We start from the raw sequence: 68,949 nt of genomic DNA, 5'->3' as shown, positions 1-68,949 counted from the left end.
TAGATAGGCAGACTTTGGAGCATTGCTGGGGAAGTTAGCCTCTTGGAGCCTCATTGTCCATGGCTGGGGAGGAAGGCCATGCCTGGGAGGTTGGACCACCCACTGTGCGTCCTGCTTGCCACATGGGACTTGGGCTGAATGGTTAAAGATTCTTACAGATTCGGAGGGTTCTAGTGCCTGCATCTCACCTACTCGGAGTAATTTCTTGGACTCTTTATCTTTCAGATTTCACTATGAAGAGTTGTCAGCCTGATAGCATTTGACAAGTATCAATTTAGGGTCTCTGATGGCAAGGTCCTGCAGGAATGGACCACAACGGGAGCTTGAGGCCCGCAGTGGGTCAGCATTTTGAAATGGGAGTGGCAGGCTCCCTACTTTCACTGCTGTTCGTTTTCATTTGTTCCTCACATCCTTCATCTTACAGACTCCTCACGTCCACTGTAAGAGGCAGGTGGTACGAACTCTGTTAGCTGTGAAGTTAGGAAGCAGACCCCACAACCCCCTCACTTCTGACACCAGCTGCAGAGTCTGGGTCCCTAAGACCACCCTCAGGTTTAATAATTCTCTAGAAGGGCTCCCAGAGCTCATGAGAGCTGTCATACTTATGGTTAATTTCAGGGAAAGGAAGCAGACTGGCCTCAGCCATGGAAGAGGTGCACAGGACGGGGCCCAGGAGTGCCCGGACACGGAGCTCCCAGTTGTCCTCTCCCCATGGACTCCTGGGCAGCCTTAGCTCCCCTGGCAGCGATGTGACAGCATGCACGGAGTGTGGCCAACCAGGGAAGCCCCCAGCCTGTGTCCAGGGTCTTTATCGGGGCCTCTGTCACGTAGACCTCATTGGCTGCCCACACAGCTGACCTCAGTCTCCAGCCCCCCAGGAAGTTGAGCTGATATTGTGTGGCCCAAGGTCCCAGGAAAACAGGGACACTGGACACAAGTCCAAGGGCTTGGCGTCGACCTCCCAGAGCTGAGGGCAGAGACCAGAGCCCCTTTGGGTAAGGTGAAGTTCTTTACTCACAAAGGCCCACACACATCACAGGGTTGCACATGTGTTCCTCCTGTCCCCATTGTGCACAAGCGGCCTCCTTCCTTGTCCCGACACGGGATCCACAGGGCCTCAGCTTGGAGCTCAATGGGACCAACATTCTGTATCCTGGTGACAGCATGCCCCCCTTGGGGACCGTGACCTCCAACACCTCAGATCCTGGAGGTGTGGGTACAGAGCACAAAGCACCGCATGGATCATTGGGAGTGGTGGTGAGTGAGGCCCTGCTGTTTCTGCCCCTTGGTTCCTGGACCTTCCAGGGTAGAGCACCAAGACAGCACTGGGACACATACTTTCCCAGTATCTCCTCTGAGCTGGTGCTCCTGCCCTGCCTTTAGTCAGCTGTTCCAGATTTCCATGCAGCGTGTGACATGACCAGTGCATGCCACAGTCACAGGTCTACCCTGCTCCTCCTTTGCTGCTAGGCTGTGATGGGCTGAGTTGTGTCCTCCAAAATCCATATGGTGATCCTAACCCCCAGGACTTCAGCATATAACTGATTTGGAGATGGGGCCTTTGCAGAGGTGATTAAGGTAGAATGAGGCCTCTAGGGTGGCCCTGATCCAGTCTGACTGGTGTCCTTATAAGAAGAGGTTAGGACACAGACACGCACAGAGGGACGACCATGTGAGGACACAGGGAGGAGACAGCCGTCTACAAACCAGGGAGAGAGGACTCAGGAGGAACCAGCCCTACTGACACCTGGGTCTCAGACTTCCAGCCTCCAGGACTGGGAGACAGTTGGCTTCTGTGTTGAAGCGCCCAGGCCGTGGGGCTTGCCACGGCAGCCCGAGCTGCCGAGTACACAGACCTTGTAAGTTCCTTTTCCACAAAAAGCAGAATGACAATGGCGCCTGGTTCTTGGGGATGGTTTCAGGTCCAAACGAGACAAGGTGGTGAACGACCTGCCCCCAGTTACTTCTCCTTTGACCTTTAGCAGGGTCTTTGGAAGGGCCCCGCTTCTCCCAGCAGTGTAGGGGGCAGCCTGACTCAGGGTCGGTGCCCGGGGTCCATGCAGAACACCCTCCCACCTTCCACAGCCACCCTTGGCTTTGCAGCCGGGTTGTGAATCAAAAAGACACCCATCACGGGGGAGCCCGTGGATGCTGACGTGGCTCGGCATGGGGGGCACGTACCTCCAGTTCCTTATGGTCAAAAGGCTTCAGTAAGTGTTGGGGAATGAGCTCATTAAACCCTTTCTGAAGAGCTAAGAACCCCCAACCACAAGTTTGAGTTCTGGTTGATGGAGTCCAGGGAAGCATCGCGCCTGGGAGAGGCCAGCCCTGCCCAGGGTCCTTCCTCTGGTCCCTGAGAAGCTGCAGCAGAAGCTGCTGGGGGCTTTGTCCCCATTGCCTAAGAAGGAGGAGGAGGCTACCAGGCCGCCTAGTGCTCTGGCCTGCCCAAATCCTTGCCCCCTGGCCTGTGGCTGCCCTGGCTTTCTCCCCAGAGGGCCACCTGACCCATGCCTCCTCTGACACTCCGAGCACTTCCTGTCTGGCCACCCCAGTTCCACAATAATTGTACGCTTTGCCGTTTTGTTTAATGGTTCTACAAGGCGAGAGGAGTTGTTCCCCAAACAGAGGTTGGAATCCCACAAGAGTGAGCACATGCGCTCCCACTCTCCACAGCCTGCAGGCCACGGGGTCACGGGCCACGGGCCACAGCGGAGCATGTGGCTGGGTTTCAGTTCTGGTTCTCTCAAAGCAGACCCTGAGATGAGGGCTCACCTGCATGACATTTATTCCAGAGGCACTCCTGGGGATGGGGTGAGGGGGTGAGGGAGCTGGACAGGGACGAGAGACTGCACGGCGAGGGCAGGGCACAGCCTGGCGCCCCAGGGCTCTGGCGTGTAAGCGAGGCCCGAAGTTCTCCACTCCACCACTGCCTGGCCAGGGTCCAGGGGAAGAGAATGTCTCCTCTGCGCAACGGGGCAAGCAGCTCCTCCAAGGAGAAGGCAGGGCTGGCACTGATGACGGAAGACCCAGGGAGGGCACCCAGACACAGCAAGACCCCGAGGGCTCAGGGCAGACCACCAGCAGGCTCCTTTGTGTCGGGGCGTTGGCGTGGGGTGCCTGGTCAGCCTTGCAGACTTAGTTTGAGTAGATGAGGGCCTCTGATCAGAGGGCTCCCAGGAGACTGACAGCCATGCCCGGGTCTTGGCCTACTTGTGCTCCGTCTTTAGTTCGTGTCGCCCACGCACAACCGGACGGAGACAGGTGCTTGGGGGTCCGGGCCCTGAGTTGTGCTGCCTCACCCATCTCTCACATCTCTGGGTCACAGAAAGACCCTCAGCGGGGTGACCAGGCCCCTGGCCCCATCACTCAGGGCGGTGCTGCAGCAGTCAGGGTGGAGGTGCATGGGCACCTCCTGGACGGAAGTCTGGGCCTGGAAGGGTACGAGCTCATCGCAGGGGCCCACGCACCCCTTTGCTGCCACGGTGTACTCCCTGCCTTGGCTTTTGATGCCTGTCACATGGAAGAAACATCCAGAGGCTGTGGGGTCCGCTGGCGGCACCCAGACCTTCCTCCTGACCCTGAAGTGGACCCACCCTGGAGCTAAGTCCTGAGAGCCCATGGGCCTCCTCCCCTCCTTGGCACGTGTCCAACAGTGCCCAGAGGGCGGGGCTGGGCTTCAGAGCCCCGACTGGACCCGAGGTCAAGGAGCATCCATGCAGCCCGCTCTGGCTCCTGCTATGGAGCCACATTTGGACCCCTGGGGAGTCAGCCCCAGTGATTCTTTCTGACTTCAGGCTTTCCTCGTAGAGCCAGGCTTGCCACCTTCCCAGGAGGGCAAGTAACCCCACCCCCTCTCCCTGTATCCCCATCCCCACCCTGCACCCCCAACCTTGCCTAGCATCTCAGGCCCCACTTCGCCTTCTCGGCTTCTAGGAGGACCTTGCCCGGCAGGAGGAGGGTGGTGAGGGATTTACTACATGTGAAATGCAGACTGGGGAATTGTCCAGGCAGTCTGTTGGTCCGGAGCACGTGTCACCATTGACGTTAGTGCAGTTGTGGCATTTTAAGGCTCAGGCTGTCGGGGGCGGGGGAGCACAGAAGGGAGGTAAGCATCGGTCCCCCAGTGGTGTGGAAGCCCAGATTCCTGGCGGTGACGGGGAAAGGAGCCAGGTCCTGACCTGCAGCCCAGGTTCCAGAAGCCTGGAGAGACGTAGGCAAAGGATCGAGGCTGCTCCAGGGAGGGGGCAGGGTGGGCGGGGGAGCTTGGGAAAGACCACCTGGGGGAGGGGTCGCCAGGGCCCTGGAGGAGGAGATCAGGTGAGCCCAGTGGGGGGTCAGAAAGTAAACTGGAGGACATGTGGCTAGGAGTGGACAAGATGAGGCTGGGAAGTGGGGTGCCCCCGAGTCTCACCTCACCCCTTCTCCCGGCACAGCCGTGCAGCCAACAGAGCCACAGCCTTCATCTTGGCGCCTGCCACCCTCTGGGATTGCTTGGGGCTGGACGGCGGGAGGACCATACATAGCTGCTGTCTCCAACTCCCCCTTGGTGCGGATGCTTGGGCCCTCTGCTCTTCTGGCACCTAGGGCCCCTCATTTGTGCTGCCACTATCTCTACCACACCTCTTGCATCCTACACGCCCTCCCCTCCATTCCTCAGCAGCTGTCCCCAGGCAGGCACACCCCATGCATCGAAGGGCCCCTATGGGTTGTTCAGAAGGAACGTAATCAAGATAGCACCTGGCAGGCTTCCAGAGTCTTCCACGGAGGAATGACTAATTCCTTCCAGGGGTCTTTAGAGTGAAGGAAGTTGGAAGGAAGTGACAGCCCAAAGCAGCCTATCACAAATGTGAAAGATCTTTGAAGTCTCTATTTTTATCTTAAAACTGCGTGTGTATGTTGCCTCTCTCTCCACAAGATGCTCATGCTTGGCTTAATAAGAAAACAATGCTTTAAAGCAGCATCAAGTAAAATTGTTGCTCAGAAAAGTTGCACACTATCGCTTTGGTGGCTTTGCAGACCCTTGGCCCCTCACCCAGAAGCCCTGAAGCCCAAACCCCAGAGGTTCCGGCAAAGCCCAGGTGCCCGTGGCATCTCACAGGTGAGAATCCAGCACCCAGCATGTGGCTCACCAGGTGTGTGACCTCAGGGGGGGAGCGCAGTCTCTCCTGGCCTCTGTAAGATGAGACAAACATTCATAGACCTCTGGTAAGTGGAGGCTCAGAGACTGGGAGCTCGGGGACCTGGGGTCTTCGGGCCGTGTGTGGTACATATGGAAGAGCGAGTCTGGAGAAGTGAACAGAGTGGCAGACATTCTGCGCTTGGTAAGGGATCTGAATGTCATCGCCCAGATAGGTGGGTGGGACCTCAGCTAAGTGGTCAGAGTTATACTTTGGGCCCATCACTTAGATCTTGTCAGAGAGTGGAATTACAACAGAGGGGAGGTGTGAGGTGAGGTCAGGGCATCAAGGATGATGTCCCAACTGGATGCTGGCAACTGAGGTCTTCCATGAGTGGAAAGAGAGATGGGGCAGGTGTGCGGTGCCTGTGCAGGATGGGCAGTCACCTCTGGGGTGACAGTGTCTCACAAGGAGTCTGTGCAGACCCCTTTGCAGAGAGCGGCAGATGACTCCCGGGATCACTGCCTGCCCATGATGGACGGAAGCAGGCTCGGGAGGCCCAGCCCACCCCCTCCCCACTTGCCGGATGGCTCCTGTAGAAGCCCTGGGCACGAGGGAGTCTCCTGAGACTCCCCTTTTTCTGTTCCCCCTCCCCTGAACTCCCCAGGTGGGCGTGTGGGGCGCCGCTGCTCAGCGCTCTTCAGTTAAGTGGGGCCCTTGCCATGTCTGAAAAGCTAAGTTCTTTCCATCCTGCAGCCACTTGTACATGGCTCGAGTTGCCGCCAGGGAAGAGCTTCCTGAAATCACAGGCTTCCAGAAGTCCCTGCTCTTGTGAGGGGGTCAGCAGCATCGGCAAGGCCACCCCCTAACTGGAGCCTGCGGGGACGGGGATGGTGGGGAGAGCGGAGGCTGCCCAGGGAGGGCCCCGAGGAGGCTTTCTGCTTCCAGATTCCTAGGTCCTGGGAGGCCCATCACTCAGCTCCCCACCCCCAGGGTCCAAGGGTCTGAGGGCATGCGCCCAATCCATTCCCCTCAGCCGAAGAGACTGGGGAGGGCCCGCAGAAGAGCCCAGCCTTGGGGCCAGCCGATGAACGCAGAGACCTAGGAAATGTTCACTGAAAATGAGCCTTTTTCCAGGACGCAACTAGCCCTTGACCGCAGTTTGAAGTTGATAAGGGTGAGTTTTGTTTTTCTGCCCCCTCGCAACTCAAAGGTCATCTTCTCCGGCTCCTCTGCCAACCATTCTGATGAGGGTCTGGCCCCTCTCCAGTGGCTTTCTAGAACGAGGACGGAATTTGTCACTGTAATTGATTCCCAGTGTCACGGTGAGTACATGAAATTACTCCTCAGATGCCTCTGCTCGCAGGGCTCAGGCCCCTCTGCTCCCTCTTTCCACCCGACTCCTCGGCCTCCTCCCTCCTGGCTCCGTGCCCCCGAGGACAGAGCCGAGTGAGGGGCTCTGCCCTGATCCCTCTGCTCACTCTGGGCGCCTCTCTGTCCCTACTCGGATCCCTCACACATGGAGGAGTGGTGCCAGCAGTGAGTTTGCCTCTAGATGTTTCTGCAACGTGGCGGCCTCTTAACTGAATGCTCTCCAAGGGTGTTGAGGGGACATAACTTGAAACAGGTGTTCTTGGGTCCCTAATTTTATGAAAGCTACAGCATCCTCTTTTTATTTGTTTTCCCTTCTTTTCTTCAAGTTGTGCCCAAGGGGGTAGGGACTACCAGTGGGCAGGGACAAGGGCACCTTGTCCTCAGTGTGATATGTTGAGTGGTCTGGTGTTTAATGATGCGGGCTCGGTGAGCTGAGGAGTCAAAAGGAAGATTCCTTGGACTCTCAAGGTCTGGCAGTAGAGCTCCTTTATTCAGAGAATAGCTTGGGGACAGGACCCATGGGCAGTGGAGAGCTGCAAACATGGGTTGAGGGTAGGGGTAAATTTAGACATAGGTATGTGAGTTATCTCTTTACAAAATGAAAGAAAGATTATGTTAAAAAGTCATTCAAATGGTATCAGTGCAGGTGGGGTCTGGTCATCGGCTGGTCCTATAAATTTAGATAAGAATCAGACACAGGTCAAGACGTCCTATGCTTCCTCGAGGATGATATAGATCGGTATGAAGGGCAGGACGCCTTGGGCTTTTCTCCCTGGGGCAGCCTCGATTCTCATTATTTATGACTCAGAGACAACCACCACTTCACCAAGGAAAATCAGCACCATCCCTGTGTAGGGGAGGAAGACATTTCCTCTACCTATTCTAGGTCCTTCTGGATGGACAACAAATTAAATCCACATGAGACAGAATAACAGGAGAAAATTAAACAAAGCTTTATAACATGTATACATGGGAGAGGCTCAGGAAAACTGAGCAACTAGCCAAAATGGCAGAAGCTCTCACCTTAAACACCATCTTCAGCTAAAGGCATAGGAGGACGCTGGCGGTGGGGGAGTCAGTTACAGGAGGTTACCAGAAAAGCACAGTAAACAACAGTAAGGTTATTATGCAGATTTAAGTCCCTGCCTTCTGCACTGATAAGAGTTTCTAGGGATAAGGTCATCCCCCCTTCTTCCTGGTACAGAGATGGAGACATCTTTACAGATGGAGATTTCTTTTACATTGTAAATGTCTCTTAACAAAGGGTAAGTAAATTCTACTTCAGAGTTTCTCTCATGTCTGCAGTTTTTCAAAGTAACCAGCCCAAAATAATCCTCATGCCAAAGATACATATCTTCAGGTGGCCAATTCCAGTCCCCCACAGTCTCGTCTTTGAAACTTTTAAGTTTCACAGTCTTTTGTAACTTTAAGAAGTTTCACAGTCCAGAAGCTGAGTGGTAGATGGCTTCATCTCACTGAATACATTTCTTAGTCCTGATAATAGATCAGTCCAGTTAAATTCCTTTTTAGAAGGCAGTGATGCAGGTGGGCTCCAAAAGTTAGGCCTATATTGTGGAAGCAAGCAATCAGGTGTTTAATAAGAAGTATTTCTATGGGAACAAAGAGAATAACAAGGTCAATGGTTGGAGCAAATTACAAACCAGTTCCTGAGCCCAGGGGGCAGCCAGTCAAGATTTCTAGATGTCAGAGTCAAAGCATCTTTTGCAGCTTGAGATGTCTTTGATGATGTCATCAGGTGTTCAGGGATCTTTCTCAGTGGCTTACACAGCAGCAGACATGTATCTCTCTTCAGTTTATATCAAGTTGTTCAGCTTTAGTTTGCAAGGCTTCCAGAAAAAGGACAGGTTCAGTTCTCAATGATTCTGAAAGAAAATGACGGAAAAAATGGAAAACCTTAGTTTGGAGATTTGTAACCAGATATTTCAGCAGACTAGAAGAATTCAGGGTCCAGTCTAGTTCACAGGTAGAGAAAAAACCCTCAAAGACAATGAACAGAACTCGGATGTAATATCCACGAATGTGTATTATAGTTTTTTACTGAAACATAATTGTTCTCTCTAAAATCACCCACGTATTTATCAAAGATAGCCAAATTACGACTAATTGGTTTGCAAAATAAGTTTAGTTTCAATAAACTTGGCCCAATTATTTACGTAAGTACGGCAAGAGTAGTCATTGATCATATAGGCTTTATTAAATCCACTTTGCAGGAACTTTTATAAGGAATCTCAGACTGAACATTAAAGGCCTCTCAAGGCCAGGAAAGCCAAGCCAAGGATTTTTCATCAGGCCTAGCCTGCAGTACCTTACATTTGGGTGAATTCCTCTCTTCTCTTGAGGTTCCCCAAATATTTCAAGGTTCCAGGCACCTGCCAGATAAGTGACCTTCCTTACTTACCCTGGGTTGCTAGGAAACAATAAGGTACCAGACCAATATTTCCAAGTGGCTTTATTCCATGAAGTCCAATCCTTGTTTCTCAAAAGCTGTCTGGTCATACCTGAGTCTATGCCTGTTTCTCTCAAATACGATATTCCAGTCAGAGCCTTGGTAATATAACCAATGTTTCCAATTATGTTCTGTTACAAGGAGAACAGATTCTTATTGAACTTATGCAAATAACCGTACTGCCATGAAAATAACAATGCTTACTAAGAGTTTCCAAATTCTGGAGGGATCAAGTAGGGAGAAAAAGATAAATGTTTCAGTTTTGCTCACAAAGGTATAATTTCATCAAATTGCTATAAGTCATAGTTAGCATAAAAGAGAAAAAGATTTTCTTAAATCTTAGAAAACAAAACATCAAAAAATCAACAATATTTCAAATAAAATTCATAAAAAATTATAATCGTCCTCATCAGTTCGTACAGTCCTGTGTAATTGATTCTTTTTCTTAATCTTGTTAGCAGTTTCATGGAGTCATCAGTTTCTCTGTTAAAGTTCTGTAATTTCTTACCCAGTTAAGTTTTATGGATCTGAAAGTTTATCGTAAACCTGTATTCTAGAGTGTCAAAGTCCTTCCCATGAATTTCTGTGAAGGCAAAACATACTTTGCAAAAGCATCAGAGTAAAACCATAACGGTCTGTAAACAACAAGATCCAAAAGTGGCAGCTGACAAAGAAATTTAGTTAATTTTTTGTCATGCAATGGTTTAAAATAATAACCAGGATTATGGCTGACAATGAGGACAGATCAGAATTTTAGGAATATTATATAATTTCAAGAAATTTATATCAATAACATTTACCCACATAATACCACCTAAGAAAGTTTATCATCACTTATCTGACAATATTTCCCATGTTATTTAACATACCAAAGAAGCCTAACTAGTTTAGTATTTGCCTCCTTATAGGAAGAGAGAGCATATTTCTTTGAGAAGTCTCAGAGGCCCTCTGAAAATCCTCATAGAAATTCTCTTCCTTCTTCCAAGTCAAAAGAAAGCCTTCATTCAGGATTTGGATATTTTTTGAGGGAGAATCTTGTCAAAAATATCAAAAGGTTTTAAAACACTTGTTCAAATAGGAAACAACACTCACTGTGAAACAATGCTCAGGTATGTATTCAAAATGACAACAGAAACAGTCAAAATGTCTTAACAGAGAGACCTCAGTCCTTCTGAACATAGGAAATTATTTTAACAAAACAGATTTTCTGTCTTTCAGGTAGACTTACTCAAACAAACACTTTTTATAACCTGTTTATCAAGAGCAGACCAAAAGTTCAAGAAAATTATCCTTTTGAATGAGAAAACCAAATTTTAATTTTTTCACCCGCTTAATTTTGACATTAAAACTTATTTACTTAATTGGATTTACTTTAATCTTAGCCACCCTGACCAGGCATAAAACTCTCTTCAGAATCACTCTTTCACAAATTTTCTATAACTTTCCTTTTACCTTCAGAATTTGTCCCATGCTTTTCTTCCTTTCTAGTACTTTAGGACAAATTTATCTTTCTTAACCCAAGAAACAAAAATGCTTCCATTCTTTATACCTTCTTTACCAAAAACATACATTTTACTTTCCTTGAATACAAAGATGTTTGCCTTATTAATTTCCACTTGTTTTAATTACATATATTAATTAGAATTTTTTTATTTAGTTAATGATAGGTTACAACCTTGTGAAATTTGAGTTGTACATTATTGCCTATCAGTCGTGTTGTAGGTGCACCCCTTCACCCTTTGTGCCCACCCCCAACTCCACCTTTCCCCTGGTGGCCACTAATCTGTTCTCTTTGTCTACATTTTTAAATTACTCATACGAGTGGAGTCATACAGAGATTGTCCTTCTCTATCTGGCTTATTTCACTTAACATAATTCCCTCAAGGTCCATCCATGTTGTTGCAAATGGGAAGATTCTGTTCTTTTTTATGGCTGAGTAGTATTCAATTGTATATATATATACCACATCTTTATCCAATCATCTGTTGATGGGCACTTAGGTTGCTTCCACGTCTTGGCTATTGTAAATAATGCTGCAATGAACATAGAGGTGCATGGGACTTTTGGAATTGCTGACTTCAGGTTCTTTGGATAGATACCCAGTAGTGGGATAGCTGGATCATATGGTAGTTCTATTTTTGATTTTTTGAGGAATCTCCCTACTGTTTTCCGTAGTGGCTGCACCAGTTTGCATTCCCACCAGCAGTGTATGAGGGTTCCTTTTTCTCCACAACCTCTCCAACATTTGTTACTATTTGTTTTAGTTATTTTTGTCATTCTAATGGGTGTAAGGTGATATCTTAGCATAGTTTTGATTTGCATTTCCCTGATGCACAGTGATGATGAACATCTTTTCATGTGCCTATTGGCCATCCGTATATCTTCATTGGAGAAATGTCTGTTCATGTCTCCTGCCCATTTTTTGATCGGGTTGTTTGATTTTTTGTTGTTGAGTTGTGTGAGTTCTTTATATATTATAGATATTAATCCTCTGTCGGATGTATTACTTGCAAATATTTTTTCCCAGTTAGTTAGTTGTTTTTTTTTGTTTCAATCCTGTTTTCCTTTGCCTCGAAGAAGCTCTTTAGTCTGAAGAAGTCCCATTGTTTATTCTTTCTACTGTTTCTTTTGTCTGAGAAGACATGGTGTCCAAAAAGATCCTTTTAATACTCATGTCAAAGAGTGTACTGCCTACATTTTCTTCCAGAAGCCTTATGGTTTCAGGTCTCAGCTTTACGTCTTTGATCCATTTTGAGTTTATTTTGGTGAATGGTGAAAAAGAATGGTCAATTTTTCTTCTTTTACATGTGGCTTTCCAGTTTTCCCAGCACCATTTGTTGAAAACACTTTCTTTTCTCCATTGTATGCCCTCAGCTCCTTTGTCAAAGATAAGCTGTCCATAGATGTGTGGTTTTATTTCTGGGCTTTCAATTCTGTTCCATTGATCTGTGCATCTGTTTTTTACCAGTACCATGCTGTTTTGATTACTGTAGCTTTGTAGTATGTTTTGAAGTCAGGGATTGTGATGCCTCCAGCTGTGTTCTTTTCTCTCAGGATTGCTTTAGCAATTTGGGGTCTTTTGTTGCCCCATATGAATTTCAGGATTCTTTGGTCTATTTCTGTAAAGAATGTCATTGGGATCCTGATTGGGATAGTGTTGAATCTGTAGATTGCTTTAGGTAGAATGGACATTTTAACTATGTTTATTCTTCCAATCCATGTGCATGGAATGTCTTTCCATCTCTTTATGTTGTCATCCATTTCTTTCAGAAAAGCCTTGTAATTTTCATCGTATACATCTTTCACTTCCTTAGTTAAATTCACCCTGAGGTATTTTATTCTTTTTGTTGCGATTGTGAATGGTATTGTGTTCTTCAGTTCTTTTTCTGTTAGTTTGTTATTAGAGTATAGAAATGCTACTGATTTATGTAAATTGATTTTATACCCTGCAACTTTGCTGTACTTGTTGATTACTTCTAAGAGTTTTCCAATGGATTCTTTGGGGTTTTCTATATATAAGATCATGTTGTCTTCAAACAGCAAGAGTTTCACTTCTTCCCTCCCTATTTGGATTCCTTTTATTCCTTTTTATTGCCTAATTTCTCTGGCCAAAACCTCCAGTACTATGTTAAATAAGAGTGGTGATAGAGGGCATCCTTGTCTCATTCCTGTTTTCAGGGGGATCGTGCTCAGGTTTTGCCTGTTGAGTATGATGTTGGCTGTGGGTTTGTCATATATGGCCTTTATTATGTTGAGGTAGTTCCCTTCTATGCCCATTTTGTTCAGAGTTTTTATCATAAATGCTTGTTGGATCTTGAGAAATGCTTTCTCTGCATCTATTGAGATGATCATGTGGTTTTTATTCCTCAGTTTGTTGACGTGGTGTATCACGTTGATTGATTTGCGGATGTTGAACCATCCCTGTGTCCCTGGTATGAATCCCACTTGATCATGATGTGCGATCCTTTTGATGAATTGCTGAATTCAGGTTGCCAAAATTTTGTTTAGAATTTTTGCATCTATGTTCATCAGCAATATTGGCCTGTAGTTCTCTTTTTTCGTGCTGCCCTTGTCAGGCTTTGGTATAGCGTGATGTTGGCCTCGTAGAATGTGTTAGGAAGTGTTCCATCCTCCCTAATTTTTTGGAATAGCTTGAAAAGGATAGGTATTAAATCCTCTTTGAAAGTTTGGTAGAATTCCCCAGGAAAGCCATCTGGTCCTAGGGTTTTATTCTTTGGGATGCTTTTGATTGCTGTTTCAATCTCTTTCCTTGTGATTGGTCTGTTCAAATTGTCTGCTTCTTCTTGACTGAGCTTTGGGAGATTGTAGGAGTCCAAGAATTTATCCATTTCCTCTAGGTTATCCATCTTGCTGGCATATAATTTTTCGTAGTATTCTCTATAATCAGTTGTATTTCTGCAGAGTCTGTGGTTATTTCTCCTCTTTCATTTCTGATTTTGTTTATTTGAGCTTTCTTTCTTTTTTCTTTGTAAGTCTGGCTAGGGGTTTGTCAATTTTATTTATCTTCTCAAAGAACCAGCTCTTTGTTTCACTGCTCCTTTTTACTGCCTTTTTTGTTTCAATAGAATTTATTTCTGCTCTGATTTTTATTATTTCTCTCCTTCTGCTGATTTTGGGCTTTGTTTGTTCTTCTTTCTCTAATTCAGTTAGGTGTAGTTTAAGATTGCTTATTTGTGATTTTTCTTGTTTGTTAAGATGTGCCTGTATTGTGATGAATTTTCCTCTTAATACAGCTCTTGCTGTATCCCATGTGAGTTGGTATGGCATGCTATAATTTTCACTTGTCTCCAGGTATTTTTTGATTTCTTCTTTAATTTCTTCAGTGATCCATTGCTTGTTCAATAGCATATTGTTTAGTCTTCACATCCTTGGCCTTTCTCAACTTTTTTCTTGTAATTAATTTCTAGCTTCATAGCATTATGATTGGAGAAGATGCTTGTTATTATTTCAATTTTTTAAAAATTTGTAGAGGCTTGCCTTGTTTCCAAGCATATGGTCTATCCTTGAGAATGTTCCATGCGTGCTTGAGAAGAATGTGTATTTTGCTGTTTTTGGATGGAGTGTTCTATATATGTCTATTAAGTCCAACTGTTTTAGCTTTTCGTTTAGCTCCACTGTTTCTTTGTTGATTTTCTGTCTGGATGATCTGCCCATTGCTGTGAGTGGGGTGTTGAGGTCTCCTACTATTATTGTGTTATTTTTGATATCTTCTTTTAGGTTTGTTAATAGTTGCTTTATGAACTTTGGTGCTCCTGTGTTGGGTGCATAGATATTTACAAGCATTATTTCTTATTGATGAAGCGTCCCTTTGATCATCATATATTGGCTCCTCTATGTCTCTCTTTACCTGCCTTATCTTGAAGTCTGTTTTGTCTGATAGAAGTATTGCGACACCTGCTTTCTTTTGTTTGCTATTAGCTTGGAGTATTGTCTTCCACCCCTTCATTCTGAGCCTGTGTTTGTCCTCGGAGCTGAGGTGTGTTTCCTGGAGGCAACAAATTGTTGGATCTTGTTCTTTAATCCATTTTGCCACTCTGTATCTTTTCATTGGAGAGTTCAATCCGTTTACTTTGAGGGTGAGTGTTGATGCATGAGGGCTTAATGCTGTCATTCTGTTGCTTGTTTTCTAGTTTTCCTGTGTTTCCTTTGTTTCTCGTCCTGTGTGTTTTAGCCTACCCATTGACTTCTGCAATTTCTTATGCCGGGTTTCTTAGATTTTTCCTTATTTATGTTTTATGTCTCTGTTCTGTTTTTTAGTTTAGTGGCTACCTTGAAGTTTGTATTCAGAATCTCGTGTATAACATAGTCCATTTTCTGATGGTCTCTTACTTACTTAGCCTAGACTGTTTCAGTCCCTTTCCTCCTCCCCTCCTAAATTATTATTTTCATCTCTTATTCCAACTTGTGTTGTGAGTTTGTGGTTAGAGTGATAAGATTGTCTTTCCTTTGGTGATTTACTTCCCTATATCCTAATGCTATAGTTGAATATTTGCTATCCTTTTCCGATTCTATTTGTCTCCCTACTCTGTGTTTTGTGACCCCTTTCTCCCTTTTTTTCTTATTTCAGGTATGAGAACCTTCTTGAGGATTTCTTGTAGTGGAGATCTTGTGACTACGAAGTCCCTTAGCTTTTGTTTGTCTGGAAAAGATTTAATTTCTCCCTCATATCTGAAGGATATTTTTGCTGGATAGAGTATTCTTGGCTGAAGGTTTTTATCCTTTAAAGTTTTGAATATGTCACTCCAATCTCTCCTAGCTTGTAAGGTTTCTGTAGAGAAATCTGATGAAAGTCTGATAGGGGTTCCTTTGTAGGTTATTTTCTTCTGCCTTGCTGCCCTGAGTATTCTTTCTTTGTCCTTCATTTTTGCCATTTTTACTACTATGTGTCTTGCAGTAGGTCTTTTTACATTGACAAATCTAGGAGATCTGAAATCTTCCTCCACACACATTCCTCTCCCAATCCCTAGATTTGGGAAGTTCTCTTCTATTATTTCGTTGAGCACACTTTCTGCTCCATTTTCCTTTTCCATGCCCTCAAGAATTCTGATTATTCTTAAGTTGTATTTTCTCATTGAGTCAGCTATTTCTCTGAGATTTTCTTCAGTTTTTTAAAGTCTTAGTTCTCTTTCTTCCTCTGTCTGCAGCCATTCAGCCTGTCTATCTTTGAGTATGCTAATTTGCTCCTCTATGGTCTCTACACGGGCATTCAGGGAATCCATATTCTGTTTTATCTGATCCATTGTATTTTTCATCTCTAGTATTTCTGACTGATTCTTCTTTATAGTTTCAACCTCTTTTGTGAAGTAACTCCAGAACTCATTGAGTTGTTTCTCCATATTTCCCTTTACTTCATTGAGTATTTTGATGATAGCTATTGTGAACTCATCTTCACTTAGTTTACCTATTTCCAAGTCCTCATGACATACTTCTGTATTTTTATTGTTTTTCTTTTGGACCAGATCTTTTATAAATTACTGGATGGTAGAGGAGTGGTTTTTGCGCATGATGCTATTATTTGGTTGCAGTTACAGCCTGTCACCACTACGTGGGGGTCGAGAGCAGTGCGTTCTGAGCCCTCCTCCTTCAGCTACGATGGTGGCATGCAGCATGGGTTGAGGGAGGCGGGGCACTTTCTCTTGCACGCTGACCTGGATTCAGATCAGCTCTTGCTCTCTGGTCTCCCGGTGCCCTGGCTTGCTGGGGTACCCCCACATGAAAGCTTTCCCCCATTAGAGGGTTTCTGCTGCATGGGAATTGGGAGTCCTGGACAATCCCTGGACACGCAGCCCCTCCCCCACTTAGATCCCAGTCTCTAGGGGAGGGAACGAAGTTCTCTCTTCCCTGTTCCAGCTCCTCCAATGGGGGCTCCAGCCTCTCCGCCCTCCGTCATTTGGCTGCTGTGGGTCTCCGACAATTTCTGTTATTGGGATTTTTTTTTTGGTTTGTAATTTGGAGTTGCTCTTTTTGGTTGTAATTTGAAGGGGAGAGAGTCCTGGGTGAGCTCATGCCACCATGTTGCTGACATCACCTGGATCAAATCATTAATTAGAATTTTTAACCCTTACAGACCCTAGTAAAAACTTAAAAGGTAAGCAGTCATGAACTGTCTTTTATAACAGCATTCTAAACACTTTTCATAATTTCTAGAAGTACTTCACTTCACAGTGTCAACAAAAATAATCCATAACCAATCTATAAATGAAAATTCGGGTGAGTCTATTCTGAGCTAAAATGTGAGGACCATGGCCCAGGGCCTTTGGGAAGAAAGGGCACCAAAGAAGTGAGGTGTACAGAGTGGTTATATACCCCCAAAGAGGATGTTTCATATATGATTGAAATGTCCCTTTTACAATAGTCGTGAGACTGCTCTGTTGGCACAGCGATGGATGGACACAGCAGGTAGGTCTGCTGTCTCTGTGGACACAGCAGGGTGGCAGTCTGTTGTCTCGAGCTGGGTGGTCACAGGTGAGCTGGGTGGTCAAAGGTGAGTGCAGCAATCAGTTCCTAGCCTAAGGAAAGATGCTTACCCTTAAGGAAATGCCAATGTGGGGGCAAGTTGCACCTTTATTTTAAGGCCATTTGTTCTTGCCATAGTAAATGTTTAAAGCAGATACACAATGCCTGCTCAACGGTCATGGTCAGGCCCTTTTGGAAAAAACAAAGTCAGGCAGAATTAGGTTTACACCAAATGGCTTCCTCATATACTTCAATATATCCTATTGCTTGCCATTTCTATTTGTCAACAGTAATAAAACACAAAGCATGTTTACTAATACACCCAAACACTTTTTAGTTTCTCTGTAATAAGAAGCCAAAAGTAGATAAAGTTACATTTAGTAATTAACGTCTAATATCTTATCTTATTTAGAAATTATCTAGATACTCAAATGAATTTTATCATTTAAATTAACTTAGCAAAAGTTCAATGTTTCAAGTTACCAAAGAGATTTTGGAAGTTATTTTAAATACACATGCCATAAACTATAATTATTGCTAAAGTTTTATCTATAAATTCTTATTTCATTTATATCTAAATCATTTGTTCCCAACAATTCTGTTTAGATTACCCACAAAAGCGTCTCTTAACAAAGGGTAAGTAAATTCTGCTTTCCAGAGTTTCTCTCATGTCTGCAGTTTTTCAAAGTAACCAGCCCAAAATAATCCTCATGCCAAAGAGACATATCTTTAGGTGGCCAATTCAAATCCCCTACAGACGGTCTCTGACCTCACTCATCCTAGCCGTCAAGGCTGCAGGGGGTGCACTGTGTCAGGAGAGGGAGGGTGGTACCTAAAAAACAATGGCCACTGCCCCCATCACAGCCACTGGGCCCTAAGTCCCATGAGACCGGACACCATGTCCCTATCCATATGTTGTTCTACCCCAGTGCCAGGTCCTAGTGAGCACCAGGTGCAAACCAGTGGAATGACTCAATGGCCCTACAAGACTTCTCCAGTTGGCTCACTCCCCCATTTGACTAGATCAGTACTGCCCAGCTCCTCACTCCCCACACTTCCACTACCTCCTCACTTTTCCACATTCTCAGGTCATGACCTTGCTTCTTATTTCACTGAGAACACAGAAGCCATCCTCAGAGGAGGCCACATGCTCTGCCCACCACATCTTCCTGCAGCTGCGCATGTGCTCTGGTGGCCGCCAATCGCTCCAGATGAACCATGAGGCCAGCCCCCAGTCCTCACTGCACCAATCGCTTCTCATCTGCTCAAGCACAAGGCTCCAGGAATTGTCTTCTTTCTGTCCTGCACCTCAGTTGCCCCCCTTGCTAAAATATTGTTGCCACTGGAGCATCAACATGCTGGGATCATGCTCTTCCACAATGATTTTTTTCTTGATCTTTAATATTCTCTCCAGCTACCTCCCATTTCTCCACTTTCTTTTATAAGAAAATGCCAGAGAATTGTCTCTATACACTGTTTCTACCTCTTCTCCTCTAGTACCTGCTCTGGGTCTTCACTGCTCCTTAGCTGGACTTGCAAACCCCAACAGACTGGGCCCTGGGCACATCAGTGCCCCCCCAGTTGTGTCTCTGGATCCCCTAACTGCTCTCATGGGACTGAAAGCCCTCACTGGGAGGGACCCTTGCTGGCTCATGTCTCCACTCCCTGCACCCAACACAAGGCCTGGGGACTAGCAGATAAAATGCATGTGGATTAATGAAATTAGCACAAACCCCTCCCAACTCCTCCCTGTCCTGGGCCATGTAGGAAGGAGACGAAACTACCCAAGGTCCCCTCTCATCTCTTGATAAGATAAGGGACCATCCATCTTTGCTGCCCCACCCACCCCCACTCAGCCCCCATCCAGACCCTGCGCCTGCGCTGATATCCACCCCCAGCAGGCCTTGCGAAATTACCCCACTAGGTGCCCATCCATCTCTTTCTGCCTCTTCCCATTGGAGGCCTCCAGCCCTGACCCCTGCCCAGGTCTCCTGGCTGGGTCCAGGGCTGACTTGTTCCATGACGTGATCAAGTCGGCCAGTCCAGCCTCCAGGCGAGATAAAAGGATTGAGCTGAAAGGAGGGTCAGGAGCTCAGGGATGGCGTTCAGGGCAAAGGCAGACGTGCGTCTGGCAGGGTCCTGGCTGTCCCTGCGCTGGGCACACTCACTGGGCTCCAGAGCCACTCCCGCCCCGAAGGCGGTGCTACCCTTCGAAGCCATACCCGAGTGTCCGGGAAACAGGTGGATGAGGGTGCTGCAGATCTGGAGGGAGCAGGGCTCCGAGAACCTTCACCTGGAGATACATCAGACCTTCCAGGAGCTGGGGCCGATTTTCAGGTACGGCCCTCCCTGCCCGTGTGCTGAGAACACGCCAAGCCTCTGTCCCTACCGACTGTGAGTGCTTGCTGGGCGCCCTGAGCTGCTGCATCCCCGCCAGGCCCCTGTGCTCTGCATCCTCAGGAGGGCCGGCGGGGTGGGGAGGGGGCAGCTCTGCTGGTGGAGACAGTGGCTCTTGGTGAGGACGCAGCACTCCACGGCTCGCCGCTGAGTGCACAGAACGCAGACACTAGAGTGGGAGAGGCTTCAGTGAGACAGTGAGAGGACCGCCTGTTCTGAGCCCCAGTCCAGGAGAACGGGGAGGTCGGCAGGAGACAGTCTGGATTGCTTCTGCCCAGCGGGCCCAGGGAAGGACACGGCCCCACAGCAGGGCTTTGCGCTTTGTCCCACAGGTACCACATGGGAGGGACACAAACGGTGTTTGTGATGCTGCCCGAGGATGTGAAGAGGCTGCAGCAGGTGGAGAGCCACCACCCAAGGCGGGCGACCGTGGGGCCCTGGATGGCCTACCGACAGCATTGTGGGCACAAATATGGCGTGTTCTTGCTGTGAGAGCCAGTTGGGATGGGACGTGGGCAGCCTGGGTGCAGAGACGAGGGAGACGGGGAGGACCCCAAAGCAAGCCTGCCCTGGGGCCTATCTAGGCGGGTGGAGAGAGGGGGACACAGCCCCCGATGCATGAGTGCCCATCCCATGGGGGCATCGTGCCCTGGGGCTGGGGAAGGGGAGCAGCCACACAGGTGGGCCCCTTTCTGCAGAGCGAGAGGACTAAGGATGGCAGCCACCATGGGGGAGCGCCCCCTCCACGCAGGCCCCAGGGGTCTTGGGGTTGAGGCACAGTTTGCTCAGGAGGGGAGAGCCCTGGGGATGGGGAGGCAGTGGACAGCAGGTTGATGGCGCCTTTGCCCAGAGGCTGAGCTCAGGGTAGGAGCCTGGGTGAGCAGCGGCATGCACATCTGCGGTGTCTGCTTGTGTGGACCTCTGTGCTTGCCTGAGAATGCGTGCCGTGTGTGTGCACATGTGCTCCTGTGTGTGGATGGTGCTACATGTGTGTGGATGGATATGTGGTTGCCCATGTTGACTTTCTTGTGTTTGTGCTCATGTGTGTGCTGTGTATGTGTTCGTGCCACTGCCTGTGTTGGTCATGTGTCTCCTGTGCTTGCACGTGTGTTTGTGCCTGCATGTGGGTTTATGTGTGCCTGCGTGCATGTGTGTATGTGAGTCTGCGTGTGCATGCATGTTTTGGGTGTCTGAGTAAGTGTATTGTGCACTGTGAATGTGAGAATTGTGTGTCTGCGTTCAAGTGTGTTTTCCTATGTGTGTCCTCTGTGTTAGCATAGATGTGTGGGCACATCTGTGTGCATCTTGCTGTGTGCACGTGCTTGCACTTGTGTGTCATATGTGCATGTGTGTGCACGTGCTCGTTCTCAATACCTACAGGCAGCCGCTGCAGAAAAGCAGGTGTTTGCGCTTCACCCCGGCTGAGAAAACACATCCCTCCGTCGTTCATGAGGACATCCCTGGAGCCCTCATGTGCCCTGGGCTCTGTTTTGAGCACATTAAGGAGACGCACAATTTGGTTCCTGCCGTAGAGGAGCTGGAGACCGTAGAGGGAGAGGAGGAGGGGCGACCGGCCAGAGGCCACATTCTCAGGAACGGGGAGGGTGGGGAGAGGAAGGTCGCGAAGGGCCTCTCCCTCTCTGGGGCATGGAGTGAGCAAGGTGGGCAAAGCTGGAGAGCAGGGCCGGCCTCCTTCCTCGGAGAAAAGGCCTCCACACCCAGGGAGGGCCGGGATGGCGCATGTGTGGGCCGGGCACGGGCTTGCAAGTTTGCACGAGCAGACTCAGTGAGCCCACACAGCACGTCCTGCCAGAAGCTCTGGTCCCAGCCCCACTGCAGACTTGAGCACCCTGGGCACAGCACTCTCAACCTCGCTGGAAGAAAGGGTTGCAGCTGGGGCCCAAAGGCGACAGCCTGCCCCCGAGGGCCAGCAGCAGCTTCCGGCCTCGCTCGTTTCCCTTTGGGGATAAGGAAGATGGGGTTCTGGGGCTGGGGGTCAGCTGCTGACTCAGGCTGCCCTGAAGCTCTGCTCTTGGCTCGACAGAAACGGGCCCGAATGGCGCTATGACCGATTGCGGCTGAACCCAGACGTGCTGTCACCACAGGCTGTTGAGAAGTACATCCCCATGGTGGATGGGGTGGCAAGGGACTTCTCAAAGGCCCTGAAATCGAAGGTGCTGCAGAATGCCCGGGGAAGTCTGACCCTGGATGCCCGGCCCAGCATCTTCCACTACACCATAGAAGGTGTGGGGCACAAGGGGCGGTGCGGGCTCGGGGACGCTGGAGGAGGCCAGGAACTGGGGCGGGAGGGCCGGTGCGAGGCAGCTGTGAGGCCCCGGCTGCCTTAGGCTCAGCAATGGCATCCTCCCTGCAGCAAGCAACTTAGCCCTTTTTGGAGAGCGGCTGGGCCTCCTTGGCCACAGCCCGAGCCCTGCCAGCCTGCACTTTATCCGTGCTTTGGAGGCCATGTTCAAATCCACCGTCCAGCTCATGTTCATGCCCAGAAGCCTGTCACGCTGGACAAGCACCAAGGCGTGGAAGGAGCACTTTGAGGCCTGGGACTACATCTTCCAGTATGGTGAGGCCCAGGGGCCGGCCAGCGCTGCGTGGTGGGGACACGAGGCTCCCCAACTTCCACTTACCACAGTCCAGGAGAACTGAGGCCACATAAGGGGCTTGTGGCTTTTGTGTCCCCGAGAGAGCTGGCAGTGATCTGTGGGCTGATCCCTAGAACCCGGCACAAGAGCAGGGAGACTTGGGGGTGCTGAGGGCTGGCGGGTCGGAGGACAGCATGAAGTGCCTCCCAGCACCTGGCCCAGGGCCTCCGTCTCTGTGCCCCACAGCCAACAATTCCATCCAGAAAATCTATCAGGAGCTGGCCCTCGGCCACCCACGGCATTACAGTGGCATCGTGGCGGAGCTGCTGCTGCGTGCGGACATGAGCCTGGATGCCATCCGGGCCAATTCTATTGACCTCACTGCCGGGAGCGTGGACACGGTCAGGCCAGCAACCAGCCCTGCCCAGAGAACAGGGGGCCCTCCTAACCCCAGGCAGCACCCTCCCATGCCGGCTGTCTCCTGCATATTCCCCCTCCAAACCTGCCCCTCACCCCAGTCACTGTGCCTCCAGACTGCTGACCTTGACCTCAGCTTCTGAACTGATGGAAGGCTGGAGGGGAGGGAACACAGGAGCCCACCCTGGAAGGGACGGAGTTTGCAGTTAGTTACGTGGGAAACTGAGCTCCAGGCAGAGTGCAGAGTGGACAGAGCCTGGGGACGTGCAGCCACACAGACCCCAGTGGGACAGTCTGGGTCCTGGGAAGAGGAGGAAGGGCAGAGAGTCAGCTGGAGGGCTGCACAGGGGACCCTTCCCAGTGACAGGTGACATCTGGCTGTCACTAAAGATCCTTGGAGGGGACAAGCTGATGACAGCACAGGCCTCCAGCTCCTGGAGGAGAGGACAGATGGCAACCCAGCATGGTGGGCAGGGCGAGCCCCAGGGTGTGGAGTGTAGCCGAAGCTTCACGGTTCAGACCCAGCCTTCATCTGTCAGCATCTTGGAGGGCCTGCTCTGGCCCCAGCCCCGGGATTCTGAGCAGGGCACAGACTCGCAGTGAGAAACTCCCTGAGCAGAGGCTGAGACGCAGCCACCGCAAGAGAGCCCAGGGGAGGGCATGTCTCAGGGGCAGCTCTGGGAAAGCTCCCGGGAGGAGGGGGCCTTTCAGCTGAGTGTGGAAGAACCACCGAGAAGTCGGACAGGCCATGAAGAGGAGGAGGTGAGGGCAGTGCTGCAGGGCCTCCAACAGCCGACAGCGAGCGACGGAGGGAGGCTGAGTGGAGGACACAGGGCAACTGGGCAGATGAGGCAGCGAGGGTCAGGGCCCCATCAGGAAGGGCCTCGGGCACCAGGCCCATCTCCAAGGCTGGAGGAAGGCAGTGGGAGAGCATCTTGGTCAGAGCTGCTCCCTAAGTGTCCCTGTGTGCCACCAGGTAGAGCAGGGCCTGAAGCTCAGGGGCAGTGGGAGGCCACTGCTGCATGTCAGGCGAGGCCAGGGGCACACTGCCCGGGGGACTGGCATTCAGGAGATATTCAGCCCCCAGATCTCGGGCTGGCCTGGTGGGCGCCTCTCCCAACACATGGAAATGAGTCAGGAGGAAGAACTGGTTGGGGTTCCGGGGTGGCCAGTTCGTGCTATGACCATGATGGCTGGGCTGGCTTGCCTGTGGATGCCCAGAGGAGATCACCCATGGAGAGCAGATGGACCTGGACTCCTGAACCCTTTCCCTGAAATAAATGGCAAAAGTGAGCCCCTCCCATCCCGCAGAAGAGTGAGAACCAGGCCCTGAGGAGGCCTGGGTCCTCACTGAGATGGGACTCCTTTCCTGAGCAAGTCAGGGAAAGGAGATGAGATGGGTGTTAGGATCTCGAGGTCTCACATCCCCAGGCTCTGTCCTGCTCTGGGCATGCACATCACAGTGGGTCTGAGACAACCGTGCCCCCAGGGGAAGGCCGTCTTCCTGGGTTGGGTGGCCTGGGTCTGAGGTGCATGGCCTTTGCTGAGGTCTGAGCCCTGCACCTGTTGCTCCTGCAGACGGCCTACCCCTTACTAATGACCCTCTTTGAGCTGGCTCGGAACCCCAAAGTGCAGCAGGCCCTTCGCCAGGAGAGCCTGGTGGCTGAGGCCGGGATCTCTGAAAATCCCCGGAGGGCGACCACGGAGCTGCCCCTGCTGCGCGCGGCCCTCAAGGAGACCTTGAGGTAGGTGTGGCAGACGCTGGCTGCCCCCACTGCGGTGGCTCCGTCTGGAGAGCAGCCTCACTGGGGCTTGCAGAGAGGGATCCCGGGGCTGATAAGCAGCCTTGCCCAAGGCCCCATCCCCCAGCACCTCCTCTTCCTCTCCCTAAGGGGACGGGCGCTTCTTCCTCTGGGATCCCACTTCAGTGTCCTGGGTGCCATCCTCAGCGGTGTCCTCCCCGGCCCGGGGATGCTCAGGCTGGGGGAGCTTTGGCTGATCTCAGGAGGTGCACGGAGGCAGCTCCTCATGATCTGGACCTCCTGGTGCCAGAAGCCACCTGTGAGGGCGGAGGGGAGCGCCCCCTGGCAGGTGTGTCCTGGCTAGGAAGGCTGCGGAAGGGAAGCGACGGCCCCGTCACAGCTGAGGACCCTGTCGGGCGCCCCTATCCACAGGCTGTACCCGGTGGGTGTCTTCTTGGAGCGAGAGGTGAGCTCGGATCTGGTGCTGCAGAACTACCACATCCCGGCTGGGGTGAGTGAGGCCCCACAGCCCCTCCAGCAGCCACCAAGCCCACGTGACCTTCGCCCAGCGGGCCGCTGACCCTGCCCCTCCTCCCCTGCCTGCAGACAACAGTCAAGGTGCTGCTCTACTCCCTGGGTCGAAACCCTGCCGTGTTCGTGAGGCCCGAGCGCTATCATCCCCAGCGCTGGCTAGACAACAGGGCCTCCAGCACCAGGTTCCCCTACCTGGCCTTTGGCTTTGGCCTGCGCCAGTGCCTGGGGCGGCGCCTGGCGGAGGTGGAGATGCTGCTTCTGCTGCACCACGTGAGCGGGCCTGGGCGGGGCGGGCCGGGACTGGAGGCGGTCGGACTGGGCGTGGCCTGTAGGTGGGTGGGGCGGGAGGCCGAGGCTGTTGGGCGGCCTGGCTGGAGACCGGGGGCCTCTCCTTTAGGTGTGCCCACGTAGCGGGGCCCTGGAAGGCGGGGGAAGCCGGGCCAGGACCGTGGGGCTGATCCGCTGGTCTCGGGGAATCCGCGCCTCTGTCCTAGGTGCTGAAAAACTTCGTGGTGGAGACGCTAACGCAAGAGGATGTGAAGATGATCTACCGGTTCATATTGATGCCCTCCACACTCCCCCTCCTTACCTTCCGGGCCATCAACTAGTCACGTCTCTACTGTTGGGTCGGCCACGCCACCAGCCCCCCTCTCCCTGACCCCAGGCTACCCTTGTTTTTTCCCATGGGCCCTGCTTATGGTGTCACACACTGTCCAGCCAGCACTTTGCACAAGTGGAACAGCCCGGGCTCTCCGAGGGTCCAGGCTTGCCAGGCTATGCATCAAGGCCAGGGCAGAGCTAGGGATGAATCTTGGTTGCAGGTCCTAGCTGTGTGCCCAGTCCCACCAGCACCTTCTACAGCAGGGAGCATCCTCTGAGGGCCTTTGGCTCACTGTCGCCCCAGCCCTAGCTCCAGTCTCTTCAAGTGTCCACAGAAGGAACTTCAGATCCTGCCACTTGCCTACTTGTCCCGTCTCGTATACTCTCTGTACTCAATCCTGCCCCCGTGCCAGAGCTGGCAACTTCGGGGTCCCCTGTTCTGCTCATTGCTGTTTCAAATGTTATACTCTTTTTCTGCAACTCTCTTGCCTAGACGTGACCTTCAGGCTGGATGATTTGCTCTCTACCTTTTCTACTCAGCCCACTTGGGCTCCTCCCGGCAGTGCCAGTCCTCTGGGGTGTGGTTCAAGCCCCAGGCCAAGGGCCTAGATTGACAAGTCGTGAGTGGTGTTTACTAGAAGAATAGGCTCCACGTTGCCAACTCGGACATCTGGGCCAATGGTACTCATCTGAAAGCAGGAAGGATGGTGACCCCCTTGGCACGCGGCAGGGCGCCCACATATAAGCCCTTAATAGAAAGGGTGAAGTGACCTCGGCAAGGCATGGCCGTGCTCTCCCTTAATGGAGCCTCTGTCCCAAGTGCTCCCGGCCCCTCACAGGGACCCACAGGATAGGGCCGCACTGACCTCAGTGGGGGAGAGGCTTTGAGCAGCCGAGACCCGTGAGGGCCTGGCTGGCAGGAGTGAGCAGCCTGCCCCACACTGCCTGGTCTGGGGCCACCCTGAGCAGAAAGGGGCCCAAGGCAAGGCTGTTGGTGGGACCACTCAGCTCCTCCTCCTCCCATCCCCATCCCATCTGGTGAGGACCAGGTGCTCAGTTCACAACAAGGCCATCAGGGAGGAGGGGTTCATGCTTCTGGCTGCCTTGAGCCACCTTACAGCCTCTTGTTGGGCCCCCAGATGCCCTAGAAGAGGAGAAGAGTTTGCACACTCCTCCCACGCCCCTCCACCATGGAAGAGGCCAGCTGCCAGGAGGTGTGCTCCTCTCTGCCCCGTGAGGCTCTGCTGGGGGCTTGGAGAAGAGAGGAGGCTCCAGACTCTGCTCAGCTCTGGCTCACCGTGGGGGCCCAGCCCTTGATCCTTCTGAGGCTCACGTTCTTCCTACGGGAATTCTCTAGATGAAGGCCCATGTCACCAGACCCCAGTGAGGACAAGACTGGTGTATGGAAAGTGCCCAGGTCTCTGCCTCAACAATCGCTCAGTCAATGGGATGTCTCCTCCCGCCTCTCTATTTGTGGCCCTGCTCTGTGGTGAGTGGGGGATGTGTGACATCTGGAGTGGAATTAAAATATAGTTACCCTGTAGTGAATGTGTCATTCTGCCACGCTGGGCACACGTGTTCACTTGATCTTCACAGCAACCCTGAAAGGGAAGCACTTGCCGTCCCCACTTTACGGATGAGCAAGGACATCGAGGCTCAGAGAATTCATTTAGCTGCACGAGGAGTCGCAGCTCATCCATGGCAGAGGCACCACCTGAACCCAGGATGCCAATCCCACCTCTAATGCCCCATCACCTCTCCTCCTCATTAAAGGACCTGGATTGGGAGCAATCTTGCACAACGTGGAAACAACCTCCAAGTTAAAGTATCTCTGGCTGCTTTTAAGATCATCTCTGGTTCTCTGTGTTTCTTCAGTTTTGCTCTGTCAGGTCTATATAGGAGTCCTTTTTTATTTATCCTGCTTGGAGTTTCCTGTGCCTTTTGGCTGTGATTGTCCATTTGGCTCTTTGTAAAAATTCTCTATGTCATCTTGATATTCTGTTGCTTAATAGTCATAATTCATATTCCTCTTCACTTCTTTCAATGGAAATAGTATTGCCTTTAAAATACCCGATGTCAAGAATTGGAACATCTGTAATGTTCCAGAGGGGCAGAGAGGCCTGTCTGAGGCTGTGTTCCATCTGAGTGCTTCTGCTGCTTCTTCCAGTTGCCCAAAGGTTATCACTTTCCCAGGCCATTTTTGTGTATTACTTACTTATCCTAGGGGTTCCTCTAAGCTGTGAGTAACATAACTCTTAAACTGATGTGAGGGCATTTATCTTGGTTCTTAGGGGGGAATACTTATTGCTCCTCAACCCCAGCCTTAAGAAGCTAAGCTTCCTTCTTATCTCCCTATACTGTTGGATAGAATATTTCTGGACTACATTCTCAGCACTGTTGGAGTCTTTTAAAAGTCCTGCCATTCCAGGGAGGCTCCAATTGAATTTTCCAATCTCACTTCTGTCCCATGGCTTGCATCTTTTCCCCCACGTAACTGGAGCCACCAGATTATTAAAAATGGCCTCCCCTGGTGGATGCTGTGCTGGCTTCTGTGCTGGCTGCTCCCTAGTCCAGATCCCTTTTTGTTTCAGGATCCTGAAGGTGTCTTGTCCTTTTTGCCAGTCCAGAAATGCATTTTTATAAGTTTTTGATCATTTATAGTTGCTAGAAGTGCAAAGATTTTAGAGTATTAGCTCCATAATTTTGCTAGATGCTGAGGGACATTCACTGGGGCATTTGAGTAAACAGGTGGTGTCTGGAAGCTCTCTGGGGCTTCCCTGAGAGAGGACAGGGTTGCCTATATGTGTGGAGCATCCTCACAATTGTCAATGTGAAGTCTCATTCTGTTTCCAATTTTTTTCAGCTTTCTTGCAGAAATATTTGCCCAGCTTGCAAGAGGGCTCCTAGAATTACTGCTTGTTGGCCTTCTGTGCTGGTAGAATTTTGGGCAGTGGGGAGATTGCCAGCCAAAGTTTAAGATTGCCAAGTACCCCTTTCATTCATCACTTAGCACACATTTGTTGGGACCTTCTATGTGTCAGGCAATGTGCCATATGGTAGTGAGAAAGAAAAGTCCTTGCTCTCAGTGGAACTATATTCTATGAGTCTAAACTATAGAAATAGATGCTGACGTATTTATTTCAATAAGTTCAGTAATGTCAAAAATAGACACAATAGGGCCAGCCCTGATGGTCTTCTGTTTAAAGTTCAGTGCTCTCACCATTTTGACTGCCTGGGTTGGCTTCGTGGTCGCAGAAACACACCACCCAGCTGCCAGTAGCCATGCTGTGGCAGCGTCCCACATAGAAGAACTGGAAGGACTTACAACTAGGATACACAACCATGTACTGGGGGGCTTTGGGGAGGAAAAAAAAGAGGAAGATTGGCAACAGACGTGAGCTCAGGACGAATCTTCCCTACAAAAAACATCAGACACAACGTAATTTTCTTTTATTAAAAGGATTGTTAATTTTTGATGTGTCCATTCATTAGAACACCAGGCATCAGCAAAAAAAGAATGAGGTACATCTGTAAGTATTTGTATAGAATGATGTTCATCATGTATTAACTAAAAAGGCAAGTGACAAAGTTAATACCAGTATATATATGGGCTCACACATTCTTGCAAATACACCCCCCATGCACACGTACATGCAACACACACACACACCATGGTATAAACAGAGACTCCGCTGTATTTTAACAGAACATTAATATGAAGAGAAAAATCTAAAAGCCTTTAGAAATCAAAGACAAATGTCCAATAAGTTTGTCGTGACAAGACCATTAGATGTCAGAAAACAATAGAGGGATATATTCAGAGTGCATGGGGAAAAATGACTGTCCGTACAGGGACTTAAATCCACCTAAATGTCTGTTCAAGAATACCGGCCAAAGGAAGCATTTTCAAAGACAGTGAGTGAAAGAGCAATTTGCTAATCAGAGACCCTCATCAAAAGCACTACTCAGAATTTGCTTCCAAAAAAGGAAAGTGGACCCGAGATAGGATGAGGGATATAGAATGCCAGTGTGGGCACAAAAGTTGGCTCAATTGTGTAGAGACAATTAATCACCAACTATGGAGAGGCTCAATGGCCCAAATCCTGTGAATAGTACATGATTTCAAATACTTAGAACATTCCAGAGGTGATTCCCTGTGGTGACGTGTATTCTTCGGCACTGTTCGGAATCAGCCCCTCTTAGCCTTCAGCATGTGCCAGGGGCACCGTCCTGATGCTCAGCCTCTCACTCCCAGCACCAGGGAGTGCAGGGGCTCCTGGATGGTGCAAGGCTCCTTCAGGTAGCCCCAGAGGTGCCTTGCCCACGAGCTGGGAGCGTCCTGGATGCAGTTTCAGGGACAACTGCGTGAGCTTGGACAAGTGGTTTAACTCCTTCTGGTCCTCTGGAGTTTTCCTTAATCTGCAAAACAACATGAAGGAATAATAGCAACAACAGTTATAATAATAATGCTTTAACATGTCAACCACTAGCACCACTGAGCACGTTCGTGTTACCTGTTCCCCACTTTATATCGGCCCCGTACAGACGAGGCCATGAGTGAGGAACTGTCACCGTCCCATTTTATCGATTAGCAAATGGAGGCCCAGCAAATGAGGATCTTTGCCAGAGGATACAGGGCTCATCCGTGGGAGAGCGGGGATTGGAACCCTTGTCCCTGTGACTGCAGAGCCAAGCTCTACCTGGGCTCACCCACGACGCCAGGCAGGGGAGAGAGTGCTCGTGTGGGTCAGGAGCTCAGTGAGCATGAGGAGGGGCAGCACTGGGCAGCTGTCCCCAGGCAGACAGTCTGAAGGACCCCAGACCCCAGACTGACTCTGGATTCCTCGGGGTCTGTGAGGCTGAGTGTCCTGCATCCCTCCACGCCTCAGCATCTGAAATAAGAAACTCCAGGCCCCCCATGTCACCAGCAAAGGGGGAGCTGCCAACAGGACTAACATCTCTCCCCATAGACTGACATCAACTTGTACCCACCTGCCCATGGAGAGCCGTGCACACACCGCCCACGCTCACGGGTAAGTTCCCTGCATCCTGACGATGCATGGGGATCACCAGGCATGACATGGATCCTCTGGTAACAGACACTTCTATCCCCCTCAAGACCTCCACCCAAAGAACATTTCTGGTGCGCCTGTGGCTTACCACCCCAGCTAGGCCTCCAGGTGGTCCTCATCGGGGTCCTGGTGCTCGGGCGCACAACATTGTCAGCCCCCTCCTTCCCACAGCCCTTTGAGGACACTTCACTTGATCACCAGAGTAAAAGTCTTATCTACTTCGCTCAGAGACTGTGTGTCCCTGCTCCGTGGTGGTTACCTAGACTCCTCACCTTCCTTCCAGGTGAGATCTGGAGAGCCGCCAGCACTGTGCCACCAGCTGCCTGCAGAGACCCCACACCCCGCAGGATGCCAGCTGGCACACCTCCCATGACACAAGTCGCTGGGAGCATGTTTCAGATCCTGGGGTGGAGACGTAGAGGTGGGGAGCCATTGACCTGGTCTCTGCGGGGGTGATGTGCCTGGGGCTTGCCTGGTCACCACGGAAGATCCCAGAAAGAGCAAGACTGACTCCTGTGGCAGGAGGGAAAGGCAGTCACGAATCAGCCATCTGTTTGGGGAGCAGTGAGCCCCAATCACAGGAAGTGGATGAGCGCAAGAGGCCTCAGGGCTCCAGAACAGTCTCGATCAGGCACTGGCCTCAGTCCAGGAGGAGAACAGGACGTCCTCACAGTTCTCCAGGAAATGACCCACGTCTAGGGGAAGGCAAGAAGGGTGTGTCCCCACTGAGGCCAGTGTCAGGGCATGGCAGCAGAGGCTACATGGGAGCCCTCAGGGGACCTCCCTGCAGTGGCCACTGCTCTGTCTACGTTGGGTTAGGTTTCAACAAGCATGACCAGCTCTCTCTTCTAGAGACCAGCGACCTGGCACTCATGGAGCCTTGACATGGAACTCAGAATCTAGTGCAGCAAAAGAGACTAAAAATACTAAGAAACGTCACTCTCACCTAGCCAGATAATTAGCTTCTTATCGACTTATTAATAAACACACAGACAGCACCTCGTCTGCACCAAAAACAGCTCTGAGCACTTTGCAAATAGTCATTCATCTAGTCCCTTCATAAGCACCATCATCATCTGCATGTTATGCCAACAGCTGGGCACAGACTGAAGTGACTTGCTGAGGGCCCACAGGCAGTATTTGAGGGAGCTGGCACACAAGGAGGGAGTCCAGGGTCATGCTCCTGGTCACTAGAGAAAGTGCCCCTCCACTGTCTGGGACCAGGCGTGGGAGGCCACTTAAGGGGCTGAAGGCAGGCCAAGGCGGAGCTGGGCCAGCAAGGTGAAGGGGGCTGTGGGGCAGGGCGCTGTCGGGCAGACACAGAGTGGAGGATAGGGTGTGGCTGGTGGGTGCCAACTCCACCCCTGCAGGGGAGCTCCACTGTAGGGACCTCCCCCTCCCCCATTAGTTGACACCTTGAGGCTGGAGAAGGACCATGAGTCCCTCCTCTGGCCTTTTGCATTTCCTCCAGCTCACTTCCCTGCCCTGCTGCCTTCTCTAGGGCCCTTTCTGGCTCCTCCCTATTCCCCTGGTTTGCTCCAAGAATCCTCACCAAATTACTAGCAAACCCAAACCATCAACATGTTCAAAGAATTATACATTCTGAACAAGTAGAATTCATCCCATGAATAAATGGTTTGTTTAAGATCCGAAAATTAATTAGGTGTAATAGTGATACCAACCCTGATATCAGTTTCCCTACATTAAACCCAGCATATAGGGGGTTAAAACCAAAAGCCTCATTCCCTGCTTACTCTCTGGCTTCCTGGCTCCAGAATCCACTCTCCTCCATGGGGACAGACACCACCAAGGACAAGCACCTAGATTCATTATCTCCTCCCTACAAAGAGATACAGGCTGGTGGGAAAGCTGCTGACCAGCAAGGTCATGGGCTCCCTCCTCTCTGCAAGTGTCTCAAAGCCAAAGACAGGCTGGTGGGAAAGCTCCGACCAGCAGAGCCATATGCTCCTGCCTCCGCTACCTAAAACCCCCAATAAAAACCCTTCCTTTTAGCTTTTCGGGGAGTTTGGGATTTCAGCGTTAGCAGCCCTCTCTCCTTGCTCAGCACTGTGAAATAATAAAATTCCTGTTTTCTTCCACCACACCCGGTGTCAGAGATTGGCTTGCTGCGCAACGGGTGAGTGAACTCACTTAAGGTTTGATATCAATAGCACAATAACACATCAGTGGAATATAAAAGAAAAGTCACACTCTTACCTCAATAGATGCAGAAAGAGCCTTTAACAAAATCCAACTTGGTTTTTAATGGTAAGAAATCCTGAACAAGCTAGGGATAGCGGGGAACTCCTTCAACCTGAACAAGGGCCAGCATCCTACTTAGTGGTGAAGGTCTGGCTGCTTTCTTCCTAGGATTAGGAACAAGGACGTCTGCTCCCACCACTCCTACTCACACAGTCCTAGAGGTTCTAGCTGGAGCAATTAGGCAATAAAAACAAGTGAAGTCATCCCGATTGGAAAAGAAGAAGTAGAACTATCTCTATTCACAGATCATACGATCTTGCGGATATACTCTCCTAAGGAAGTCATTTAAAAAGTACTATATCTAATAAAGAAGTTAAGCAATATTTCAAGATATAAGTACATTATACAAAATCAACTGTATTTCTCTACATTTGTAACGAAGAATCTGAAAATAAAAGTAAGAAAACCATTCCATTTATGAGAGCATCACAAAGAGTAAAATACTTAGGAATTAATTTAACAAAAGATATTCAAAATTTAGACTCCGAAAACCACAAAACATTGTTGAAAGAAATGAAAGATCTCTATAATTAGAAATACATCCTGTGCCCTGGATCAGAGGATGTAATATTGCTATGAAGACAACACTCCACATCCCCAGATGATCAATACTCCTTGGTCCCCAGATTTGATGCAATCCCTGTGAAAATCTCAGCTGACTTCTTTGTGGAACTTGACAAGCTGATTCCGAAATTCATATGGAATGCAAGAAACCTAGAATGGCCAGTGTTATCCGGAAAAAGAACAAAGTAGGGTGACTCACTTCCCTATTTCAAAACTTACTACAAAGCCACGGTAATGAAAACAGTGTGGCTCTGGCACAGGAACAGACAGACAGATCAATGGAATAGAACTGAGAGTTCAAAAATGAAATAGTATGTCTATGGTGAACTGATTTTTGACAAAGGTGTCAAGACTGTCCAATGGGGAGAGTATAGTCTTTTCAACAAAATGTGTCAGGACAACTTTATAGCCACGTGGAAAAGAATAAAGTTAGACCTTTACCACAGACTATATACAAAAATTGACTCAAATGGATCAAAGACCTAATCATAAGAGCCAACACTCAAAAACATTAGAAGAAAACAGGGAGATAATTTTTCATGATCTTGCATTTGGCAAAAGAGTTTTAAAATATGACACAAAGGGCATGAGTAGCAAAAGAAACAGTAGATAAACTGCACGTCCTCAGAATTGAAAATGTTTGTGCTTCAAAGGACACTCAAGAAAATGAAAAGACAACCCACAGAATGGAAGAAAATATTTGCAAACTATATAGCTGATAAGATACTTGTTTCCTGAAGATACGGAAAACTCTTATAAAACAACCCAGTTTTGAAATTGGCAAATGATTTGAAAGGACATTTCTCCAGGGAAGATGCATAAACAAATGGCCAACACACAGGGGAAAAGATGCTTAACCTCATCAATCACCAGGGAAATGCAAATCAAAACCACAAGGAGATGTCACTTCATACCCACTAGAATGGCTAGAATAAAAAAAATCAGAAAATAACAAGTGCTGGTGAGAACATGGACAAATTGGAACTTCATATACTGCTAGTGGGGATGGAAAATGGTGCGGCCATTTTGGGGACAGCCTGGCAGTTCTCTAAATGATTACAGAGTTACCACAGGACCCAACGATCCCTCTACTAGGCATATACCCAAGAGAACTGAAAACATATGTCTACATAAAAATGGTTACATGAATGTTTATAGCAGTATTATTCATAATAACCAAAGGTGGAAACAACTCAAATGTCTATCAACTGATGAATGGATAAACAAAATGTGGTATAATCATACTATGGAGTATAGTATAGCCACAAAAACGAAGTACTGAAACAAACTACAATGTGGAGGAACCTTGAAGACATTTTGCTGAGTTAAAGAAGCTAGTCACGAAAGACTCCATATGGTATGATTCCATTCACAAGAAATGTCCAGAACAGGGAAATCCATAGTGACAGAAAGGACATGAGTGGCTGCCTAGTGATGGGGGTGAGCCAAGACAGGGTAATGGGGTAATCACGAATGGGTATGGGATTTCTTTACGAGGTGAAATACATATTCTAAAAATGACTATGGTGATGGTTGATGTACCTGTGAATATACTAAAAATTATTGAATTATACGCAAAATGAGTGAATTGCATGATATGTGAATTATATCTCAATAAAACTATTTAAACAAACAAATAAAAAAAGAAATACTGATACGTGTTACAACATGCATGAACCTTGAAAACATTATGCCAAGTGAAAGAAGCCAGACACAAAAGGGCAAATACTGTATGAACCATTTCTGTGAAATGTCCAGTGTCACGGGTAATTTCATGTGTCAACGTAGCTAAGCTATGCCACCAGCTGTTTGGTCAAATACCAGTCTAGATGTTGCTATGAAGGTATTTTTAGATATGATTAGCTTTTCAATCAACAGACTTTGCGTAAAGCACATTCTCCTCCAGAATGTGAGCGGGCTTCATCCAGTCATTTGAAGGCCCAAAGAGCCAAGACTGAGGCTCCCTGAAGTAGAAGGATCCTCCCTGGAGGACTACAACCTAGACACTGTGCCTGAGCTTCCAGCCCGCTGCTTTGCAGAATTCAGACTCGAGGTTGCAACATGGCTCTTACCTGAGTTTCTAGCCTGCCAGCCCGCCCTACAGATTTTAGACTTGCCAAGACCTGTGACTCCTTGGAACACCAGGCTCCTTCCTCCCTCTTCTCTTCCACTCTCTCCTCATCCCACCCCGGTCTCTCTCATGGACGTGTGTTTAGATCCCTGTTGGTTCTGTTCCTCTGGAGAGCCCTGCCTCAGAGACCCAGCATAGGCGAGTCCACAGAGACCGCAAGCAGAGCGGCGGCGGCCAAGGCCTGCGAGAGGATGAATGGGAGCAGCTGCCTCTGTGACCTGGGGTTGCTCTTTGGGCACAAAATGTTCTGGAATCAGACAGTGGCGATGGTTGCACACATTGCGAATATGCTAAAAACCACTGATTGATACCCTGTTAAAAGGGTGAATCTTTATGTCAGTGAACTTTGTGTCAGTCATTGAAACTCAGGTATTGGTTTAAAGGAGGAGGAGGGGGAGGAAGAGAGCAGAGAGGGTCTTGATTTTCTGTTCCCTCCACACCATTTTCCAATACCGACCCCGGGCGCCATGAGAGCGATGGCAGCAGCCGGGAGCTCCCCCTGGCCATTTCAAGGCAGTCACCAGCCGGCTTGAGGCCCCCTCACCCTTCTCAGATGTCAGCATCTGGGCCAACGTCCCAGCGCGTGTGTGTGAAGCCAGGAGCCATTTGGAGAGAGGACTCCAGGTCCTGCAGAACTCGTGTGACTGACCCACACAAGGCGCCGGACAGCCTCGAATGTCAGGCCCTACTGACCACGGCTGCCTCGTCACCAAGCACCCTCCCCGCTTCTGTCGTCCCGACCCGAGAACTGGCAAGGATGGAGTTCTCTAGGTGGCCTCAGGCACCGGTGGTCTGAGCATAGTGGGACCTCTCTTTCAGCTGACAAGTAGACCGTGCCCTGTAACCGCTTTGCTTCTGACTGAAATACTCAGCCTCTGTATGCTAAAGTGGCAGGATGTTCTTGCTCGACTCCCTGAGGTGATGTCTAAAGAGGGAAAAAACAGATCAAATACTGAAACCACAAAGAAATCTCTGAGTACACAGTCCCCAACCAATAACGTTCTTTACTTCTCTCTTGAAATAAGCTGAAATGGGTAACTGGCCAACGGGGGACCTGTGGATCAGTGTCTCTGGTTCACAAGAGAGCAAAGGAGGGCGAACTTGCTCTGAGAAATGGAGGGAGATGATCAAACCCTCCAAGGAGGGCTTCTCACGTCAGTGAATTGCTGATTAGGATGGGTAAAAGCAAAGCTCAGGAAAAACGTGGACTCCCCCAAGCGCACCGTTCCTCCTAACACCTCCTCAATTGTCTCCGGGGGTCCGATGTCCCTCTCAATATCAGTAGGTCCTCCTTCATTGCAAGTCATACCACTACAACACAGAACATAATAGAAGCTATTTGTTTTAAATTTTCTTGGGGATTCAGCAGGCATTTCGGCTTCATATACAAACGTGCAGTTGTATGTACAGTTCTTGTAGATGAGTAGTTCGCGCAAGTTCAAACCTAAAAGAGAAGTAGAGATGAAAATCATTGATTTCACATTTTCTGCTTGCCAATATCACAGCACATTCCCTGTCCCTGCTCCATGCCCACATTCGACAGCCCTGGTTACCTACGTTGCCAGAATTCTGGACTGAGAAGGAACATCCGGGTGTGCTACAGGCTCTGCTTACCCCACGAACAACTTCTCCTGGCCGTGGCTGTCTATCTGCACTGCCCCTCACTTCTGCCTCTGCCCTCCCTAAATAGCATTATGGCACCTCATCATGTCGCTCTGCAAGTGAAATGTCCTACTCACTCTTCGTCATAGGAATTCCAGGGCTCTAGAAAGAAAATGGAGACCAGGAAACACGTATTGCTCGTGTCCCAAAGATCACACGGACCCTCAAGCGGAGTGGCCCTGTTAGTGTGGCCTCCAGCTGGTCTTCTGCAGTTGGCATGGCCCCTTTAGTTGCATGGCTCCTGCCTGGGCCGCACAGCCTGGCATTCCCAGCTCCTGGCCCAACATATAAACACTGATACGCCCTTGATGCCAACCTGCGCCCCAGCGCTGACTCGATGCACCATCCGAAGGAGGGTCCCACAGCTCCTGGGATCACCGTCGCTGGTGGGCTCGCCCAATGGCCTGGGCCAACCAGTGCTGCCTGACCAAGGCTCCATCTGAGGCCTCCTTCAAGAATGCCTGGGTTAAATTCCTCAGCCCTCATTCGCCGGTTCTGTTCCCCTTGTAGCCTCACAAGTGTTTACACAAATACTTGCTCCTGGAACTTGCCACGATCCGTTTATCCCTTCATGCCTCTGGGGTGGCCTCCTGACTAACACCAGGAGGCACAAATGGCTAAACTCCAGTCACCTGGTTTTATTTTCTATGTAAAGAGTTTATGGAACTCCAACATGCTGCAGAAAACTGCACTACTTAAGTCGACAGCTTAACGGATTTTCACAGAGTACACACGACTATGGAAACCAGCGTCCGGCTCAAGCAACAGAGCTGGATGAGAGCCCCCGAAGTCCTCACTCTGCTCCTCTGTTCGGGCATATGAGCAGCCACGGCCCAAGCTACAAAGTGTCTGGATTTCTAAGCCTATCCTTTGGTTTTGCCTGTTTTTGAAATTTACGAAAAGGAAATCCTACCCTGCCTGTTGTTGTGTCTGGCTTCTTTTGCCCACGTTGTGTTGGTGGCCTTCGTCCCTGCTGGGCGCCTCGTCACAGGTACCACTCTCTTAGCTGTGTGCTGTTCCATTGACGACTAGGCCGCAGTGTCTTGCGATGGACGCTGAGGTGCTTTCCGAGTGTTATCTGCCCCGAGTGGCGCTGCAGGGCCTAATCGCGACCTCGTCTGGGAGGGGAGCCCGTGGAGGCTTTGTTAGGTGTGCACCTGGGGGCGGGAATGCTGAGGCTTTGAGATGCATACGCACGACTGCAGCAGACACCAAGAGTTTGCCAGAGTGCTTGGACCTATTTACACTCCAAAGGATCGTGTGCTCCTCACAGTCTTGCCAACACATAGCAGGTGGTGTTTGAATGCTCAGTCATTCCTTTTGGGTTTATTGTATGGTGGTTTCCGCCGTATTTCCACCAAGAATGATGATGTTGAGCAACTTTTCTTAGATTAACTACCCCTTGAGATGTCACTTTCTGGTCCATTGCTGTCAGAGTTTTCTCTTGCTTTATTTCTCTTGGAGGACTGCATTTTCAATTATTCATTAGTAGGAGGCAGCTCGTTCTATCTTCTGAATGTGAGTCCTTTAGCACATGCGTCTTGAAGGCTTTCCCGACCTCAGTGGCTTGTATTTTTACTGTCTTATCACTGTCTTCTGAGGGGCAGTCGTCTGATAGTCAGAACATCCTACTTTGGGAGAAATCCCATTTAACACCTTTTTCTTATGTGAGTACCACAATTGTGTCTTGTTTTTTAAAATTCTTAATTATCCCCAGGACATAAAGGTATTCTTCTAGGTTTCCCTTTAAAAGCAACTTTATTCTTTTGGTATTTACATTGAGATCTACAAACCACCTGAAACTGTTTCTTTCGGACACTGTAAATATTGTCTGTAACGTCTCATCTGTCCACCCCTCATGTGCAGCACAGCATCCTTTCCCACCAGGCTGCGGGTCAGCTTTGTCAGGAGGACGCACCTGGATAGATGTGGCTTCTGCGTTCTCTTCTCTCCTCTTTTGGTCTATGTTTCAATCCTGACACCAATACCACGCTGTTTAATTAGTGAAATGATGTATATAATCTTGACGGTGAAGAGTGCAAGTCCTCCAGCTTCTTTCTTCCACACATCAATGCCCTCCGCTGGGGGCCAGCCCCGTGGCCCAGTGCTTAAGTTCGCGTGCTCTGCTTTGGTGGCCTGGGGTTTCGCGGGTTCGGATCCTGGACATGGACAAGGTACCGCTCATCAGGCCATGCTGAGGCAGTGTCCCACATGGCACAACCAGAGGCGCCCACAACGAGAATACACAGCCAAGAACTGGGGCGCGGGGGGGAGGGGTGGTTAGGGGAGAAGAAAAAAACATCAAAAAAGAAGACTGGCAACAGTTTTTAGCTCTGATGCCGATCCTTAAAGAAAAGATTTCCTTGGCTGTTCCTGGCCCTTTCTATCTCCAGAAACATTTGAACATTTGGCATCTACTGGTCCCAGAGACACACACACACACACACACGCACACACGCACGCAGAGGAACCTGCTGGGACTCCGAGTGGAATTTCACAGAGTTTGTGGATGCATTGTGGAGAGCAGCCATCTTGGCTCTATTGGGTCTCACGACCCATAATCTCGGGGCATCCTTCTAGCGGCTTCGGTCTTTAACTTCAACAGTGGTGACGCAGTTTCAGGGTGGCGATCTTGCACAAATCGAATTGGGTTTCTTCCTAGGCATCGATACTGTGGTGCTTTTTAAAGCGGCATGGTCTTTCGTATACCTCATATTCAATTTGTTGTTGGTGTATAAAAAGACAATTGATCTTTTAAGTTGAGTTGTGAGTCCGGACCTCGTATGCAGGGCCCTTGCTAAGATCACTCGTCGTTTCGAAAGTTGTCTTGGTGAACAGCGGCCATTCACTTCCCGTCTCTCCACCCCCATGTATTCTGTCTCCTCCTGTGGCCTAGCTCAGCCAACCGAGGACTCTGATGCACGGGGAGCGGGAGGGGCCAGCGGCCCTCCTGCCCCACTTTCTCCTCAAGGGAAGTTCTCCCCTACGTTCTCATCGAATTCTCACAGTTTCCTGGAGATAAAATTTCCTTTCTGCTTCCATTTCTTCAGTTTTCTTTTTAACTAAAGAGTGTTGGATTTTTTATCAAAAAGTTTTCAGCATCTACGATCGTGATTATGTGACGCTTCCCATTCTTTGTTAAAACGGTGAATTGAACTAGGGAGCCTCAAGCTGTACCCACAGCGCAATTCTGTGACCTACCCATGAGGTAGGGGTTATGATGTGTGTGAGTGAGCGAACTTCTTCGTTTAAAATAGTCTCAGGTTTGCAGAAACGTTCTCAACAGAGTACAAAGAGCTCCTACGTACCTCACGCCCAGTCCCTCGTCTCTCACTCCTTACACCACTATGGCACATTCGTCCCAAATAACGAAGGAATATGGATACAACCTTCTTCACTCAGCTCCACACTTTATTCAGATTCCATTCATTTTCCTTAATGTTCTTTCCTGTCCCAGGATCCCATCCAGGAGACTGCGTTGCCTCGGGTGTGGGCTGGCTTACATGTACGAGGACTTTCTCGGTTAAGATTTGGTTGGCATTTTTGGGATTTAGCCATAAGGGAGGCTCGTCGGTGATTGCCCATTCTTCCAGTGTCTGTGCTGGGCTTTGGTGTTAGGGTTAAGCTGTCGTCGTGGAGGGGCTGGAGCGACTCCTTCTTGTTTATTATCTGGAAGAGTTTGCATAGGGTTGGGTGATTTCTCCCCTAAAACTAGCTAGCTGTTTGCTGGGGCAGCCTCTGGCTGGTAGGTTTTTCAGAAAGGATTCGGGACACTTCAGCTTTACAATCTCATTGTGGGTCAGATAGGGTTAAGTTGTGTTTTCAAGCTTTTGTTCACTTCCTCGGGAATGTCAGGTTTCTCATGGGAACACTGTTCATAACAGCCTCGTCTTTTCTTTATAGGGTCTGTAGGGTCTGACTGATGCCTCTCTTTTCGCTTCTGATATCAGAAACGTGACTTTTATTTCTCTGTCTTTCATTTCTCTTACTGTTTTCCCAATACTACGAATCCTTCCAAAGAACCGCCTATTGGCTTTGTGGATTTTACCTGTGTGGGGTTTTTTCCCATTGTGAATGTTTCTACTCTCCTCCATAGTCCCTTCCTCGTGTCTTTGGGTGGATTCTCCGTGTGTTTTCTATCTTCTTAACGGAAGCTTAGCTCTTTTTCACCCTTTCTTCTCTCCTAATGAGTGCCAGCAATGCTATAGATTTTGCTCTAAGCACTCCTTTAGCTGCTTCCCACTCAGTTTTGACATGTCACATCTCCATAATCATTCAGACCTTAATAGTTCCTAATTTCTGTTGTGGCCTCTCTTTTGTGTAATTGGTTATTGACAGATGCATAATTACTAAGCTGTTGGGGGTTCTAGTTCACTGCTGAGTAACAGTTTCTAGCTTCACTGCACTGCATTAGAGAGTAAGGAACTCTAAATAAATTGCATCATCTGACATTTGTTGATGCTTGCGTTACACCATGGCATGAACTCAATTTCATAAATATCATACGCCACCTTGTAAAAAGAGTGTGCATTTAATCCTCTCTGGCTGTGCTGTCATATGTGGTGATCACTCCTTGTTTATAACGGCGGTGTTCACATCTCCTATAGCAGAGGTTGGCAAACAAGAGCCCACGGGACAAATCCAGTCCACGAACCGTACTTACAAGTACAGCTTTGTTGGAACATAGCAACGATCACGTGTTACTTCTCCTCGATGACTGCTTTACCCCCACAAAGGCAGTGTCGAGTCGTTGTGACAGTAACTAGATGACCCTTCACCATCCGGTCCTTTACAGAAGAAGTTCCTCGACCCCTGGTCTACGGCCGTAATAAGTCTCGCCTCCCCGCTCTAGCCTCCAGAAGCTACGGAGCTGTGTTAACGACAACTACACTCTTGTGCATTTGCCTGCGGTTCCTCGAGTTCTATCCAAGTTTTTCTGTATGTATTTTCTATTTCTTTTTTTTTTTTTTGAGGATGATTAGCCCTGAGCTAACATCTGCTGCCAATCCTCCTTTTTGCTGAGGAAGCCCGGCCCTGAGCTCACAGCCATGCCTGCCTCCCCTCACTCTATGTGTGGGACGCCGACCACAGCATGGTGTGCCAAGCGGTGACATGTCCGCACCCAAGATCCAAACAGGCGAGCCCCGGGCCGCCGAGAAGCTGAACGTGTGCACTTAACCGCTGTGCCGCCGGGCTGGCCCCTCTGTATGTTTCTTCATCCCGTGTTATTGGGCACGTCCGAATTTAGATCGCGCTCACTTCCTGGTAGACTTATCCCGTCATCTCCATAAAACGTGGCTCTTCACACAGTAATGCTCTTGTCTTAATGTTTACTTTGCCTCAGTGTGTGTAAGAGCCTCCTTGAGGCAGTAGTTAAATTGTGTAGGGATTTCTATTTATATTCAAACTTCTTGTGTTCTTCTTTTAAAGCACGTCTCTAACAAACAGAACATACGACTCTTCGCTCACTCTCAACGTCTTAGGCTCCTAACTATAACCATTTTGTAGGCACGTAATTGATGGCATGCTACTTTTTAAATTTCTTCTCCGTCAAACATTTCACTTTCAGATGACTGTATATTCAAATGCAGTTGCAGGAAGTGCAGAAAGGTCCCGTGTGTCCCTTACTCAGTTGCTTCCAGAGGTAACATCCTGCCCAGCTGCAGCCCAATGTCACAATTAGCTAGGGTACCGGCATTCAAAAGAACGAGGGCAGAGAACGGTTTCATCGCCCCCATTGTCCCTTCCACGGACCCACTAACCTCTTGTCCGCACAAAGCCCCAAACCTTGACCCCCACAAAACTAACTAGGTTCATCCTTCTGAGTTTGTCATTCCTAGAACGCCACAGAAATGGGGCTACATGCCATGGAACCTACGCAGATTGTCTTTTCGGCTCAGCATAATTCCCTGGCTTGTCTATTCAAGCTGGTTCGCCTATCCACACTTGGCTCTCTCTCCCTGCTGAGTAACGTTCGGATGCTGAGGAGGGCCCGTGGTTTGTTTACCCTTTACTAAGTGAGGGACATCCCGGCTGCTTGCAGGTTCGGAGTATCACAAATGAAGCTTCTGTCAACACCCACGTGAGTGTTTCTGTGTGGATGTAAGTTGGCACTTCTCTGGGGAAGACACCCAGAAGTGCAATTTGGGGAACGTGCGGTCGTTGTAGGCTTACCTTTGAAGGAAACTGCCACTCTCTTCTCTCCACGGTGCCTGCACCATTCTCACTGTCACTGTCAAAGCAGGAACAACCTGGCTGCTTTACATCCTGGCCAGCATTTGGTTCGGGCACCACTGATTATTTTGGCCACTCTGATGAGTGATCTCTAATGGTGTTTTTAACTTGCCTTTGCCCTAGTGGGTAAAGATGTTGAAGTCTATTCGTGTGCTTAATTACTCTGTGCGAAGCCACTCGGTGGTAGGTCTCTTCATGTCTTTGTCCATTTTATGATGAGATCGGCTGCGTTTTTACTGTTGGCTTTTGAAAGTTCTGTGTGTCTAAGATACGACTCCCTTGTGGGACATGTGGTCTGCACGAACTGTCCCCCACGCTGCAGCTCATGTCTTCATCCTCTGAACAGGGGCTTTCACACAGAAACGTATTCTAACTGCTGGAGGTCCAGTGTGACCAATTTACTTTTCATTGGTCGTGCTTTGGCATCAAGGCCGACAACTCTTTGCTTGCCGTAAATGCCAAAGACTTTCTCCCATGCGTTCTCCTTTTGTAAAAGCTTGAGTTTTACCTTTTACATTTAAGCCCATGATCCATTTCAGCTGACCTGTGTCGAAGGCTTGAGGTTTCGGTCAAGGTTCACTTTTGCCTGTGGATGTTGAAGAGGCTACCCCTTCTCATTGATTGCTTTGCATCTCTGTCGAACTCATTTGGCCATATTTGTGTGGGGTTATTTCTCGGTTCTGTATTCTGTCCCACAGACTATGTGTCTGCGTCCGCCAATACGTCAATGATTCTTGGTGTCAGTGGAAGCTGTCTCTGACATTCCAAATGTCTCCATGGAGGTTTTCTGTTATCCACCCTGACAGGCCCCAGAAAGCAGCAAATACCCTGGAAAGGGGAAATTATCTGATTACGCCAGCACTCCCAATCTCTGCCAAGTGCTCTCCTAAATGCTCTGTCCCAGGTACCCATCAGGGTCATTCAGGAAAACCGAACCTCTGAGCTCTGACTGGGGTAAGTTATTCAATGCAGGTGTTCTGACTTCCCTGCGTGTGGGAGGGGCTGAGAAAGGGAAGTGTATGGTGTGGGGGCTGACGGTCACAGACAGCCCAGCCAGGGCCACCTGAAGCCGAGGCAGGGCAGAAGAACGCCGCAGAAAGATATCGAAAGCCGTGCGCCTCTGTCCTCTGTTCTGGCCCCCGCGGGAAGCCTTACACAGATGTTTGCAGTGCTGCGGCAGAGCAGCTGTCGCTTATGCAGGCAGCGCCAAAGCACCGGCGGGAGCCTCAGGAACCGCCTTCGGACGAAAGGCCCAGCAGTGGGGATGATGGGATGGACATGGAGCAGGGTAAGAGCGAGGAGGCAGCCTGGGGTCCCCTGCGTCCACCACTGGGTACCACCACCAGGACCTTCCAGAGTAACCATCTCTGCTTCACCTCTGCCTTGTAAATCTCACACAAGTTCTCCCTGGGCCTCGTATAACCCAAGCCATACAGGGCTGAAGCTTTTGGGAACAGTCCCCAGGACCCCTCCGGAGCCGTAATCCCAGCATGACGACACACGACTCACCCTCGGGTCTCAGACATGCTGCTGCGCAGCCCTGACAGCTGGCTTTTCTGTTTGAATGCAAGTGCCTGGCTTTGTGTCAGCTTTGCAAGTGTCAGCTTTGATTGCGGAGGCCCCCACTTCAAAGGGGCATCCACGGCTGAGGCAGCTATCCCCAAAGAAGAAGGTGAAAGCCACAGGACTCCGTAAGAGCCAGCCCCCACCCCAGGCTCCACTGTGTCACAGATCCTGGTTGGTTTCTAGAACTGACTTTCGGGGCCTCTTCTGTTTTCTCTTTGAACTCTAAATGCCCACTCTTATGTTTTAGATTCACCAACAAAGAGAGAACCTGCAAAACCCTCGGCCCCCCTCTCGACCCCAATAAAAGCAGCATCCCAGACCCACGCTTGCTCAACTCTCTCTCCCCACGATGTCGCTGTGTGGCCCCAGGCGGGCTGTGTACTTTCCAGGTGTTGTAGGTAATAAACCTTTATTTCCTCAAAGTTTCCCAGTGGCTACTGCTGAAGGGCATCTCGCAGTCATGAGAAGAACCACAGGGGCCGGGTCAGCCAGAAGACTGATACTGGTCGGCAGAGAGCCCCACCAGACAGGTGCCCACTGCAGGAGCAAAGCACAGTTTCTCAGCTCCCGCCTGTGTCCCAAGTCGGCAGATGCCCGCAGGGTGACGGCAGCTGGTCCGATGAAGAGATGGAATCAGGGGGCTGGTTTGTGGGGTGCTTTGGACACAAAATTGAGTGTGAAGACGCAACGAGAGTCACCGTCCCTGGGAGAACAGGAGCCAGTGGGCCTGCGCAGGGCCCCAGACAAGCCTCCAGCGCCCCGCCAGGCCATGCCCAGGCTGCGGCCTCCCAGCTTAATCAAACGTGTCCCGGCCTGGCCGTACGGGTTCCAGAGGCCTGGACCCTCGGGAGAGGGACGCCTTTCTCAGAGAATGAGAGCATCTTGGAAGACCAGGCTCTGCCCTGACCCCACACTTGGCCTTGGCATCAGTGTGGAGTAGGCATTGCTCCAAGGAGTGCAGGGGTGCCTCCAGTTGTCGGGCCTGCTTAGCTGGAAGCCCTCCCCAGATGGCCAGAATCAAACGTGCAACGAGGAATAGCCCAGGCAGCACTGGGCATCTACACACGTGACCAGGGACCACGAGGGCTGGAGGCCTGGGGGCGGCAATCCTCCCAGCCCCTGGAGGCCTCGCATAGATGCGGCTCTCCCGGACAGGGCACGCAGCCCTTTCCTGGGGCCGAGCCTAGCACCTGGGAACATGTCTCAGGATGGAAAAAGAGCGGGCCAGGGGCCAAGGGCTGGTGCCGAGGAAAAACAGATTGGCCCTGCCCCCTGAAACTGCTCAGGTGGGGTCACTAATTCACCAGGTGTGAGACAGAGAAACAGGTACTTACGAATAGAGACCGTCAGACAGCGCCTGACGTGATAGGGACATGTTCTGACGTTTGCACAAACGAAGGTGTTGATGGCCCAACAGTCATGGCATCTCAGACTATAGGTCCCTGCGTGCAAGGAGAGCAGCATCAACATCCTGCTGCAACTTGCCTTTTCCTTCCTGTTCGGGGCCCACCGCCCCCTCCACCAGCAGCTGGCCCTTCCTGCGGCCTCACAGCACTTCCAGAGGCCTGCACAGACCAGCCGCCTCGGTGGGCTCTGAGTCTGGGCAGGACTGGCTCCCTGGGTGGAAGCCGGGTACACCCAGGACCTTTACCTGTCCCCAGAGACACACCGTAGGGAAACGCCCCCGGACGGCCAGATGAGGGGAGCCCACGCTCTGTACAGCGGGTCCACGAGCCTTAGGAAGGCCTGACCATCGTGAGAGGCCAGCCGCCCTCCTCAGATTTCCCTGGACTCGGCCACATCTGCCTGTCCCAGATGCGCAAGGGACGCAGCTAGAGACCCCTCCTCAGGTCTGCGGGTCACTGCTGTTTGGGGAAAGCCCTGATCCCTCTGACCCGCTCACGGACCTGACCTCGCTCATGGACGCTCTCCAAATCCACCCTGGGCCTACCAACCCCACTGACAAAGGAGACCTCAGCTGGACCAGGTGATGAAATTTCCACTCACGCACTTCCAGCGACCCAGATGACCCCGGGAATTCTAGCTCCTCCAGGCCGTCACAGGGCCTGATACTTACAACCGCTTCCAGTTGCATTCATATCAACCACTGGCAACACCACGGCCAGGAGCAAGGCATAGGCGAGCATCATTTCCTGCAGGAGCTGACCCTGCAGGTGAGGAGACCCGGGTGCACATCAGCAAGGGCATGGCTCCCAGCATCCACCAGCAGTGACTCTGGCTACAGGAACTGGGGGCTGGGCCTTTCCCGCACACGAAGCTTTTGCCATGCTCACGCCTTCATCGTAGACAGAGCCATCCTCCCTGCTCTCCAGAAGGCAGAGCGCAGCCGAATCAGCCACGTCCTGGGCCCACCTCCACGTGGAGCACACGAGGTCCCCGCGCCCCCAAGTGCTTCTCCTTATCGACTGGGTGACTCCTGACCTCAGGGACAACTTGTGAGAAAGTGTCTCTGAACACACTGTCCGTTGAGGTATTTCCTGCTCGAACAAGCACCTTGACAAGTGTGTGTGGGGGGGTGTGACTCAAATAGGGGAGCTAATGCAGAAGATGCCAGAAGCCTGACTTGCAAAGCGGTCCCCAGTGTGACTAGGAAAGTATGCCCCCGTGGAATGCTGTCTTCCCCAGCCTGGGTATCATGCAGCCCTGAATTAATGGCAGGGGAGAGTGTGTGGCACGTCAACCCTGAGTCCAGGTGTCAGAAGCACTGTGCGCAAGGGAATGCCCCCTCCCCCCCTCCCCCTCCTCTCCCCAGCACGAGGCAGTCTCTGCACCGGACACATCTTCTTGCAGGGACCCATCTGCACCCTCACTGCTGCAGAAGCCTGTGGTCCTTCCGGAAACTGCCTGCCCTGGCCCCAAGCTGCCCGGCTCCCTGGGCACCCCATCTCCCTGTTCGGGAGTAGGATCACCCCTCAGTGCCAAGCCTCTCTGAGGGGAGGGGCCTCCCCTGCTGGCTGCCCGTCACCCCGAGGAGACCCACCCAGGTGGTGGCAGCCCCTGACTCTCACCCTCAGCGGATGGGCTGAGGGGCTCAACTATGCGGGCACCTGAAGCCACGGGACCTGCGCAGAAGGGCGCGGTGGGGGGGGGGGGGGGTCCTGTGTGGGGGCGGGAGTGCCTGGGACGGTGAAGGGGCGCCGCCTGGGGCGGGAGGGCGCGGGACGGGCAGGGGACTATGTCGTCCGCCTGTACCCACGTCTGGACGTCGGGGCGGCACCACTCGACCGCACCCTCCCCGGGCACCCGGGATGGTCGCCGCCATAACGCGCCGCCACCGACCTGGACTGAGGTTCGACCCTCAGCGCGGCCCACGCCCGCCCGTGAGGCGCCCCGTCCTTGTGGAACCTTCCGTGCCGCCCGCGCGTCTGACGGAAGCGCCCAGAACCCTCTGGAACCTTCTGAGTGCCTGACACACACCCCGCCCCGCTTCGGGAAGTGTCCAGAACCGTCTGGAACCTTCTGTACCACCCAGCGCCCTTAGAGAAGCACCCACAACCTTCCCGAACCTTCTCGCCCAGGCCTCTGACGGAAGCGCCTTTGGGGAGACGCAGCCCATCCGCAGGCCAAACGAACCTTCTAGAAGCAGCGAGAAGGCCCACGGGAGACAGCTGAGGACCCGCTCCTGCTGCGGGAACTGCGCTCAGGCCCTGAGCGTCCTCCTGGCGCTCACCCCTGCCTGAGCCCCACCCACCCGCGACGTTCAGCGCCGAAGGTTCCAGAGGGTTGGGGGGGGGGGGGCGGTCACGGGCAGGCTCCGGAAGGTCTGGGCGCGGGGATGGCGGGCGGGCGCGGGCAGCTTGGACTTTGGTCCAGGTCAGCGTCCGCGGGTCCGGGGGGCGGCCCTCACACGGATGCCGGGCAGGGTCAGCCCAGCCGCCCTCGAGCAGGGGTCCTGGGGTCCCGTTGGTGCCACCCAGCCATCCGTGCGGCCGCGCCGCACTCCGCACCCCGCGCCCTCCCGCCCCCGCGCCGCGCCCCCTGCCTGCCCCGCGGCCTCCCGCGCCCGCGCTGCCCGCCCCCGGGCTCCCAGCACCCCCTCCCGCTCCCGCCTCTGCCGTCTGCGAGGCCTCCGGGCGGGCCCTTCGTTGGCCTGGAATCCGCTCTCGGGTCGTGGCGGTGGCGGTGGCGGTGCGCGCGGTCTCGGCCCTCCTGCGTCCCGCGTCCACTTGCAGAGCCTGCTTTTCCTGCCGCGTCGCTCGAGGCTCCTTCCGTCCCGGCTTGATCCTTACACTGCCCCAGATGTGTCGTTTTTCCCCTGGGAATGAGGAGGGGCATCTGTGATTTGGAAGGGTGCTCTTACTCTGCAAACGCCGAGATTTTCTGGGTTTCGCTCCGGGCCCATTTCTTGCCAGACGCCGCCGTGGCGGGAGGAGGCCCGCGGAGGGCGTCTGCGAAGGCGCTCGCGGCCCCGGTTCGCCCTCGCGCGGCGTCTCCGCGCGGCTCTGGCCCGGCCGTCCGCGCCGGCTCCCGCGGGCCCAGCTGCTCGCCCCGGGCCGTCTCGGCTCCTCGGCTTCGGCTCCGCTCGTCCTCACCTTGATTTCCAGGGCTGTGACAGGGCCGGAGCTCCCGCGTGGGGGCGGCCAGCCCCGAGCCGGCCCCCGGGGTCGCGGCAGACCGTCTTCGCTGGCCCTTGGCCGGGGACGTGTGCGCCCTTCGGCGGCGTCGGAGTCTGGGGGACGGTGTCGTCCTCGCGGCTGTTGTGTCGTCCAGTGTGTGTGCAGAGTGCAGCCGTCTCGGGATCGCTGCGGCCCGAAGGACCCGCCTTTCTCCCCTCTGCCGCTGGGCGGATGCTCGCGCGTTCACACCGGCGTCCGCGGCTGCACGGTGGCGCCTCGCGAGCGGCTCCCTGGGCGCCTTCTGCTGCGGACCCGCTGCGCTGAACTGTGCGGGGTGAGCGCTGATCCCCGCGGCGGCAGGGCAAGTCCGCCGTCTGCTGGGATCTCTGCAAGGACTGCGCTGTCCGTTGCCGGGTCCTCTCCTTCTGGGGCTCCAGGGACACAGATGCTCCATAGTCCGCTCTGCTCCTCAGTCCCCTCTCTCACTTCTGTTCGTTCTCCTCTTTCTCTTCCTCTGACTACCGGTTTGGATATTTTCTACAGACCTGTCTTCACGTTTCCTGTCGTTCCCTTTTGCTGAGCCTAGTTGGTGGTTAATTTCATCCAACGAGGGGGTGTTTTTGGTTTTCTTTTTAGGGAGGAAAATTCCCCCTGATTTAACATCCATTCCCAGTCCTTCTCTGTTTTGTTTTGTTTTGTTTCTTGCTTGAGGAAGATTAGCCCTGAGTTAACATCCGTGCCAGTCTTCCCCCCACTTTGCGTGTGGGACGCCTCCACAGCATGGCTGCTCAGTGGAGTCGGTCTGCACCCGGGGTCCGAACCCAAGAACCCAGGCTGCCGAAGCAGGGCAAGCAGAACTTTAACCACCGGCTGTCGGGCCTGGCCCCCCAATGAGTCTTTTACCTCCGGAGATCTTGTTTTTCTGTTCTTGAATGTCTCTTCGATGCTCTTGCTGGATGTTGTTTTCCTGTTGAACGTTTTCATCTTCTGAAAAGCCAATTATATCATCTCGTTCTCTTTAGTGTTCTGTTTAGAAGGATATACGGCACTTGCGTGCTGACGTCAACCTTTGGTGACTGGGGGTGGACTTCCCTTGTTTTATCAGCGTGCAGTCCCCTTGTCCTGCCTCAGAAGGGGCGGGGCCGAGGGTGTGTGGGGGGTGAGGCTGGCGGGCCACAGGAGCACAGAGCTGGGCTCAGCATCTCAGAGGGGCAGTGGCACTGAGGTGGGTCTGATGCCGGCCTCAGGCGGGCCAGGCGCTGCAGGGACACCCATGTCTTCCTGTGCACAGGGGTCAGAAAGCACCAGGAGGGATGACCTGGCCAAGACAGGGAGAGGGAGGGGAAGGTGAAGGGGGAAAGGGTGGACGTGGGCCCCATGGGGGCTCCTGAGAGAGCAGGAGGCCCAGCAGTGGTTGGGGGACCACTGGCGCAGCCTCAGGGAGAGGCAGCAGCAAAGGCTGCTGGAGAAGGTGTGCTGGGGAGGGGGAGTGAGTGAATGCACAGAGCTCTAGGGGATGGTGAGGTCCCTGGGGGCCGGGGACCACGGGGGCGTGGTAGTGGTGACAGGCCACCCACACCAACAGGCCACACCTGGCTCCGGCCCACGGGTGAGGAGCAGAGCAGATGGGCCGCCCCCGGCATCCGGTGGGAAAGGGCTCTGAATGCTGGTGGGTGCACAGGCGCCGGGTGTAACCCTGCAGCCACACAGCTGAACGAGTGGCTCTGCTCCTCGTGTCCAGGGCCAGGCACCACTGGAAATGACCCTCCTCCTTGCTTTGCTCCTGGCCATGGGCCTGCCACAGGTGGAGACAAACGTCACCGGGTCTGGAAAACAAGGTAAGTCTGGGCCCCTCAGCCTCCGGGGCTGGGGGAAGGAGGCAGGCTGGAATGGCTGTGCGGACACAGGGCAGTGACCCAAGTCGGGACCTGGCAGTGAGCCCAGGTGGGTGTGGGCACAGGAATCAGGGAGCAGGGGTGCATCAGGAGGGCGACCCGCTGACCTGGACACCTAGTGGGGGAGCTTCGTGATGTGGGGCTCGCGCACCCTGGGCGGCAGGGGTGGCCAGAACCCTGGTTTATTCTCCAGCACCCTGCTCTCGCCTCAGTGGCCCTGCCTCCTTGGGAGACGTCAGGCTGGAAGGCAAGCCTGGCCTGGCCCTGGTTGGGGCTTCCAGGGCTGTCTCTGAGCAGGGGAAAAGCTGCTAGAGGGTGAGCAGTTTCTCCCCCAGAGTGAGTCCCGCCCCAGCACAGACCCAACAGTGGGCTACCACGCAGGGGTCAGGACACAGGGCCTGGGGGGCCGAGGAGGGTGGAGCCGGTGCTGGAGGAGGCTCGGTGGGCCAGGAAGGTGGGTGGGAAAGCGAGTGTGTGCACATCTGTGTGGGGGTGTCGTGTGTGGGTGTGTCTGTGCGAAGGTGTGGGCGTGCACGTCAGGGTGAGAGTGTCTGGCTGTAGTGGTGGGTGCCTGTGCGTGTCCGTGTCCGTGTCCATGTCCACGCCGCAATGCGTGTCTGGGCGTGGGAGCGTGACTGAGACATACCCTGTGCGTGGGTGAGGGAGGCCCAGGAGAGAAGAGAAAGAACTCAGGGGACGCGGTGGGCGTGGGTGTGGGGAAGATGGCACCCACTGGTTTGCGCTCCCGAGGAGGCGCGAGAGGGTGTCTGCTAGAACTGGAGAACTTCACAAACATCCCGCTTTCTTTTTCATTCCTCATTTCAGACGTACTGAGATGTCACATTTGCGAGAGAGAGAATAATTTCAACTGCGCTGGTCCTACGAACTGTAGCGACAGAGAGACGTATTGTTCTTTTGCTGTTGTGAGTAAGTATCTCGGAGCGTTCCGGGGTCCCACAGGCAGACCACTACGCTATTTTCAGGAATTAGGGTCTGTTTACCTCGAAGGAGGATAAGTAATATCAAAGTGATCTGTTGTTTAACTTTGAAGAGCAAAGTCCTGAGAAGCCAGGAGTGCAAGCAGGCGACAGAGGTGACCAGCTCAGGCAGGAATGGTGCAGCTCCAGGGCAGCAGGCATCGCAGTTGGTCAAGACGAAATACTGGGGGTGGAAGAGATGAGTCGAGACTTAGCTTCATTTTTAAATGAAAAACCAAGCTTCAGTGACTTCAAACGTCCCACCGAGAATAGCTTTTCCAAGAGCTGTCCACACTTCGGGGTGTGGGCTTCAATGTGCTCTGAAAGGAGTGTGCGTCCTTTAGAAGGGTGGTGGAGACCGCGCTCTGCCACCCGTAATTCACCCGAGAACTTCCGGCCCCACGATGAGCTCCGTCCCGCAGTGGGTGGAAGGCCCAGCCTTACCCCAGGGCCGTTGTCAGCCCTCGAGAGTTCCGAGAGTTCTGCTTCAGTTCAGGACCATTCCGGGGCCTTCCACGTTCCAGGAAACGCGTGGGGCGCTGCGTTGAGGCTTACGCCTCTCTAGCCTCACGGGGACTTGATAACTTAGTAAATGGAAACTGATTTGCACCACGGAAGACACGTGTGTCTCAGTCACGCTCCCACGCCCAGACACACATTGCGGCGTGGACATGGACACGGACACGGACACGCACAGGCACCCACCACTACAGCCAGACACTCTCACCCTGACGTGCACGCCCACACCTTCGCACAGACACACCCACACACGACACCCCCACACAGATGTGCACACACTCGCTTTCCCACCCACCTTCCTGGCCCACCGAGCCTCCTCCAGCACCGGCTCCACCCTCCTCGGCCCCCCAGGCCCTGTGTCCTGACCCCTGCGTGGTAGCCCACTGTTGGGTCTGTGCTGGGGCGGGACTCACTCTGGGGGAGAAACTGCTCACCCTCTAGCAGCTTTTCCCCTGCTCAGAGACAGCCCTGGAAGCCCCAACCAGGGCCAGGCCAGGCTTGCCTTCCAGCCTGACGTCTCCCAAGGAGGCAGGGCCACTGAGGCGAGAGCAGGGTGCTGGAGAATAAACCAGGGTTCTGGCCACCCCTGCCGCCCAGGGTGCGCGAGCCCCACATCACGAAGCTCCCCCACTAGGTGTCCAGGTCAGCGGGTCGCCCTCCTGATGCACCCCTGCTCCCTGATTCCTGTGCCCACACCCACCTGGGCTCACTGCCAGGTCCCGACTTGGGTCACTGCCCTGTGTCCGCACAGCCATTCCAGCCTGCCTCCTTCCCCCAGCCCCGGAGGCTGAGGGGCCCAGACTTACCTTGTTTTCCAGACCCGGTGACGTTTGTCTCCACCTGTGGCAGGCCCATGGCCAGGAGCAAAGCAAGGAGGAGGGTCATTTCCAGTGGTGCCTGGCCCTGGACACGAGGAGCAGAGCCACTCGTTCAGCTGTGTGGCTGCAGGGTTACACCCGGCGCCTGTGCACCCACCAGCATTCAGAGCCCTTTCCCACCGGATGCCGGGGGCGGCCCATCTGCTCTGCTCCTCACCCGTGGGCCGGAGCCAGGTGTGGCCTGTTGGTGTGGGTGGCCTGTCACCACTACCACGCCCCCGTGGCCCCCGGCCCCCAGGGACCTCACCATCCCCTAGAGCTCTGTGCATTCACTCACTCCCCCTCCCCAGCACACCTTCTCCAGCAGCCTTTGCTGCTGCCTCTCCCTGAGGCTGCGCCAGTGGTCCCCCAACCACTGCTGGGCCTCCTGCTCTCTCAGGAGCCCCCATGGGGCCCACGTCCACCCTTTCCCCCTTCACCTTCCCCTCCCTCTCCCTGTCTTGGCCAGGTCATCCCTCCTGGTGCTTTCTGACCCCTGTGCACAGGAAGACATGGGTGTCCCTGCAGCGCCTGGCCCGCCTGAGGCCGGCATCAGACCCACCTCAGTGCCACTGCCCCTCTGAGATGCTGAGCCCAGCTCTGTGCTCCTGTGGCCCGCCAGCCTCACCCCCCACACACCCTCGGCCCCGCCCCTTCTGAGGCAGGACAAGGGGACTGCACGCTGATAAAACAAGGGAAGTCCACCCCCAGTCACCAAAGGTTGACGTCAGCACGCAAGTGCCGTATATCCTTCTAAACAGAACACTAAAGAGAACGAGATGATATAATTGGCTTTTCAGAAGATGAAAACGTTCAACAGGAAAACAACATCCAGCAAGAGCATCGAAGAGACATTCAAGAACAGAAAAACAAGATCTCCGGAGGTAAAAGACTCATTGGGGGGCCAGGCCCGACAGCCGGTGGTTAAAGTTCTGCTTGCCCTGCTTCGGCAGCCTGGGTTCTTGGGTTCGGACCCCGGGTGCAGACCGACTCCACTGAGCAGCCATGCTGTGGAGGCGTCCCACACGCAAAGTGGGGGGAAGACTGGCACGGATGTTAACTCAGGGCTAATCTTCCTCAAGCAAGAAACAAAACAAAACAAAACAGAGAAGGACTGGGAATGGATGTTAAATCAGGGGGAATTTTCCTCCCTAAAAAGAAAACCAAAAACACCCCCTCGTTGGATGAAATTAACCACCAACTAGGCTCAGCAAAAGGGAACGACAGGAAACGTGAAGACAGGTCTGTAGAAAATATCCAAACCGGTAGTCAGAGGAAGAGAAAGAGGAGAACGAACAGAAGTGAGAGAGGGGACTGAGGAGCAGAGCGGACTATGGAGCATCTGTGTCCCTGGAGCCCCAGAAGGAGAGGACCCGGCAACGGACAGCGCAGTCCTTGCAGAGATCCCAGCAGACGGCGGACTTGCCCTGCCGCCGCGGGGATCAGCGCTCACCCCGCACAGTTCAGCGCAGCGGGTCCGCAGCAGAAGGCGCCCAGGGAGCCGCTCGCGAGGCGCCACCGTGCAGCCGCGGACGCCGGTGTGAACGCGCGAGCATCCGCCCAGCGGCAGAGGGGAGAAAGGCGGGTCCTTCGGGCCGCAGCGATCCCGAGACGGCTGCACTCTGCACACACACTGGACGACACAACAGCCGCGAGGACGACACCGTCCCCCAGACTCCGACGCCGCCGAAGGGCGCACACGTCCCCGGCCAAGGGCCAGCGAAGACGGTCTGCCGCGACCCCGGGGGCCGGCTCGGGGCTGGCCGCCCCCACGCGGGAGCTCCGGCCCTGTCACAGCCCTGGAAATCAAGGTGAGGACGAGCGGAGCCGAAGCCGAGGAGCCGAGACGGCCCGGGGCGAGCAGCTGGGCCCGCGGGAGCCGGCGCGGACGGCCGGGCCAGAGCCGCGCGGAGACGCCGCGCGAGGGCGAACCGGGGCCGCGAGCGCCTTCGCAGACGCCCTCCGCGGGCCTCCTCCCGCCACGGCGGCGTCTGGCAAGAAATGGGCCCGGAGCGAAACCCAGAAAATCTCGGCGTTTGCAGAGTAAGAGCACCCTTCCAAATCACAGATGCCCCTCCTCATTCCCAGGGGAAAAACGACACATCTGGGGCAGTGTAAGGATCAAGCCGGGACGGAAGGAGCCTCGAGCGACGCGGCAGGAAAAGCAGGCTCTGCAAGTGGACGCGGGACGCAGGAGGGCCGAGACCGCGCGCACCGCCACCGCCACCGCCACGACCCGAGAGCGGATTCCAGGCCAACGAAGGGCCCGCCCGGAGGCCTCGCAGACGGCAGAGGCGGGAGCGGGAGGGGGTGCTGGGAGCCCGGGGGCGGGCAGCGCGGGCGCGGGAGGCCGCGGGGCAGGCAGGGGGCGCGGCGCGGGGGCGGGAGGGCGCGGGGTGCGGAGTGCGGCGCGGCCGCACGGATGGCTGGGTGGCACCAACGGGACCCCAGGACCCCTGCTCGAGGGCGGCTGGGCTGACCCTGCCCGGCATCCGTGTGAGGGCCGCCCCCCGGACCCGCGGACGCTGACCTGGACCAAAGTCCAAGCTGCCCGCGCCCGCCCGCCATCCCCGCGCCCAGACCTTCCGGAGCCTGCCCGTGACCGCCCCCCCCCCCCAACCCTCTGGAACCTTCGGCGCTGAACGTCGCGGGTGGGTGGGGCTCAGGCAGGGGTGAGCGCCAGGAGGACGCTCAGGGCCTGAGCGCAGTTCCCGCAGCAGGAGCGGGTCCTCAGCTGTCTCCCGTGGGCCTTCTCGCTGCTTCTAGAAGGTTCGTTTGGCCTGCGGATGGGCTGCGTCTCCCCAAAGGCGCTTCCGTCAGAGGCCTGGGCGAGAAGGTTCGGGAAGGTTGTGGGTGCTTCTCTAAGGGCGCTGGGTGGTACAGAAGGTTCCAGACGGTTCTGGACACTTCCCGAAGCGGGGCGGGGTGTGTGTCAGGCACTCAGAAGGTTCCAGAGGGTTCTGGGCGCTTCCGTCAGACGCGCGGGCGGCACGGAAGGTTCCACAAGGACGGGGCGCCTCACGGGCGGGCGTGGGCCGCGCTGAGGGTCGAACCTCAGTCCAGGTCGGTGGCGGCGCGTTATGGCGGCGACCATCCCGGGTGCCCGGGGAGGGTGCGGTCGAGTGGTGCCGCCCCGACGTCCAGACGTGGGTACAGGCGGACGACATAGTCCCCTGCCCGTCCCGCGCCCTCCCGCCCCAGGCGGCGCCCCTTCACCGTCCCAGGCACTCCCGCCCCCACACAGGACCCCCCCCCCCCCCACCGCGCCCTTCTGCGCAGGTCCCGTGGCTTCAGGTGCCCGCATAGTTGAGCCCCTCAGCCCATCCGCTGAGGGTGAGAGTCAGGGGCTGCCACCACCTGGGTGGGTCTCCTCGGGGTGACGGGCAGCCAGCAGGGGAGGCCCCTCCCCTCAGAGAGGCTTGGCACTGAGGGGTGATCCTACTCCCGAACAGGGAGATGGGGTGCCCAGGGAGCCGGGCAGCTTGGGGCCAGGGCAGGCAGTTTCCGGAAGGACCACAGGCTTCTGCAGCAGTGAGGGTGCAGATGGGTCCCTGCAAGAAGATGTGTCCGGTGCAGAGACTGCCTCGTGCTGGGGAGAGGAGGGGAGGGGGGGAGGGGGCATTCCCTTGCGCACAGTGCTTCTGACACCTGGACTCAGGGTTGACGTGCCACACACTCTCCCCTGCCATTAATTCAGGGCTGCATGATACCCAGGCTGGGGAAGACAGCATTCCACGGGGGCATACTTTCCTAGTCACACTGGGGACCGCTTGCAAGTCAGGCTTCTGGCATCTTCTGCATTAGCTCCCCTATTTGAGTCACACCCCCCCACACACACTTGTCAAGGTGCTTGTTCGAGCAGGAAATACCTCAACGGACAGTGTGTTCAAGCACTTTTCACAAGTTGTCCCTGAGGTCAGGAGTCACCCAGTCGATAAGGAGAAGCACTTGGGGGCGCGGGGACCTCGTGTGCTCCACGTGGAGGTGGGCCCAGGACGTGGCTGATTCGGCTGCGCTCTGCCTTCTGGAGAGCAGGGAGGATGGCTCTGTCTACGATGAAGGCGTGAGCATGGCAAAAGCTTCGTGTGCGGGAAAGGCCCAGCCCCCCAGTTCCTGTAGCCAGAGTCACTGCTGGTGGATGCTGGGAGCCATGCCCTTGCTGATGTGCACCCTGGGTCTCCTCACCTGCAGGGTCAGCTCCTGCAGGAAATGATGCTCGCCTATGCCTTGCTCCTGGCCGTGGTGTTGCCAGTGGTTGATATGAATGCAACTGGAAGCGGTTGTAAGTATCAGGCCCTGTGACGGCCTGGAGGGGCTGAGAATTCCCGGGGTCATCTGGGTCGCTGGAAGTGCGTGAGTGGAAATTTCATCACCTGGTCCAGCTGAGGTCTCCTTTGTCAGTGGGGTTGGTAGGCCCAGGGTGGATTTGGAGAGCGTCCATGAGCGAGGTCAGGTCCGTGAGCGGGTCAGAGGGATCAGGGCTTTCCCCAAACAGCAGTGACCCGCAGACCTGAGGAGGGGTCTCTAGCTGCGTCCCTTGCGCATCTGGGACAGGCAGATGTGGCCGAGTCCAGGGAAATCTGGGACGGCGCTGGCCTCTCACGATGGTCAGGCCTTCCTAAGGCTCGTGGACCCGCTGTACAGAGCGTGGGCTCCCCTCATCTGGCCGTCCGGGGGCGTTCCCTACGGTGTGTCTCTGGGGACAGGTAAAGGTCCTGGGTGTACCCGGCTTCCACCCAGGGAGCCAGTCCTGCCCAGACTCAGAGCCCACCGAGGCGGCTGGTCTGTGCAGGCCTCTGGAAGTGCTGTGAGGCCGCAGGAAGGGCCAGCTGCTGGTGGAGGGGGCGGTGGGCCCCGAACAGGAAGGAAAAGGCAAGTTGCAGCAGGATGTTGATGCTGCTCTCCTTGCACGCAGGGACCTATAGTCTGAGATGCCATGACTGTTGGGCCATCAACACCTTCGTTTGTGCAAACGTCAGAACATGTCCCTATCACGTCAGGCGCTGTCTGACGGTCTCTATTCGTAAGTACCTGTTTCTCTGTCTCACACCTGGTGAATTAGTGACCCCACCTGAGCAGTTTCAGGGGGCAGGGCCAATCTGTTTTTCCTCGGCACCAGCCCTTGGCCCCTGGCCCGCTCTTTTTCCCATCCTGAGACATGTTCCCAGGTGCTAGGCTCGGCCCCAGGAAAGGGCTGCGTGCCCCGTCCGGGAGAGCCGCATCTCCTGCGAGGCCTCCAGGGGCTGGGAGGATTGCCGCCCCCAGGCCTCCAGCCCTCGTGGTCCCTGGTCACGTGTGTAGATGCCCAGTGCTGCCTGGGCTATTCCTCGTTGCACGTTTGATTCTGGCCATCTGGGGAGGGCTTCCAGCTAAGCAGGCCCAACAAGTGGAGGCACCCTGCACTCCTTGGAGCAATGCCTACTCCACACTGATGCCAAGGCCAAGTGTGGGGTCAGGGCAGAGCCTGGTCTTCCAAGATGCTCTCATTCTCTGAGAAAGGCGTCCCTCTCCCGAGGGTCCAGGCCTCTGGAACCCGTACGGCCAGGCCGGGACACGTTTGATTAAGCTGGGAGGCCGCAGCCTGGGCATGGCCTGGCGGGGCGCTGGAGGCTTGTCTGGGGCCCTGCGCAGGCCCACTGGCTCCTGTTCTCCCAGGGACGGTGACTCTCGTTGCGTCTTCACACTCAATTTTGTGTCCAAAGCACCCCACAAACCAGCCCCCTGATTCCATCTCTTCATCGGACCAGCTGCCGTCACCCTGCGGGCATCTGCCGACTTGGGACACAGGCGGGAGCTGAGAAACTGTGCTTTGCTCCTGCAGTGGGCACCTGTCTGGTGGGGCTCTCTGCCGACCAGTATCCAGTCTTCTGGCTGACCCGGCCCCTGTGGTTCTTCTCATGACTGCGAGATGCCCTTCAGCAGTAGCCACTGGGAAACTTTGAGGAAATAAAGGTTTATTACCTACAACACCTGGAAAGTACACAGCCCGCCTGGGGCCACACAGCGACGTCGTGGGGAGAGAGAGTGAGCAAGCGTGGGTCTGGGATGCTGCTTTTATTGGGGTCGAGAGGGGGGCCGAGGGTTTTGCAGGTTCTCTCTTTGTTGGTGAATCTAAAACATAAGAGTGGGCATTTAGAGTTCAGGAAGAGAAAACAGAAGAGGCCCCGAAAGTCAGTTCTAGAAACCAACCAGGATCTGTGACACAGTGGAGCCTGGGGTGGGGGCTGGCTCTTACGGAGTCCTGTGGCTTTCACCTTCTTCTTGGGGATAGCTGCCTCAGCCGTGGATGCCCCTTTGAAGTGGGGGCCTCCGCAATCAAAGCTGACACTTGCAAAGCTGACACAAAGCCAGGCACTTGCATTCAAACAGAAAAGCCAGCTGTCAGGGCTGCGCAGCAGCATGTCTGAGACCCGAGGGTGAGTCGTGTGTCGTCATGCTGGGATTACGGCTCCGGAGGGGTCCTGGGAGCTGTTCCCAAAAGCTTCAGCCCTGTATGGCTTGGGTTATACGAGGCCCAGGGAGAACTTGTGTGAGATTTACAAGGCAGAGGTGAAGCAGAGATGGTTACTCTGGAAGGTCCTGGTGGTGGTACCCAGTGGTGGACGCCAGGGGACCCCAGCCTGTCCTCGCTCTTACCCTGCTCCATGTCCATCCCATCATCCCCACTGCTGGGCCTTTCGTCCGAAGGCGGTTCCTGAGGCTCCCGCCGGTGCTTTGGCGCTGCCTGCATAAGCGACAGCTGCTCTGCCGCAGCACTGCAAACATCTGTGTAAGGCTTCCCGCGGGGGCCAGAACAGAGGACAGAGGCGCACGGCTTTCGATATCTTTCTGCGGCGTTCTTCTGCCCTGCCTCGGCTTCAGGTGGCCCTGGCTGGGCTGTCTGTGACCGTCAGCCCCCACACCATACACTTCCCTTTCTCAGCCCCTCCCACACGCAGGGAAGTCAGAACACCTGCATTGAATAACTTACCCCCCCATAGAGCTCAGAGGTTCGGTTTTCCTGAATGACCCTGATGGATTCTGGGACAGAGCATTTAGGAGAGCACTTGGCAGAGATTTGGGAGTGCTGGCGTGATCAGATAATTTCCCCTTCAGGGTATTTGCTGCTTTCTGGGGCTGTGCAGGGTGGTAAACAGAAAACCTCCATGGAGACATTTGGAATGTCAGAGACAGCTTCCACTGACACCAAGAATCATTGACGTATTGGCGGACGGACAGACACATAGTCTGTGGGACAGAATACAGAACCGAGAAATAACCCCACACAAATATGGCCAAATGAGTTTTGACAGAGATGCCAAAGCAATCAATGAGAAGGGGTAGCCTCTTCAACATCCACAGGCAAAAGTGAACCTTGACCGAAACCTCAAGCCTTCGACACAGGTCAGCTGAAATGGATCATGGGCTTAAATGTAAAAGGTAAAACTCAAGCTTTTACAAAAGGAGAACGCATGGGAGAAAGTCTTTGGCATTTACGGCAAGCAAAGAGTTGTCGGCCTTGATGCCAAAGCACGACCAATGAAAAGTAAATTGGTCACACTGGACCTCCAGCAGTTAGAATACGTTTCTGTGTGAAAGCCCCTGTTCAGAGGATGAAGACATGAGCTGCAGCGTGGGGGACAGTTCGTGCAGACCACATGTCCCACAAGGGAGTCGTATCTTGAGCACACACAGAACTTTCAAAAGCCAACAGTAAAAACGCAGCCGATCTCATCATAAAATGGACAAAGACATGAAGAGACCTACCACCGAGTGGCTTCGCACAGAGTAATTAAGCACACGAATAGACTTCAACATCTTTACCCACTAGGGCAAAGGCAAGTTAAAAACACAGTTAGAGATCACTCATCAGAGTGGCCAAAATAATCAGTGGTGCCCGAACCAAATGCTGGCCAGGATGTAAAGCAGCCAGGTTGTTCCTGCTTTGACAGTGACAGTGAGAATGGTGCAGGCACCGTGGAGAAGAGAGTGGCAGTTTCCTTCAAAGGTAAGCCTACAACGACCGCACGTTCCCCAAATTGCACTTCTGGGTGTCTTCCCCAGAGAAGTGCCAACTTACATCCACACAGAAACACTCACGTGGGTGTTGACAGAAGCTTCATTTGTGATACTCCGAACCTGCAAGCAGCCGGGATGTCCCTCACTTAGTAAAGGGTAAACAAACCACGGGCCCTCCTCAGCGTGCGACGTTACTCAGCAGGGAGAGAGAGCCAAGTGTGGATAGGCGAACCAGCTTGAATGACGAGCCAGGGAATTATGCTGAGCCGAAAAGACAATCTGCGTAGGTTCCATGGCATGTAGCCCCATTTCTGTGGCGTTCTAGGAATGACAAACTCAGAAGGATGGACACCAAGTTAGTTTTGTGGGGGTCAAGGTTTGGGGCTTTGTGCGGACAAGAGGTTAGTGGGTCCCGTGGAAGGGACAATGGGGGCGATGAAACCGTTCTCTGCCCTCGTTCTTTTGAATGCCGGTACCCTAGCTAATTGTGACATTGGGCTGCAGCTGGGCAGGATGTTACCTCTGGAAGCAACTGAGTAAGGGACACACGGGACCTTTCTGCACTTCCTGCAACTGCATTTGAATATACAGTCATCTGAAAGTGAAATGTTTGACGGAGAAGAAATTTAAAAAGTAGCATGCCATCAATTACGTGCCTACAAAATGGTTATAGTTAGGAGCCTAAGACGTTGAGAGTGAGCGAAGAGTCGTATGTTCTGTTTGTTAGAGACGTGCTTTAAAAGAAGAACACAAGAAGTTTGAATATAAATAGAGAAAATGCTACACAATTTAACTACTGCCTCAAGGAGGCTCTTACACACACTGAGGCAAAGTAAACATTAAGACAAGAGCATTACTGTGTGAAGAGCCACGTTTTATGGAGATGACGGGATAAGTCTACCAGGAAGTGAGCGCGATCTAAATTCGGACGTGCCCAATAACACGGGATGAAGAAACATACAGAGGGGCCAGCCCGGCGGCACAGCGGTTAAGTGCACACGTTCAGCTTCTCGGCGGCCCGGGGCTCGCCTGTTTGGATCTTGGGTGCGGACATGTCACCGCTTGGCACACCATGCTGTGGTCGGCGTCCCACACATAGAGTAGAGGAAGACAGGCATGGCTGTGAGCTCAGGGCCGGGCTTCCTCAGCAAAAAGGAGGATTGGCAGCAGATGTTAGCTCAGGGCTAATCATCCTCAAAAAAAAAAAAAGAAATAGAAAATACATACAGAAAAACTTGGATAGAACTGAGGAACCGCAGGCAAATGCACAAGAGTGTAGTTGTCGTTAACACAGCTCTCCGTAGCTTCTGGAGGCTAGAGCGGGGAGGCGAGACTTATTACGGCCGTAGACCAGGGGTCGAGGAACTTCTTCTGTAAAGGACCGGATGGTGAAGGGTCATCTAGTTACTGTCACAACGACTCGACACTGCCTTTGTGGGGGTGAAGCAGTCATCGAGGAGAAGTAACACGTGATCGTTGCTATGTTCCAACAAAGCTGTACTTGTAAGTACGGTTCGTGGACTGGATTTGTCCCGTGGGCTCTTGTTTGCCAACCTCTGCTATAGGAGATGTGAACACCGCCGTTATAAACAAGGAGTGATCACCACATATGACAGCACAGCCAGAGAGGATTAAATGCACACTCTTTTTACAAGGTGGCGTATGATATTTATGAAATTGAGTTCATGCCATGGTGTAACGCAAGCATCAACAAATGTCAGATGATGCAATTTATTTAGAGTTCCTTCTCTAATGCAGTGCAGTGAAGCTAGAAACTGTTACTCAGCAGTGAACTAGAGAACCCCCAACAGCTTAGTAATTATGCATCTGTCAATAACCAATTACACAAAAGAGAGGCCACAACAGAAATTAGGAACTATTAAGGTCTGAATGATTATGGAGATGTGACATGTCAAAACTGAGTGGGAAGCAGCTAAAGGAGTGCTTAGAGCAAAATCTATAGCATTGCTGGCATCTAGTAGGAGAGAAGAAAGGGTGAAAAAGAGCTAAGCTTCCGTTCAAGAAGATAGAAAACACACGGAGAATCCACCCAAAGACACGAGGAAGGGACTATGAGGAGGAGAGTAGAAACATTCACAATGGGAAAAAACCCCACACAGGTAAAATCCACAAAGCCAATAGGCGGTTCTTTGGAAGGATTCGTAGTATTGGGAAAACAGTAAGAGAAATGAAAGACAGAGAAATAAAAGTCACGTTTCTGATATCAGAAGCGAAAAGAGAGGCATCAGTCAGACCCTACAGACCCTATAAAGAAAAGACGAGGCTGTTATGAACAGTGTTCCCATGAGAAACCTGACATTCCCGAGGAAGTGAACAAAAGCTTGAAAACACAACTTAACCCTATCTGACCCACAATGAGATTGTAAAGCTGAAGTGTCCCGAATCCTTTCTGAAAAACCTACCCACCCAGAGGCTGCCCCCGGCCAACGGCTCACTAGTTTTAGGGGAGAAATCACCCCAACCCTATGCAAACTCTTCCAGATAATAAACAAGAAGGAGTCGCTGCCCAGCCCCTCCACGACGACAGCTTAACCCTAACACCAAAGCCCAGCACAGACACTGGAAGAATGGGAAATCACCGACGAGCCTCCCTTATGGCTAGAGATGCAAAAATGCCAACCAAATCTTAACCGAGAAAGTCCTCGTACATGTAAGCCAGCCCACACCCGAGGCAACGCAGTCTCCTGGATGGGATCCTGGGACAGGAAAGAACATTAAGGAAAATGAATGGAATCTGAATAAAGTGTGGAGCTGAGTGAAGAAGGTTGTATCCATATTCCTTCGTTATTTGGGACGAATGTGCCATAGTGGTGTAAGGAGTGAGAGACGAGGGGACTGGGCGTGAGGTACGTAGGAGCTCTTTGTACTATCTTTGCAACGTTTCTGCAAACCTGAGACTATTTTAAACGAAGAAGTTCGCTCACTCACACACATCATAACCCCTACCTCATGGGTTAGTCACAGAATTGCGCTGTGGGTACAGCTTGAGGCTCCCTAGTTCAATTCACCGTTTTAACAAAGAATGGGAAGCGTCACATAATCACGATCGTAGATGCTGAAAACTTTTTGATAAAAAATCCAACACTCTTTCCCAGTTAAAAAGAAAACTGAAGAAATGGAAGCAGAAAGGAAATTTTATCTCCAGGAAACTGTGAGAATTCGATGAGAACGTAGGGAGACTTTCCCTTGAGGAGAAAGTGGGGCAGGAGGGCCGCTCTCGCCCCTCCCGCTCCCCGTGCATCAGAGTCCTCGGTTGGCTCAGCTAGGCCACAGGAGGAGACAGAATACATGGGGGTGGAGAGACGGGAAGTGAATGGCCGCTGTTCACCAAGACAACTTTCGAAACGACGAGTGATCTTAGCAAGGGCCCTGCATACGAGGTCCGGACTCACAACTCAACTTAAAAGATCAATTGTCTTTTTATACACCAACAACAAATTGAATATGAGGTATACGAAAGACCATGCCGCTTTAAAAAGCACCACAGTATCGATGCCTAGGAAGAAACCCAATTCGATTTGTGCAAGATCGCCACCCTGAAACTGCGTCACCACTGTTGAAGTTAAAGACCGAAGCCGCTAGAAGGATGCCCCGAGATTATGGGTCGTGAGACCCAATAGAGCCAAGATGGCTGCTCTCCACAATGCATCCACAAACTCTGTGAAATTCCACTCGGAGTCCCAGCAGGTTCCTCTGCGTGCGTGTGTGCGTGTGTGTGTGTGTGTGTCTCTGGGACCAGTAGATGCCAAATGTTCAAATGTTTCTGGAGATAGAAAGGGCCAGGAACAGCCAAGGAAATCTTTTCTTTTAAGGATCGGCATCAGAGCTAAAAACTGTTGCCAGTCTTCTTTTTTGATGTTTTTTTCTTCTCCCCTAACCACCCCTCCCCCCCGCGCCCCAGTTCTTGGCTGTGTATTCTCGTTGTGGGCGCCTCTGGTTGTGCCATGTGGGACACTGCCTCAGCATGGCCTGATGAGCGGTACCTTGTCCATGTCCAGGATCCGAACCCGCGAAACCCCAGGCCACCAAAGCAGAGCACGCGAACTTAAGCACTGGGCCACGGGGCTGGCCCCCAGCGAAGGCCATCGTGTGGAAGAAAGAAGCTGGAGGACTTGCACTCTTCACCGTCAAGATTATATACATCATTTCACTAATTAAACAGCGTGGTATTGGTGTCAGGATTGAAACATAGACCAAAAGAGGAGAGAAGAGAACGCAGAAGCCACATCTATCCAGGTGCGTCCTCCTGACAAAGCTGACCCGCAGCCTGGTGGGAAAGGATGCTGTGCTGCAGTCACGAGGGGTGGACAGATGAGACGTTACAGACAATATTTACAGTGTCCGAAAGAAACAGTTTCAGGTGGTTTGTAGATCTCAATGTAAATACCAAAAGAATAAAGTTGCTTTTAAAGGGAAACCTAGAAGAATACCTTTATGTCCTGGGGATAATTAAGAATTTTAAAAAACAGAGCACAATTGTGGTACTCACATAAGAAAAAGGTGTTAAATGGGATTACACAAAAATTCGCCGTGTCTTGACTATCAGACGACTGCCCCTCAGAAGACAGTGATAAGACAGTAAAAATACAAGCCACTGAGGTCGGGAAAGCCTTCAAGACGCATGTGCTAAAGGACTCACATTCAGAAGATAGAACGAGCTGCCTCCTACTAATGAATAATTGAAAATGCAGTCCTCCAAGAGAAATTTGAGCAGAAAGCTTGACAGCAATGGACCAGAAAGTGACATCTCAAGGGGTAGTTAATCTAAGAAAAGTTGCTCAACATCATCATTCTTGGTGGAAATACGGCGGAAACCACCATACAATAAACCCAAAAGGAATGACTGAGCATTCAAACACCACCTGCTATGTGTTGGCAAGACTGTGAGGAGCACACGATCCTTTGGAGTGTAAATAGGTCCAAGCACTCTGGCAAACTCTTGGTGTCTGCTGCAGTCGTGCGTATGCATCTCAAAGCCTCAGCATTCCCGCCCCCAGGTGCACACCTAACAAAGCCTCCACGGGCTCCCCTCCAGACGAGGTCGCGATTAGGCCCTGCAGCGCCACTCGGGGCAGATAACACTCGGAAAGCACCTCAGCGTCCATCGCAAGACACTGCGGCCTAGTCGTCAATGGAACAGCACACAGCTAAGAGAGTGAACGTTCTGTGACGAGGCGCCCAGCAGGGACGAAGGCCACCAACACAACGTGGGCAAAAGAAGCCAGACACAACAACAGGCAGGGTAGGATTTCCTTTTCGTAAATTTCAAAAACAGGCAAAACCAAAGGATAGGCTTAGAAATCCAGACACTTTGTAGCTTGGGCCGTGGCTGCTCATATGCCCGAACAGAGGAGCAGAGTGAGGACTTCGGGGGCTCTCATCCAGCTCTGTTGCTTGAGCCGGACGCTGGTTCCATAGTCGTGTGTACTCTGTGAAAATCCGTTAAGCTGTCGACTTAAGATCATGCAGTTTTCTGCAGCATGTTGGAGTTCCATAAACTCTTTACATAGAAAATAAAACCAGGTGACTGGAGTTTAGCCATTTGTGCCTCCTGGTGTTAGTCAGGAGGCCACCCCAGAGGCATGAAGGGATAAACGGATCGTGGCAAGTTCCAGGAGCAAGTATTTGTGTAAACACTGTGAGGCTACAAGGGGAACAGAACCGGCGAATGAGGGCTGAGGAATTTAACCCAGGCATTCTTGAAGGAGGCCTCAGATGGAGCCTTGGTCAGGCAGCACTGGTTGGCCCAGGCCATTGGGCGAGCCCACCAGCGACGGTGATCCCAGGAGCTGTGGGACCCTCCTTCGGATGGTGCATCGAGTCAGCGCTGGGGCGCAGGTTGGCATCAAGGGCGTATCAGTGTTTATATGTTGGGCCAGGAGCTGGGAATGCCAGGCTGTGCGGCCCAGGCAGGAGCCATGCCAACTAAAGGGGCCATGCCAACTGCAGAAGACCAGCTGGAGGCCACACTAACAGGGCCACTCCGCTTGAGGGTCCGTGTGATCTTTGGGACACGAGCAATACGTGTTTCCTGGTCTCCATTTTCTTTCTAGAGCCCTGGAATTCCTATGACGAAGAGTGAGTAGGACATTTCACTTGCAGAGCGACATGATGAGGTGCCATAATGCTATTTAGGGAGGGCAGAGGCAGAAGTGAGGGGCAGTGCAGATAGACAGCCACGGCCAGGAGAAGTTGTTCGTGGGGTAAGCAGAGCCTGTAGCACACCCGGATGTTCCTTCTCAGTCCAGAATTCTGGCAACGTAGTAACACGCGGGCTGTCGAATGTGGGCATGGAGCAGGGACAGGGAATGTGCTGTGATATTGGCAAGCAGAAAATGTGAAATCAATGATTTTCATCTCTACTTCTCTTTTAGGTTTGAACTTGCGCGAACTACTCATCTACAAGAACTGTACATACAACTGCACGTTTATATATACACCCCAAATGCCTCCTGAAGCCCCAAGAAGATTTAAAACAAATAGTTTCTATTATGTTCAGTGTTGTAATCATAACACTTGCAATCACGCAGGACCTACTAATGTTGAGAGGGACATTGTACCCCCGGAGCCAATTGAGGAGGTGTTAGAAGGAACGGTGCGCTTGGGGGAGTCCACGTTTTTCCTGAGCTTTGCTTCCATCCTAATCAGCAATTCACTGACGTGAGAAGCCCTCCTTGGAGGGTTTGATCATCTCCCTCCATTTCTCAGAGCAAGTTCGCCCTCCTTTGCTCTCTTGTGAACCAGAGACACTGATCCACAGGTCCCCCGTTGGCCAGTTACCCATTTCAGCTTATTTCAAGAGAGAAGTAAAGAACGTTATTGGTTGGGGACTGTGTACTCAGAGATTTCTTTGTGGTTTCAGTATTTGATCTGTTTTTCCCTCTTTAGACATCACCTCAGGAGTCGAGCAAGAACATCCTGCCACTTTAGCATACAGAGGCTGAGTATTTCAGTCAGAAGCAAAGCGGTTACAGGGCACGGTCTACTTGTCAGCTGAAAGAGAGGTCCCACTATGCTCAGACCACCGGTGCCTGAGGCCACCTGAGACTCCATCCTTGCAGTTCTCGGGTCGGGACGACAGAAGCGGGGAGGGTGCTTGGTGACGAGGCAGCCGTGGTCAGTAGGGCCTGACATTCGAGGCTGTCCGGCGCTTTGTGTGGGTCAGTCACACGAGTTCTGCAGGACCTGGAGTCCTCTCTCCAAATGGCTCCTGGCTTCACACACGCGCTGGGACGTTGGCCCAGATGCTGACATCTGAGAAGGGTGAGGGGGCCTCAAGCCGGCTGGTGACTGCCTTGAAATGGCAGGGGGAGCTCCCGGCTGCTGCCATCGCTCTCATGGCGCCCGGGGTCGGTATTGGAAAATGGTGTGGAGGGAACAGAAAATCAAGAC

At 52.4% G+C, this 68,949-nt stretch overlaps 3 protein-coding genes across 7 annotated transcripts; 2 read left to right on the top strand and 1 right to left on the bottom strand.

The window, feature by feature from the left end:
- The first annotated feature begins 18,825 nt into the window (after positions 1-18,825).
- LOC103543718 (cytochrome P450 11B1, mitochondrial-like) lies at positions 18,826-26,765 on the top strand. Of its 2 annotated transcripts, XM_070631202.1 has the most exons (9): positions 18,826-19,272; positions 19,665-19,820; positions 21,377-21,576; positions 21,707-21,910; positions 22,176-22,330; positions 23,925-24,091; positions 24,521-24,599; positions 24,695-24,892; positions 25,117-26,765. In XM_070631202.1, the coding sequence occupies exons 1-9, from the start codon at positions 19,034-19,036 to the stop codon at positions 25,228-25,230; spliced, it is 1,512 nt and encodes a 503-aa protein (XP_070487303.1). In that variant the 5' UTR covers positions 18,826-19,033; the 3' UTR covers positions 25,231-26,765. The 2 variants fall into 2 exon arrangements, with proteins under 2 accessions (XP_070487303.1, XP_070487304.1); XM_070631203.1 differs by lacking the exon at positions 19,665-19,820 and having other exon boundaries at positions 18,992-19,272.
- Positions 26,766-36,235: 9,470 nt separating this feature from the next.
- On the bottom strand, positions 36,236-48,557 carry LOC103543716 (glycosyl-phosphatidylinositol-anchored molecule-like protein). Of its 2 annotated transcripts, none has more exons than XM_070631200.1 (4): positions 48,308-48,557; positions 46,791-46,881; positions 46,048-46,155; positions 36,236-36,695 (listed from the first exon to the last, which is right to left on the bottom strand). In XM_070631200.1, exons 2-4 carry the CDS (start codon positions 46,861-46,863, stop codon positions 36,379-36,381), a joined length of 498 nt encoding a protein of 165 aa, XP_070487301.1. In that variant the 5' UTR covers positions 46,864-46,881; positions 48,308-48,557; the 3' UTR covers positions 36,236-36,378. The 2 variants fall into 2 exon arrangements, with proteins under 2 accessions (XP_070487301.1, XP_070487302.1); XM_070631201.1 differs by lacking the exon at positions 48,308-48,557 and adding an exon at positions 48,014-48,146.
- Positions 48,558-56,094: 7,537 nt separating this feature from the next.
- Positions 56,095-68,402, top strand: LOC139073298 (glycosyl-phosphatidylinositol-anchored molecule-like protein). Of its 3 annotated transcripts, none has more exons than XM_070631197.1 (4): positions 56,095-56,307; positions 57,730-57,820; positions 58,454-58,561; positions 67,932-68,400. In XM_070631197.1, exons 2-4 carry the CDS (start codon positions 57,748-57,750, stop codon positions 68,219-68,221), a joined length of 471 nt encoding a protein of 156 aa, XP_070487298.1. In that variant the 5' UTR covers positions 56,095-56,307; positions 57,730-57,747; the 3' UTR covers positions 68,222-68,400. The 3 variants fall into 3 exon arrangements, with proteins under 3 accessions (XP_070487298.1, XP_070487299.1, XP_070487300.1); XM_070631198.1 differs by having other exon boundaries at positions 56,264-56,374; XM_070631199.1 differs by lacking the exon at positions 56,095-56,307 and adding an exon at positions 56,407-56,601 and having other exon boundaries at positions 67,932-68,402.
- Positions 68,403-68,949: the final 547 nt, after the last annotated feature.

This window comes from Equus przewalskii, chromosome 8 (assembly GCF_037783145.1).
Source record: "Equus przewalskii isolate Varuska chromosome 8, EquPr2, whole genome shotgun sequence".
Taxonomy (NCBI): domain Eukaryota; kingdom Metazoa; phylum Chordata; class Mammalia; order Perissodactyla; family Equidae; genus Equus; species Equus przewalskii.
This window is presented reverse-complemented; position numbering and strand designations above follow the sequence as displayed.

Coding starts and splice junctions, on each gene's coding strand:
- LOC139073298 (XM_070631199.1), top strand. CDS start 57,748: ATGATGCTCGCCTATGCCTTGCTCCTGGCCGTGGTGTTGCCAGTGGTT. Junction 57,821..58,453: donor GAATGCAACTGGAAGCGGTT/GTAAGTATCAGG, acceptor CCTTGCACGCAG/GGACCTATAGTCTGAGATGC. Junction 58,562..67,931: donor CTGTCTGACGGTCTCTATTC/GTAAGTACCTGT, acceptor CTTCTCTTTTAG/GTTTGAACTTGCGCGAACTA.
- LOC103543716 (XM_070631200.1), bottom strand. CDS start 46,863: ATGATGCTCGCCTATGCCTTGCTCCTGGCCGTGGTGTTGCCAGTGGTT. Junction 46,156..46,790: donor GAATGCAACTGGAAGCGGTT/GTAAGTATCAGG, acceptor CCTTGCACGCAG/GGACCTATAGTCTGAGATGC. Junction 36,696..46,047: donor CTGTCTGACGGTCTCTATTC/GTAAGTACCTGT, acceptor CTTCTCTTTTAG/GTTTGAACTTGCGCGAACTA.
- LOC103543718 (XM_070631202.1), top strand. CDS start 19,034: ATGGCGTTCAGGGCAAAGGCAGACGTGCGTCTGGCAGGGTCCTGGCTG. Junction 19,821..21,376: donor AAATATGGCGTGTTCTTGCT/GTGAGAGCCAGT, acceptor TTGGCTCGACAG/AAACGGGCCCGAATGGCGCT. Junction 24,893..25,116: donor TGCTGCTTCTGCTGCACCAC/GTGAGCGGGCCT, acceptor CCTCTGTCCTAG/GTGCTGAAAAACTTCGTGGT.